Here is a 71,420-nt window from a genome sequence, read left to right on the forward strand (position 1 = left end):
TACTGGGAGATGTTCCTCACAATCCGGCATGGACACGTGCTAAAATGGTCACGTTATTTTTATAATGGTATTTTTTAAATTAAGCTTCTCCCCAGTGGGACTATGCACAGTAGTAAAGTTAAACACCCACATAAGTGACAGCAGGATCAAAGACCATGAATCACAGAGGTTTCCTCGCAAGCACATTTAGTAGGATGAATAATTTTATATATACTTCATCCTAAAAGAAAAATCAATAAAGACACACTGCTTTAAAGAAATAAAAATCTAGCAGTAAGAAAGGGCAGAGATCACCCATAAAAAGCAGTCTGTACAGTGACAATGAAGAAAAAAAAGTTAATGATTATGTTGTGCAGATGGAAAATGCTAACTGCTAAGCCAAATTAAATAAGATCTGGAAAACTAGTTGCACCATCTCTTGCAATTTAATTTACTCCTCTTTAAATAGAAGGCAAGATAATGACCGGTTGGGAGAGCCTGGAATCTAAAAATTCATTGGTATGCCCACTCCGAGAGTTCTCTCTCTATTTTAATGGTGACCCTGCCAAAAATGTTAATTGTGAAAAACACCCCATCACAATAAATGGCTGTATCTAGGCACAGATTTTCTCAGAAGAGCTGGAGAAGACAGCAGGAGAGTGCTAATTTCTTACAGCCCTAAAGGGCCACATCTTGCCTCCGTGACTGCAGTTGACAGCCTCCACACCTAATACATTTTTGGTGTCCTCTACTGAGGCTGCCAACACAATATTAATTTTTGGACATGCAGCAGCAGCATCACACTGGAAATAAGGCCAAACGCACTAGAGTGTATGACCAAAACTAACTAACTTTGAACCAGCACCTGCCTCTGTCGGGAACCAGACGCTTCAGTGAAAACCTCCAGATTCCATTATCAGAGAGCTGCTCCTCATTTAAAACATTACAGCTCAGGTGGAAAACAAATTATTCTGTTATAAACAATCTGAGCTGCAAGGAACCATATAGAAGTACGACCCCCGCACCTCCAAGACACGGAGCGAGTGCCAGGCAGCAGAGCCTGTATCGTTATTCCAAATGAGACGTGTAAAGCCTCCGTTTATTTCTTGTTTACATCAGTAAATACCAGGCTTCACAGTGGCACAAGGTACGTCGCGGGAATCTCAACTAACAGTAAATTAATCTGGTTGTGGAGGAAGGGCAATCACAGGATGCATTGAACTAGGCGCACCCTTTGCCTACAGAGATTTCTAAGAAGTCATGATACAGAAGAAAAACAAGTCTCCCGAGATTGATCTCACACGGAAAAGTGATGGTGAGAACAGCATCCTGATTCTGCTTAGCTACCACGCGCTGCCAGCACACCTTGAATAAGCTCAGTTCAGAGATTTAAAAAAATCCCAGGAAGCTATTAGCACTTTTAGAAAGATATACTAAGGCTTTAATTAAGAATGTATTTCATTGATATTTGCCATCTATCTGAAGATTTCTTTTTAAAGAAACCCTGGTGATGCCTTTTCCTGTGCTTTTGTGCCTTCTCAAGCAGATTTACCACAACCAAACTGTGTTACAGTGCAGCCCTGTGCTACAAGATGCCGTGAAGGTGAGAGGAATTGCTTAAAGCTCACCACCATAGAAGGGGCTTCTGGCTCCATTCCTTACGCCTTCTCCCAGCCACATCCTCCTCTTGCTTGGGGAGTTCTCCAGGAAAACGCATAATTTTCTGCTAAGGCCTTAGAAAGCAGGCCAAGAGCAGGAGTCAGCCGGTAGATTGGCTCAGCTGATTTCAGATGGGTAACAGGTGACATTTTCCCAGGTATCAACTGGGAAGAAAAAAAAAAGTTCTGCCCCATTCTGTGTGCTCCTGGCACTGCTTGCCTGCACCCAGCTGCAGGGACCTGAACCTCTTTGCCACAGCAAGGGCCCGATTTGTTCCACGCTGGGGCTCATTAGAGCTGAAGAAGGCACATTATAGCCAGAAGAAACAATGAATACTTCATAACTCTTCCCATGGTTTTACTTAAGATTTAAACCACTACTCTTAGAATCCTTGCTGATCCCCAAATCTTGGCAGCAATGGGTACGTTACATGTGCTTGAAACGTTATTTGCCTGTTCCAGTAGCTTTTCCCATAGCCCCCGCGGGGAATCCCCGCGAGATAGAGCCACAGTGGTTCGCAGGGGCCGATGGTGGTTCGCAGGGGCAGAAGCAGTGATTCGCAGGGGCCGACTGCCTCTTAAAACCGCCAGGACCATCCTTTCTCCCACCCACAATTGTGTACCATCACTGTGGCAACTGCAATGCCTGTGCATGTAAGAAATATTAGGAAAGCATTAGGCTTATTTTAGCTATGCTCTAATGCCTTGCAGCACCTGGAAGGGAGGAAGGGAACAAGCACCATATGAGCAGTCCTGGTGGTGGGGGGGGTTCCCCCCCCACTTCCAGGGGGAACATTTCCACCCTGGAAGCGTTCCACAGCTATTTCCGAGGCAATAGGTACGACACCTTAGGAAACATCTAATAGATAACCTGTTTTTATTTGTTCGGTGTTCCTGATACAAAATGAACCGTGGGAAATGTTGGGCTAGACCTCTCTCTAGCCAAAGCTCCTGTTTTTTACTCCCAAGCAGAGATGGTTGGAGCCTAAACTTTTGTGGACTTGAGGGACAGCCGGAGCACAAGCTTTGGCTGCTGTGCCCAGCTGCTGCCCTGCTGCCTCGCAGGCTGAGCCAACAGCCATGAAATGTATTTTCTCTACCGAACGCTGGAGTCACGATCACTTGCTCTTGAAACACTGCCTGGGACTTCAGAAGCATATTAAGTAACACATGAGCTGCCCCTGAAGAGGTTCCCAGGAAGATAAACTGATCAAGCGAGAGCCGAAGCAGAGGTGAGGATGAAGGGATTTTATCTGATATTTGCTTCCAGAGGCTTAAATAAATGCTTTTTAAAACCTAAAACACGATATAGAAGTGCTGAATCCCAATGCTTTTGGCAAAAGCTCCCTCATCTAGGAATGATTTCATATCAGCCAAGCTGTTAAGCGGAGGTTGTCATGGAAACAAGTTATATTCAAATGATATGGCCAGAGATATACTGTATTTAGTGAGTTCTTCATTTGCTGCATATTGGGAACATGTCAGAACTAAATGATATTGCATAACTTTGTTTTGTTAAAAACAAACTGGCTCGCTGCCGCTATTTTTCTCGCAGGCTGGTGTCCAGTCCTGCCTGGGACGGGAAGTTTCATGCACAGTACTGAGCACTGCTGCTCGCTGCAAGCTCCCGTTCATTGAAGTCTTCCTTCAAATGCGTGAACCTACCCAAGTCAAACAAGGTATGCAAGGCCAGGGAGAGCCAGGAGGTACTACCGCCACTTGCTGTTGGAAGTTTACTCTGGCAGGACCCGCTTGGTTGGCTGGAATAGCGTGCGCCAGGAGGAGACCCTGAGGTATCTGCTATTGATAAACCATTTTTGGGTCAGTCTTTGGAGCTTCTCAAAGCAGAGGAGCCTTTCCTTAGCTTGTACGGTTGACATAAGCATTCACTGGTCCAACAAAGAAGTGCAGTTCAACTAGATCTTTTCCTTCCTTACGAAAAAAGTTCCTACATATGCGTTGTGCAAGTCCTAAAAAAAAAATAATCTATGCAATTACATAAAAGTAAAGCCAGTTCATGCATTCACGGCCATCTCCTAACTGTCCACAACACTAAGTGTCCTTGTAAACATAAGATTCCTGTTAATTTACTGTCTGTAAGTGATGTTAGAATAAATCCCAGAGGCACCGATGCGCATACTGCACTTACACATCTGCTCTTTTAGCTGTGGAGCTGTTAAAAAGTACAAGACTTTTGTTCCACATTCTAGGAGTAAATACACATTCTTTATGTAAACAAAATTAATGAAATACTTCTTGCTCAAGTTATCAACAAAAATCAAATCACCTTTGGCGAGGACACTGGTGCAAACTTCAGCCTGAAAAGTGAAAACAAAAATGAAAGACAAAATTGGCTCCAAAACCACTATCACCAGAATCGCTTGGCAGCTTTTATGGAGCAGCGTCCAAAGGGAAGTGTTTCAAGCAGTGTCCCAAGGGATCAAGACTCCTGACTGCTCAATAGAAGCTGCGCATTAAGTAAAAGTCAAACAAAAGTAAAACCTTACCCTTAAAGTTGTTCCATAACTGAAGACGCCGTAAAACGCGTCACGGGAAGGCGATGGGATCTCACAGCCTCTGTCAGGGGCCTGTGCAAACGGAAGGGGAGTTTGCTCTCTTCTCGGGCAGGTCCTGAATTTCTCCAAGATTTCTCTCTGTTACAGTTTATAAAGGAAAAAACAAGGCCAAATATCTCCTCTGGGATACCACAGGACAGAATTCTGCCAGATGTGAAGATGAAGAAGGCAGTACCGGTCCTCTACCTACCTCAGATCAGTGTGCCAGCTGGAAAGACATCAGTCTCTCCAGGCTCCCTGATGCAGTGCAGAATCACAGCTCTCTGGTTACCATCGCTTGTGAAGGACGGCTCAGCCTCATCCAAAGCCCTTTACAGTTAAGTAAAGGCATGTATTGACTTCCATATGCTTTAGATTAGACCTTTCTTCTTCACCTAGCCATCTTCGGAGAGCGGAACGGGCTTGACTCAGCATCCAGTCCCTGCATCGGCTATCAGGAGACTTGAATTTCTTACCTGGCTTTGGATACTAGGCTTCTGCTTTCATCTCTCCCCCTTCACGTTCCCCACGCTTGTAAGGCACTGGAATTATTTTAGGTGCTAAAGAAAGAGGCGCCCAGCAAAGGTGAGGTGAGGGGCATAAATGCAAGAAACCCAACAGACTTCAAATCTAAGTTATATGTCAGAAAACAAACTCCAAACAGCTTGCTTTTCCCGATTTCCCAGTAAAATATCTGCAGAGTTTTTCACTTAGATATTGCTTCCCCAAACACGGGCATCCCAAAATAGCATCATCCACAATGCTATTCTGTGTTACATTAAATTGAAAAGACTGTTATTGGCACCACATCTGGCATCGGCTTTGATGTGGAACATGAGCTTAAATACTGATCTTTTTTTTTTTTTACAGGCATCCCAGCTCGCAGCTGAAGGAAACAATGTGCAAGAGCCACATCCTACACACTGAGCAAACCATGTCAGCCCTGCACAGCAGAGTAAGCCTGAGATAGAAAGCCTTATCTATTACTGATATTGTAAAAAATAAATAAATTCTAAAATATAAAAAACATAGAAAATAATATTTTTGTAGGGTTTATGCTCACCTCTTAAAAATTATGAGCTTGATGCTGCTCAGAGGGGTCATTCAACTTTCGGCATCACGCTATGAAAGTTGGTACCCGTCCAAGCCAGTAAAGCCAAGGGCCCCTCTGGAAATAAACCACTAGAGGGAGACTGTCTTCAGCAATGTAACACCCACAGGGAGAATCATTTAATAAAATCAAGATTGAGATAAAATGTGCTCCCTATAGCTCAGGTCAAAATTACTCTCTGCGTTTCTTCTTCACAAACAAAAGTGGCTGAAACGAATGGGTCGAGTTTGGCTTCGTTACTGTAAACTGAGGAAGTGTCATGTAAATGGGATCGGGCAGTCACGTATTCTTCTACTGTTTGCAAGAGAGGTTAGGCCGACTCTATTAAAAAAAAAAAAAACACACCAAAAAAATACCCCAGCCACTGAAAATACTAATAGCTGTATCCTAGCAACATCACGGATTCCATGTGGACTTTGTTCTGGAGTCTACAGCCTTATTTCATCAAAATTATTGACTTTCTCAAAGTCTCTAAACGACCATCAAAACCCAGTTAGTGCTTAAAAAATACAAACATTTAATTAGTCACATTAATAAGAAAAAAAGAAAAGCAGCATTGCATGCTAGCGCTCCCTTTTCATGGAGCTCAGTTTAGCTGCCTTTGAAATCAATGTCAAAATTCCCACTTCATTTCTTGGTAGCAGAGCCGGGTCCCTCCTTCGAGAAGAAAAGCTGGAAATGGCCCTACAGAAGTTGGCAGATGAGGTTTGTTTGCCAGGCTGGGCTCACGCGTTGCACGGACGAAATCCATACAGCTCTCCACGGTCCTCCCAGTCGTCATGTCCTTATTGTAAAGGTAATTCAATTGGCATTCAAATGATAGACAGAGGCTTTCTACAAGGCTTTTGTACTATGCACATAACCAATGTCTTTTTTTCCTCCCCCTACGCTTTGTTTCTATTTAACCACAATAATTTTCTTCCAGACCACAAAAAATGTGAAATCTATTGGGTCTTCCCCAAAGCCCATACCGTCCTCCTCCCAGGTATGAAGATTTCAGGTTTAACACAGCTCCGGGAGGTTTTCCCTCATCGGATCTGCATCACTGAAGTGAACTCTATTAGATAAAATGCAAGAGCAAAAGGCCAAATAAATAAAAAAAAAAAAAAATGAAACCACCCAATCCTCCCAAAGAAAAACCCTTCGCGCAAAAGGAACACACAACAAAAAAATCAACCCAACCCCAAACAAATAAGTTGTTTGTTATCTTTAACAGCTTGCGTGATGATCAGAGGAATCCTGGGGCATTTTGGCATTTAACTCAGGGTTTGAGTAGGCTCAGATTTTGGTCACAATTTTCACTTAGCTCCAAACTACATCACAGCTTTTCTGCCAGTTTTTATCTGTTATTTCAAGCTCTGCTTCAGTAAGTTAGAAAGACCTTTTACCAGAGAGAAAGCGCTATTAAAATAATAGATTCCTTTTCATCAGCCTGCCTTAAAAGCTCAGATGATAGGATAGTACGGTAAAAAAATGTTTCTCACGCTTTACTTACTTAGCCTACAAAGTTGGTTGAGACCCACGAACACTTCGAAACTGCAAAACCTTTTTACGTGCTATTTCTATAGTTCAAAATTAAATGACGAGAGAACACCTTTGTTGAAGAAGTAATTTAAATACAGAAGGGTTAGTTAGCGACTTTCAGCCCTTGAACACGAATCTGGTGATGGCTTGATTTGAATTCCCGACGTAGCACTGAACTGCTCCAGCAGCGGCGGTGGACAGCCTTGGGCTGACCTCCAAACCACTGCCCTCGGTCACGGGCACGCGCTGCTGGGTTATCATCCCGCTCCAACGCCCCTTTGACTAAGAATTTAGCATTCAACCAGTGTTCATGGACTCTCTGATGTTGTTAAATCCCACAGTTTTAGTCACATTGAGGGTTTTTCGCGTTGCTCATCCTTTCATTTCAACCAGCTGTGGGGCTGTAGGCAAGGAGGGGATATCCCTTTGCAGGGTGCCAAAAGAAGAGAGTAGTTCTGGCTTCAGGCTGAGCTGTGCACGGGTGTAAACCAACAGGAATGGTAATATATAAGGACGATAGAACAGCAAAGAAACCAGCTTTCAGATTTTGTTTCCTCAAGTTAAAAGATGGTATCAGAAGTTACTTCCAGCACCTCAAATAACTTTCCCTGATTATTAGATTAATTCCAAAACTGTCCCAAGGAGAGCAACTAAACAAGAATTTGAGATGTGCTTACCAAATTATGTTCCTAGTTATTCCTTGAAAGAGCGCTGTTGGGCTAATTTCTACCTGGGTAATATAGAAAAGGCAGGGGGAAGTTAAATACAAAATAAAGATGAAGATGCTTTGACTAGCCAAGCAGATTTATTTGAAGGCTCTGTTTGGCTTTTGGTAAGAGTAGCAACTGCAGCCTGTTGACCAGCTGCAGCAGGACTGCTTTTGATGGCAGACACTGTAGACAGCGAGTGGAGAACAGCAAGGGCTGAATTCATACTAAGGAAGTAAAAACCTGCATTCACAGTGACTTTGAAAGTGAACTTTCAGTTGTGCACTTGTTTTTTTTTTGCTTTTACCCAGTGAATTTTCTAGTCAGGTGTTCACAGCAGGTCTATCCGAAAGAAGAGAAAGGATAGCAATGGAAATAAGTTATTTCATAATCCAAACAGCCACCTTTTGTCCTGAAGCTGCCCACGCTGCCCATGGTGAATTTGCTGTTGGGTGCCCAAGGCCATTTGACCTCGAGGAGGGTGGTGGATTCCTCCTGTACCGAGGAGATGGCGCAGCCCCTCTGTGGGGAAGGCAGTTTGCGAGGGCTGAAGTCGGTCGTGCAGGGAGACACTTTACGCAGTGTGTAAAGCCTGTTGTTGCCTGTTTGTCCTCAGCCCATGGAGACGGCTGCAGCACACGCATGTATGTGTGTAATTAGGAATACACTTATTTACTGCAAGGCATTATAACCCATCCTGCTAACGAAGAACTTCGGGCCGGAGAAGCACCACAGCGGCAGAGCCAAGGGCTGGCAGGGCTCTGAAAGGCAATAAGCTGCTTATCTCCGGCCTAAGGAGTTTATAGCACCCATGTATCTCCAAAAGCTCATTAGCTCCTCAGTAAGCAGCTGAGACATGAGATGCACAAGCAAAACAGCAATGGCTTGAGGTTGCTACAACACAGATAAAACTTCTGGGGCTGGCTAGCTGGCAGCATGCTGGTTTAATAGCCTGAAGAAATCCCACTTACGTCTAAACTGGAGAAAGCCTGATCTTGTGAAATGCTCCTTAGTATCCAGCTTTGCTAGTAGGATGAGCCCGAGCTAAAACTCAGCCCTGAGGAGGGGCTGCAGCCCCCTCCCTGGTGCCCACCGAGAGCCGGGACCAGCAGGGCATGGCATCTGGCCACAGCAGTGGAGGAAGCCACGCACCCTGATGTGTGCCTGGGGACGTTCCCCTGGAGACTTTAGAGGAATGGCTTTTCCTAACTTTCTCAGCATGTCCGTGGGACTGGAATTGCTGTAGCTCCTGCAGAGAGCCGTTGTATTAGGGATGTTTCCTGTCTCACTGCGGCTATTCCCCATGTCACAGGGGAGCTCCTCCACAAAAGAGCCGCTTCTGAAGAACAGCGTGTCACCAACAATTCAGCGGGTTAAGTTTAGCAGAGCCAGTGATAGAAGTGAGCAGGAAGGAGCTATTCTTCCCCTCTGCTTTTCTTCCCTCTTCATTGAGCAAGGCCTTTAAAGACCAGCTCCCTTTGCAGAAGGCTACAGAACTTTCAGCAAGTGCCATGCACGGAGGCATTCACAGCCATGATACCTGCGTCTGGTTATTTCCAGTCAAAATAATCTCCTACTCAATTATGGAGAAGAATAGAGAAGCTCAGCCTGACTCACAATCACATGGGGGAAAAATGAGAGGAGTTGTTCAAGTTCAAAACGTTCAGCTCGCTGTGGAGGAGGATTAGTACCGCTGTGGAAGGAGGCTTTCTCTCCCTCTGCAACAGCACAGCACTAAGGGATGGAAAAGACCCGAGTCCACTTCCCTGCTGTGCCAAATATACTCCTCCGTTCTTCTCTCCTCCCTCCCCAAGAGAGCATATGAAGTATTAAACAGCAAGGAACAAGCCCTTGAAAAATGTGATAGCTAGCTGTCAGATACCTCTCTGCCAGAGAGCTGCAGCTATGTGACTGTTCGCCTGCAGATCCTCTGCTGCCATCCAGGAAATTGGGATTCAACAGTGACATTAATGCTCTCACCCACTTCGGTCTCACCTGTACCTTTTGCCCGACTGTGCCAATACTTCTGTGAACAAAACCACATCCAAAATGCTTCATTAGTGCTTTGCTGTGCACAGATCCAGCCTCTGCGTGCCCATGCTCTTCCCAGCCTGATGGCACTTCCCAGTGCCCCATCCCCGACCCGACACCTGGACACTCAGCGAGCGAGAGATAGGGTGAGGGTTTTCCAGCCTTGGTTTAAATCCGTCTTCATTTCACTGGCACATTCCATGGCTGCACCCGGCTACAGAGGGCGAGCACAACTCCTGTGCAAAGCAGTTATTTTGGGTAGACCCGTAAATTTTGCAGACTTAAAACTTCTCACGCTGTCTTCACGTTAGCCGGTGCACAAACATTACCTTAATGTGTCATCTTCTGTTCTGTCACTGTCACAATTAGCATGATCATTGTAAACACCTACAAACCTCCCCCACTATCTCCTTGCACTCTCTCCTCCCTCCGCAGGGATGAGTGATGGCCGCGGTTACGCCAATGCCATTCCCTAGGCTGCAGCCTCGCTCTTCGTTCACCCTCCCCCTCCTCTCGGGTTCGTACCGGCTCTCTCTCCCATCGCACGGTTGGATTTTTAATTCCCTTGGCAAAGGGACAGCTTTTTGTTTTGCTTATGTAGCACCCTGGGCCCTGACTCACTCCGTTAGGTGCAAAGATAACACAAATAATGACTGTCATCCGGAGAACTGTCTGGGAATTACAGGCAGCTGGGAAGGAGGGTCCATATCTTCGAGCCAGCATCCGACTCAAGCCTCCATTACCCCTTCCTGCTCCAGACTGACCTTTCCAGCTCCTTGATGACTAAGCCTGAAAACTCTTCCTTGCCTGAATTTTCTGTGACGGCAAAATTGTTTTGGCTGACTGCTCTCACCTGTCCTGCTTCCCAGTGGCATCTCGGCCATGGAAGGGCTCTGGGTTTGTCCTTCAGGCACATCCAGACATTTCCTACTTCTTTCCTTATGTCATGCCAGAGATAACACTGATTTCTACTACAGTAGTACCAAGGCTACAGGACGCTTCTCCTTCCAGAGCTCCCAGACACAAGAACACAAATAACCACCGATAATAAATAGCTAAGGCTTTGGGAAGAATACCAGTGGCTGGTGGAAAGAAGGCAATATGCCACAGTATTTTCTGTAAGAGTCGGTATTTCAGCTGTCTTTGCTGTTTGAGGCAGCGAGCGGAGAACATGAAGAGGCAGCCAATTCAAGTAAAGCACACTGAAAGGTCAGAGGAATCCATCTAGCTTGTGCAGCACCATTTTGTAAGCACAGAATAGCTCTTCATTAAACTCATTTTGTGAAAGTGATTGAAGTAAGAAAGGGAAATAGCTTAACACGCTCATTACAATCTCTGGAAATTACCTGTTCCCCGTGACGGCTGCGATGGATCTGGCTTTTGTCCGGCTATGCCCAAATCAACATACACCCAGTACATCTTAACGGTGGACATCTCCCTGGGCACCACAGTCCCTGTGGGCTGGAAGAGCTCCCGGAGCAGCTCCGTAACAGCAAAGGGGTTACAAAATACCCTCTTTCTCATTTTTTAGTCAAACACTGTAAAGGTGGCACTGTCCTAATGCCCAAACTGAGACTGAGCCTGGGCAAGGAACTTGGTTGAACCTGCTGGGCCTGATGCAAAGACAAGGTGAAGCACCCTGAGATGCAGGCATTGCCCTGCCTGACGTGGCACCCGGATGGGGTGGGGGGGGCTCTTCCCCGGCAGGGAGATCAGAACAAGGGCTGGGGTGTAAGCAGCAGGCAGAGTTATCCTGGCGGGTCTAACCCCATGTCAGTCCCTGTGGGAGGCGAGGAGCCTGCTCACATGCAGGCTGTTACCCCCCCTGACCCCGCCTGCCCTGCATTTTCCCCGTCCCTTTTGGCTGGTCCTTTAGCATCGCACCTCTCAGCCAGCCCCGCAAGGAAGCTGGCCCCAAATTCCTGGCTCACACTGCCTGTAGCACTACATAGCAGCCCCATCAGGCCTGGGAAGATGGATGAAAAACACCATTCCCTGCCGGTTCTCTCCTCGCTACAGGTGGGAGAAAGATGAGCTAGCAATTTGCTGCTGGCCTGGCAAGATAGCAGTGAATTACGGCGGCTCCTGAGCCAGCTCAGCTGTGCTGGCGAGCGTTCAGGGAGAGGAGAAACCCTACCCACAGGCGCGGAGGAGGGAAGCAGGTGTGTTGTTCCCTTTTGCTCACTTGATGGCAGAGATCAGAGAGCTAACACGGGCCATAAGGTCTCCTCCGAAAAGCCAGGCGCCCCCAAGGACAACCGATCCTCGTACTCGTGCTTGGCAAAGCGCTTTGGCTGCTGGCACCCTACCCGGCAGAGCTTGTTAACGCCATCCCGTGTTGCTCCGGGGGCAAGCGAGGTACATGGTGTCCCCTCCAGAGAGACACCGCTCCTGACGTCGCTGCCGGGGCTGGCGAGGGGACACCGCGCACCCGGCGCTCAAGTCACTGTGCGAACGTGAGAAACGCCTTGAAAATTGCACAAAGCACTGAACAACCCGTGGGCAATTCTCTGTCACAGTAGAACTTCGGTGCAAATGAGAAACCTAACAACTGAAAACAGCTCAGATGTGCTGGTAGGAAGCAAAAAGCAGCCTCAATTATCTGCTACTTCTTTTTTCTCCCCTCCTCAGGATTTCTTTACTCTCCTAACACTAGCAATAAATAACAGATACAAAGCAAATCCACAGGCAAACGAATTCCTGCATGCAATACCGATTGCCCTCAACACATCTTTGGGCCAAAAGTCTGGTTTTGTTTCCACCACCATTTAAATGCCAGGAGTTCAGCAGAGCTGTTCTGGAGGTCTGGTGGCACGATCAAGGTCGGTGCCTGGCCCCCACCACTTCCAGTGAGACTTTCTGAAACCAGCCAGCAAGATCCACTCAAAAGCCGCTCCACCGACATCAGCTTTTGGGGCCAATGCAGACAATTTAATTGCTATCATTTCTGGAATAACGCTGAATTTACTGATGGTTTTTAATAGAATGCTCAAAAAGGATTTCAGACATGTCCTTCACAAGAGGCCATGAAGGAAACCCAGTAATAGTACGCTAATTGCATTAGCACCTCCAGCGAGCCCAGGGCCGTGTGATGGTGCGTGCCTTACAAGCACACAGCGAGGCCTTGCCCTACATACACAAGGATGGCAAAGTGGGAGACAGAGGACAAGGATCTGCGTCTCCCTGGCCTACATTAATTAAACTGCCCGTTATAAACCCGCACCAGCAGTATGGGTGCAGCAGCAGCAGCTCTGTGCTAGTCTGGCCAAAGGTTTTTACCCAGCTCACAAAAACCTGCCCAGCCCTCCACGAGTCCTGTGTAACTGAGCCTGGGAGCCGGTAAAGCCTGCACAACGCAGAAACACTGAAAGCAGCCATGTGGGTTGGGGACATTTTGCCATCTCCCCTCCTGTTCTGCCTTCTTTGGAACCCCAGTCAGACCCCACATGGCAGGCTCACGACTTGCAGAGGCAGCTTTTCCTCCATGTTGACACTCAAACATTTGCCACGCGAGCTTGCCGCAAACCTCCTTCCCCTGCAAACCTCCCTGCCCAGCAAGGGACCACACGCCTGGACACTCCACTGCAACAGGTGCTACTGGACTTGCCCCCCCAGTTCGCAAACAAATTGGCGTTTGCTAGACCAAGTCAAGCAAAAGCACACTGGTGACTGTGACACAGGTATATCGCTAATGTATTGGACTGATACATATATGTGGTAGGTATGAACAGGTGTGCGCATGGCCATATACACACCTGTGTCACGCATACATACAGCAGCTCCATAAGCTACGAACAGCTTCACCGCTCCGCCTCCAGAAGGGGACATGGGGGCTCTCTGAGGCCACACCGAAGTGGAATGGCAGCAGTGGCCAGTCACGGCACCCCGTCCCACCCCACCTCAACCCACCCCACCTCAACCCACCCCATCCCACCGCACCTCATCCTATCCCATCTCATCGCATCGCATCCCATCCCACCCCACCGCCGCAGGGATGCCGCCCTCACCCCGGATGCCTCCGAGCCCCACCTCGGCACCCCACCACCATCCCCCCGCTCCCCTCCGCGCCCCGCTGCGGCAGCGGGACCTCCGCGCCGCCCCGCGCCGCTGCGCGCCTGACTCAGCCCCGCGCTCCGCAGGGGCCGGGCTGCGCGGGGGGCGGAGGCAGGGCGGAGGGAAGGAGGAGGAGGAGGAGGGAAGGGAAGAAGGGAGGGAGGGGGATTTACCCCATTGTCCTCGGCGGGAGGTGGGCAGAGCCGCCGCCGCTGTGCGCAGGCTCGGCCGGCCCCTCGCCCGGCGCGGAGGAGCAGCGGCAGCTCGCCGGCGGTAAGGGGGGGGGCGGGCGGCTCCGCGCCGCTCCGCGCCTCGCCCCCAGCGCATCCCCCGTCTTCGATGGGGCGGCGGCGGCGCCGGGCGCGGCCCTAGCGCGGCCGCGGAGCGGGAGAGCCGCATGGCCCGCGGGGAGCGCGGCGGCAGCGCCCCGCGGCGCCGGGGCGGCGGCGGCGGGGGGGGGACGGCGGCGGCGGGCATGGGGGCGGCGGGCGGCGCGGCCCTCGGCCCCGGCGCGCTGCCGCGGCGCTGAGACCCCGGCCCTGCCTGCGCGGCGCCGCCGAGGAGGAGGAGGAGGACGAGGAGGAGGAGGAAGGACCGATGGCGAACAGCAGCGAGCTGGGGAGCAGCAGCAGCCCGCACCTGCCCAGCGCCGGCGGCCTGCTGAGCGCCTCCGGGCTGAAGCTGGCCACCCTGGGCTTGATCCTCTGCGTGAGCCTGGCGGGCAACGTGCTCTTCGCCTGGCTCATCCTCAAGGACCGGCACCTGCACCGCGCCCCGTACTACCTGCTGCTGGACCTCTGCCTGGCCGACGGGCTCCGCTCGCTGGCCTGCTTCCCCTTCGTCATGCTGTCGGTGCGCAGTGGGGCCGCCTGGCCCCACGGGCCCCTCAGCTGCAAGGTGCTGGCCTTCCTGGCTGTGCTCTTCTGCTTCCACGCCGCCTTCCTGCTCTTCTGCGTGGGGGTCACGCGCTATATGGCCATCGCCCACCACCGCTTCTACGCCAAGCGCATGACGGGCTGGACCTGCCTGGCTGTGGTGTGCATGGTGTGGACCCTCTCCATGGCCATGGCCTTCCCCCCAGTTTTCGACGTGGGCACCTACAAGTTCATCCGGGAGGAGGAGCAGTGCATCTTCGAGCACCGCTACGTCAAGGCCAATGACACGCTGGGCTTCATGCTCATGCTGGCGGCTGTCATCGCCGCCACCCACCTGGTCTACATCAAGCTGCTCTTCTTCATCCACGGCCACCGCAAGATGAAGCCGGCCCAGCTGGTACCGGCCATCAGCCAGAATTGGACCTTCCACGGGCCGGGAGCCACCGGCCAAGCAGCTGCAAACTGGACGGCTGGCTTTGGCAGGGGGCCCACACCACCCACCCTCGTGGGCATAAGGCAGGCCACCCACAGCCAGATCAAGAGGCTGCTGGTGCTGGAGGAGTTTAAGATGGAGAAAAGGCTCTGCAAGATGTTCTACATGATCACCTTGCTCTTCCTGCTCCTCTGGTCCCCCTACATTGTGGCCTGCTACCTGCGGGTCTTCATTAAGGCCAGCTCCATCCCCCAGGTCTACCTGACCACCTCCGTCTGGATGACTTTTGCCCAGGCAGGGGTCAACCCCATCCTCTGCTTCATCTTCAACAAGGAGCTCAGGGTCTGTCTCCGAGCCCACTTCCCATGCTGCCAAAGCATCCAGAGCACCCAGGGCACCATCCTTTGCGATCTCAAGAGCTTTGGGATGTAGGGGGGCTTTTCTCTTTCTGAAAAAGAAAGATGGATATCACTTTCCATGTTTCTGCATATGATCTCAAGAGAGTGTGACCTGTGGGGGACATACTAAACCGCCACCCAGCACCCAAACCTTAGGCTGTAAGAAGCTATTTTATTTATTTTTCTATATTTTGCTTATGCTCTCTTCAGAACATAAAAGGTTGCTGTCTATGGGAACAGGTACTTGAGCAGAACACCCCCAAACCTTAGGCAGTAAGAAGCTGTTTTTCTTTGTGATTGTGTGGTTTTTAAAAACTAAACAGGGCTCCAAGTTTCTGGTCTTGCTTCTAACGTTTCTAGACATGATTCCAACAGATACGGATTAAGGCCATGACTTTTTTTTTTTTTTCTTTCCCTATTCCTGTCTGTTTTGATAAAGGCTTAACAATTTTACTCATGTAATATTTGATAAGGGCCGAGACAATTTTATACTAAAGTTATTTTTGATGACCTCAAGAGGTGTTGTTTTATTATTATTTGATTTTAAGTGAAGAACAAGAAGAGGATGTTCCTAATGTGGTCAGAAGTCAGTTTTTGGTGGGAGCTGTTGGGTTCATTCATTCTCAAATGGTTTTGAGTATTTGAAGCAGTTACTTATAACTTTTGCTTGACATGCAAACAGTGTAGAACTAATTTCAATTTTCTTGTTGCACTATTCATTTGGTAATATTTCAGAACTATTTGTGAAACGTGATTTTAAAATACCAACTTTAAAAATAATCAACTATAGCAGTTTTTAAAACCTAGATTGAAATTCATATTTTACTGCCTTTATAGGAAGTTATCTACAAACCTGGGTAATACTTGTACATTTTGACTGTTTTCTTTAATAAAATATTGAAAACCTTTACTGTATGTAATTGTTTCAGAATGGCAGCATTCTGCTTTGCTGGCAAATAACTTGTGTATGTGGAAGGTTGTATGTCTTGTGTCTGAGTAGATTTCACAGCTGAGGTTATTATGGACAAGCACAATCCTTATTTGCTGTCAGATCTCAATTTAGGTGTTTATACCAATAAAAGTGACTAAAGCTATTTTTTAAGAAGACTTAAGTTCATGATGGGCAACAGGTTTAAATAGCACAATTCTGTGTGTCTACTGAAAGCAAATTTCTGCTTTAGCTAATCGCTCCTCTGTTAATGATAGAAAAGTGCGTAATTGTGGATCGCTAATTTTAGTTGGCAAAGCAGTTTTTTAGCATGGTGGCTTGGTTAATACTGTACTCATTTCTAAACTATATTCTTAATGGGTAATCTACGTTTATTAAGTGTGGCATTTTAACCTGCTTTATTGTCCTACAAAAAAAACTTCTCTGAAACTATTTTAACCGGCAGTCTGATGGCAAGATCCTGACACAACTTTTTAGCCATCTCGGAGGAAGCTGTCCCTGCCGTGCTTTCTTTCCGATGCATCACATAACATTTATCAAACACAGATCATAGCAGTGCTGGAGCAAGTCACACGCAAGGTGGCAGAGAAAAGCTCCATTTCCATGAAGAAATCCGTGTCTGTGCTAAGAGTATTTCTGTAGAGTAGTGCAAAGTTGTTAGGCATCAACTGAGAAATGGTTGTCCTGACAGAAGTGAGCACCGAGGAGACGTGTGACAGTTAGATCAGAAGAGGGCTGAGGTGGCAGCTTCAGATGGAGGCAGGGAATGAAATGTCCGGCTTCTGGTTTGGTTTTATGTCTTGGTTTCTAACCCCAAATCAGATCTGAACACCAGAGAGGCAACATTTCTTGAAGCGCATGCATAAGGAGAAGTTTGCAGTTTGAGCTTTCGGCATAGCGGCCGAGAAGGCAGGCAGGAGGAAGATGGAGCTGTAGTGATACTGCCCGAGCTGGGCTGAGGAATACAACCATGGATGGGGTGTCTTGAAAACCAAGTGAGACTTAATGGTCATTTCCAAAGCTGTTTGAAAATGCATCTGGGTACAGAAGAAAGCTGTCAGGAACCCCAGATCACAGCAGGAGATGGTTATCAGAGCTCGCTATATTTTCATCCTGGAATATCAGATCATAGCGTAGTGAATCTTGGAGAGTAATGGGGTAGAGTCGTCTTACAAAGACCTAGGGACAAGCCATCGATGCTGTTGCTGGGAATGGTGTTCCAAGTACACCTTACATGCCTGTTTTGCTGATGGGCCTTTTTAGCAGGATTCCAACTTTTGCAGAATCATATTTCCTTAAAACGTAAGAAGCTTCCTACGTAGAGGCCTAGAACTATGATCTCTAACTCAAATCTTGCCTTCTTTTTCCTAATTCTGCTGGTACCCAAGCCAATGTTTTCTTTCTCTTATCCTATTAAAAATGCCTGATATTTTGGCATCCTATCTCTTCTAGGCTATAAGTAGTATGGTTGCGATTCTATTTAAACCACAGAGATGGGAGAATAGTTATTTTAAAACCTCCTTAAAAGCTGCAAGGACCAGATTTTTCACTTCCAGAAAAATTAAGCACAAGTTGTACAGTCAATAATGTATGTGGGGGATGAAAAAAAAACACCTTTGGCTGACCTGATGGTTTGATTTAGACTTAGTTTATCAAGCCATGGTGCTGTATTGAAGGCCAGTCTCTGTGTAGGCATCACCCATTGCAGTGATGCCCTCGCTAGATGGGTGAGTCTGGTTCTTACCTGCTGAAGATAACAGATGCTTTGCTATCACCTATCAGTGGCAACCAGACCCAGCCTTACCAGAGCAAAAGGATACAAAAAAAAGTTTTAAAAGGATAGTCTATACCAGGCCTTTTGCTTGCATGTAGCTTCCAGGGCTGTCTCAGGACTCTACGATGGGCAGAATCAGTGCTGTTTGAAGTTAATTTTATATTTTAGGTACTTGTAATATCAGGCAGATTGTGATGCTGGCCAGGCTAGTACAGAAGAGAAGGAACTCCAGTAGCTTTAATTCAGGGTTTGGATGGGTGTTGTTCACTAGGCCTTCATTCCAGAAAGTGTGAAACTAAATATCGAGGACAGACACATGGCAGAAAATGAAACAGCGCTTGGTGCCAGCACACCAACAAACACCACTTTGCAGGTCTGTCCTGCTGGCTGAGGGCACACCAAGAAAGTATGAGAAACCAGAAAGGGATGGCGAGGCACCAGAGGATAAACATACCTTCTGAAATCCAAGAAAAAATAATAAAGTTGCAAAAAACCATAGCAGTTCCAAAGCACAGCATTATGTTCTCACAGCATCCTTTAGTCTGCATATGGGGAAAGTGGGTCACGGAGATTAAATGTGTTGCCCAAGATCAGAGAAGGGGTGTCAGAGAGGATGAAAACCTGCTCTGGGTAACAAAATTGGAGAAATAACAACAGGGAGAATGGGCTGAGTACAGTGAGCCATCCCTGATGCTGTTGGGACATGTGAAGAGCAGCTCAAAGCCCCTACGCCCCCAGCTGCCCATCCAAAATCCAGCGTGCTGCTGGTCTCACTGAGACGTGCTGGTGGCTGAGACTCGGGGAGAGCTGGGTGTTGATAATTACCTCCCCCGTCCATGTGAGAAGCTGTTGCAGCTTGTTGTGCAAGTCCTGGGCTCACTTGTGAAAACTCAGATGACCTGAACCCCTCTCCCCATCCCCACTGACCAAAACGCAAAGTACTGGGAGGGTTTGGCGAGCTGCAGCGGGGCTTTCCCAGTTCTTCCCTCTACCTGTGCTTGACCAGAATAGAGATTGAGTCTTCTCTATACCCCTCCAGGCAGATGTGTGAGAGTTTTCCATATTCCGGGCAACACGAGTGCTGAGCATCACGGGAAATACCAACATCATCTCCCCCAGAGATTCTCGGCAGTCTGGCTCCGAGGTCACAGCGTGCTGGCTTTTGCATATCTGTGGTGAAGAATTGCAGTTACACTGAGACCCGCTCCGGAAAAAAATCTTGATTGCTGCTGGCATCTTCACTCACTCCCCAGGTATTTAACACATTCCTTGCAACATTCCCAGTCAAAAATCTTGAAGTTAGTGGAGGTTTTTAGGATAAACTTAAATCTCAGGCCAGCTTGAAAAATGACACTGGACTGAAATCTCAAGAAGTGGCTACGGTGATCTCTGACTTACAACACTCAATGCTTGGAGTACTGTGGGGTGCTTCTAGCTCTGCTGTTAGATTTGGAAAGAGTTTGCTAGGAAAGGGGTTGAAATGTTTGGTCCCAGCCAAATTATCTTGTTGGGTAAAGGCCTCATTCGGTGGTCATGCTAGAGGTGGAGGATGAGCAGGGGGACGCGTAGCCCACAAGCTGTCATCATTTGCTTTTCCAGTACTAGGTCTGCACCAGAGGAGACAAAGCTGCCTCCTTTGTAAAAGGGCAGGAATTTGGCTTGGTCTGATAGCAACAATTCCTTCTTGGGGGTCTACCTGGATGTGATACAGCTACACCTCCAGAAGGCTGTTCTGCCATATGCTGCGGGACTGCCCTGGGACACGTTGTGCTGAGCGCGGAGGAGAGCAAAGCTGGCATTTTCCCCTCTCTTCCCCAGCAAAGGATGGGTGGAGTTTGGCTGGACCCCTGCCACTTGCCCCACACGGTTGAGCACAGTCACCTTGCTTCTGTGTGGCACCCGCGCTTGCTCAGAATTGCCAACAAACCACCCCGAGAGATGCGGCTCCGGACAAAGTAACAGCCACATATTGGCAGAACGCAATGTTAAGTATCTCACTTCATTAACTTAGTCTGCAGATTAGATGCTGCTGTGGCATAGCAGAATGCTCCAGAAACCGTATTAGATAGTTATGCTGCAAATAAAATTATTAGAAACACAGCAGGGGGGCTATTTTCTAATAGAGGTCCCCTAAAATCCTCAATTTTAGCACAGCTTCCTATATAGTTGCTAAGAATACTGCACAGGCTACAATTAACTTGCTTGTGATATGAACCAGAAAGCACCTCCCGTGCTATGGTGTTCTTAAGCTTCAGAATATTATCAAGTATATGACGTCTTGAAGAAATGGAGCCATCAGAGAAAGACCATCAGTGAAGATCGTCACTTAAATGCTGGCGCAGAGTCACGCTGGGCCGGGGCCATGCCAACAGAAGTCTTACCCCAAAGCTCCTTTTATGCTGGTGACCTCTGACGCCATGTCATTCATGAAGGACCCTGTGCGGGGTAAGTCCTTACTCATCCGTCGGTTGTAGAACCGGTGACCGAGAGCTGATTTTCCCTCAGGCCTGACGTCTGCAGCGCTCTGACTTTCCCTCAAGCTGACGATGCTGAGCATCTCTGAGCCTATTTTCACTTGGTACAAATCATTAACTGCCCCACACCTCGGTACTTTATCTGAAAAATGATTAATTATTCTTAGTCACCTTTGTAAAGCACAGAACTACTGATGGCAAGAGCAGAGCATTATCACGGGTGAACAATCGCTGACTACATAAGCTTTCATCACTTAACTTTAAAGTCAAGCTAAGCCTTTAATGCAAGCTGTTGCATTTCTGTATTTCCATTCATGTTTAATGACCTCAGTACTTGCTCTCTGTCTTTGATCTTGTGAGTCACACATGGTTGTACTGTGGATGTATTTATCGGAAAGCCACTTTCTTCAGTGCCACATTTTTCACCTCTACGGTGACCAGGTTGATAGCGCAAAGCACTTTGTGTAGGAGGCTTTCAAGTTCAAAGCCAGTCTTGCAAGGGCGCAGGGAAGCTGTGAAGTCCCAGTTAATTTTAGGCAGTCATCACAGCGCTAATAGAGTAGGCAGAAATCAAGAGATCGCTTGGTGAAGAGAAAGCCCATCCTAAAGTTTCTGAATGTTATTTACTGGTGTGTCATTAAAAAAAAAAAACAAATTAATCCTGTGTTTTTGTGAGGATGATTAACCATTGGAACAAATCATCCAGAGGAAAAAAAAAAAAACGGATCCTCCATCTGTGAGAGCTGCGGTGTGAGCCTGCGCGCCTGCCCACAGCACACCTGCCCCGGCGCCCGCTGCCCGCCCTGCGCCGGGGCCTGGGGCTCAGCCCAGTCCCCAGGGAGGACAAGAAATCAGAAACACCAGTAAACAGCACCAGAACCCTCTCTGTCTCGCAGTGATTCACTCCTTCCTTTTGCTAACTGTTTTACAACACCGATTTTATCATACCTTATAAATACCAGTGCTTGCCTCTCTCAGGAATTTTAGCAGAGGTAGAGCTGAAATGGCTTTGTCATTAAAAAAAAAAATCCACAGAGGGAAACAGAGGAAGATTCAGAAGGAAAGGCTGAAATCTGGGTGCTTTCTGACAGCGAGAAAGAGAGGAACGATTTAGTGGAATATTACCTCACTCCATCGAACCACTCAGTCTGTCCCCATCTGTCACCGAGTGCTTGCAGCAGGGTGATGGAAAGGAAACTGTTGAGTAGCTTGATAGTCGAGTAAATCAACTGGGCTTTTTCCTTTTCTTTTCCTTTTCCTCCCTCATTAGGCCTCGCATGCTCACAGGGCACAGCAGGTCCCCCAGTGTGCTGCGCCAAGGGTGAGGGAGGAGACGGACGGTCCCCCGGGTGCCATGGGGCTGCAGTGGCCCTGGGGCAGAGGGACCAGCCAAGCTGCCCCAGGGGAACGAGCAGAGCCGCAGGAGACATCTGGGTGTGGAGGAAGGCGGGTGAACGTGCAATATGTTCAGCCAAGCTGCAGTGTGACTAAAGGGGGAAAACATGGGCACCTGAGCCAAGGAGCCAGCAGAATCATGGGCAGAGGTAAAGCTCGGAGCCATGGTGTGAAAGCAAGGAGGGACACGCTGAAGCCGAGCATCACCAAAGTGCTTCCCGACGGGGCGATGAAGGATGCTGCAGAAGCCAGGCTCTGCAGGACCTGCCCGCAGCGCTGCCGATGGGGACGGAGCTCACCGTGCTCATTTTCCTCACCAATAGATCCTAAACTCTCAGCCAGACAGACTTTCTCTTACTCTCCGTTTGTGCAATGTCTGTCTGAGCCCAAGTGCTGATGTAAACCAAATCCAAACAGTTGAAGGCTCTGTTGCAATGTGCGAAAGGTTTGTTAGCGACTTCGGGGAGTTTAATGAAACCAGGGTGGGGAGGGAGGTGAAATTATGACACCACCGCGGTCAGGAAGTTTTGCCATTGAATTTGAAGGGGTGGGGGACCTTCCTGTCAAGGTTTCACCCATGCGAGAGAAGAAATTGCAGAGGGAAAAAAAAATAAATCTACTAATTTGACAGGATGCGGTGAAAATTTTGGAAAGAGGGAGCATGGTTACAGCTACCCTGCCAGTGCCTCTGCCTGGGCTGGCCTTTCTGGCTGGTCCCAGGAAAGGGAATAGAGATGCGCTCCGATGCCTGGGCTCCAGGGTAGCCTAGAGGAGTAAATACATGGTGGGCCCACCTTTGCACCCCCTGAAATTAATAGCAGCTTTGCTGCTTTATGAACGCTCTGCCGCAAGAGCCACGGCTGCCCGTTCGCGCTGAAAGAGCCCACAAATGTCTGCACGAAGTGACATGAGTGCACTCACACGTACGAGAGAAAAAGTAAATAAAGAAGGCTCAGCCCTCCTTGCTTGGCTGGAACCTGGCCATGTTTTCAGCCTGCTTCTGAGCTGCACTACAGCCTTGGGATTTACAAAGCCACGTTGCATTTAAAACCAGATTTAACCCCTTCCACGTGTTGCGATGCTGGGGCGGAGGCTGGGTGGGATTCCCAGCCCAGGGAGATACGCACTGCCCACAGGGTGCCATGCTGAGCTCACGGGATGCTGGCAGGGACACAGCTACAGCCCATCCTTCCCATGCCGCCTGCTGGGACAGTTCTGCATCCCAGGATAGCTCAGGCTGCCGTGGTGTGGGGACATGCTGCGTACAGCACATGCTTTATCTGGTCTATGAGATTCATAACCTTTTGGGGACTGGGACATGCCTGGAACATGCCGATGGCTGGTGCCACGGTACAAAGGAGCATCAATCTGGGGTGCTCTGGGCACTGCTGGCACACAATGAACATGTACCCAGTTTCCCAGGCAAATTTGTGTTTGCAGAGGAGATTTTCTCTCATTTTTATGTTGTGCATGCATTCTTTTCCCCCACGAATTAAGCTGTCTTACACTCAGACCTTTGGGGAACCCGTGCCGCGGGGGTGTTTACAAGGGTGCTGTAGGATTATATTGCTCATTCCTCCTTTCCTGCACACTGGGCTGTACTCCTTGCCATTAAACGTGCTGCCATCCACCCTGCCTTCAGCACACCGGGCTTACATGGCTTCAGCCCTTCACATTCAGCCCTTCCCAGCCCTGATGACCAGGCAGAGTAGCCAAAGGCTCCCACCACCCTCTGAGGCAGCCGCATCATACGGGGGAGTCTGCCCTGCCAAATCATCGGGATGTATCCTACTGCACCGGGCTGGCTCTGCCCGCACTCCAGACTCTCCTTGAGAAATGACAGGTGACTTGCTGTACGTTTGATGTGCATTAAACTCATCTCCATTCCTGTGCTCAGAATTATTGATTAGTCTAGCAGCTGTACCCCCGCTGGGTTGGCATTTCATATCTATGTAATAGAGAAAGGCACACTGATTTTGCTGTTATCAAAATCCTCTTGTATTTGCACAGTCTTTTCTCTTCCTGCAATTTTCTAATTCCTTCTGGAGAACATGTTACACATTGTCAAGATCAAATTCCTGAGACATCTTGTTTAAATCAAGAGATTCTTAGCACCTTCTGTTTCTCTCGAATAGCCATCTGCACAGTAATAACAAATTAGGGAGCTACTGGGGCAGGGGAGTCATCAGTGAGGACCTCAGACCGTGGTCATACTTGGTGTTATCATACATCATTATGGTGCATTATGCTGATAAAGCTAATTAGCAAAGTACTTCTTGACAAGATACATTGTAAAATTTTCTAACGTACTAGGGTTCTGAAGTAACATCAAGTCTGAAGCCTAGACTCTATCTACAAAGGGATAAAGCCAATCATAATCCTGTTTCTTACCTTAGAGTTTACCACACAGACCATATGGTACCCCAAACTATCTTCTCAGCCATCAAGACACTCTTCAAATTAGCAGCCTTCACTTCAGCTGCTCCTGCTATAAAACCAATGTTGTGGCTAGGGTGACCTGTCTCCCAGGCAAGCACCCGTGCCGATCTGAGTCCCGCTTCCCACACAACCAGGACAATTCATTCTGTGTCACCCCCTCACTCATAGACTTCGTAACAATACTTTTTTTCAAAGTGACCACATTTCCCAGGGGGGGTGTGGGCAGGAGGATGCAGATGAGGCTGAGGTGCAGCTGGGTTCTCTCCAGCTCAACAGCAGAGCTTTCCCTCCAGCCCCCCCAGGCTCACAGGTGTGTGTTTGCTCGGCCAGCTGTGCACCCGCAAACCCGAAACACCTTGCTTCACCTTTCCTAATAAGCACGTAATCAAATTAAGGCAGCAGCTCATTATATGCGGTAGAGTCCTTTCCTGAAATGGCTCTCTGCTAACCCCAAATCTGGTTACAAACATGGAAGCTCCTACGGTTTGGTGTGATATCATTATTCTATAGCATATCTGTAATATAAATATTAATATAATATTAAACATTAATGCACGTTTCTATTAATAATTGATAATATTAATTCAATATTAATTAAATTAAACCAAATGTTGGCTCAGATCTCCTAGGTGGAGTGAATAAAGGAAAGTGTTTAAACAGGCTGTCTCTTAACAAGCTACATGTGGAGAATGAGACTGCTCCCTGTCACAAAGGTGTTTCCAGGGCTGCCAAGAGTTCTGTTCTCTCTTCCCATCCCATTCCTCCTGCAACGGCCTGGCCCCTTCCCTTCCTCCCAGGTGGGCGAGGAAGCTGTTCCTGCCCTGGGATTATTGCCAGGGTGACGCTGAAGCAAACTGAGCATCACGGGGGGCCCTGGGAAAACTCCCGTGGCAGAGCTGGCTCGAGGCTGGCCACATTTTCCAGCACTCCCATGGAGTCTAGTTTGCTGTGCCCCTCCAGTCTACAGCTGCCTCAAGGGAAATGCAGAGGGGCATGCGTGGCCATTTAAATTTTGAAATACTCCTTGTGGTCATTGGTTAACTTGTTATCACCGTAAAGCAAAGGTAAAGGGCTTTTTTCCCCCTCTTCCACTGCAGACAGAAATGAAAGGCGCATTGCAGGTGTGCTTGGGTGAGGAGATCTCCCCTAGGATGGCAGAAAAGATAATTGATTAGGACAGAGTTTAGGAAAGAATTGGGATGCAAAAGCTTAATCTTCCTTCCAAAATGATCTCTCAAATCAACTAACCTTCACTGTGAGCATCAATTAATGAGAACTAAATTACTAAAAGGGGAATCGTGGTAATAATGACTGCCAAGTGAATATAGTGGCGATGTAGGACAGTGAGGTTGTGCCTTTAGCTCTTCTATGCCAGCAGCCGCTCCAGCGGCAGGCAGACCGGCTGCGGCAGGCAGACCGGCTGCGGCAGGGACAGTGTGGAGAAGCCCCTCAAGGACAAGTTCAGGGTAATGTCCCTCAAAGAAGCACCTTCCTAATGCCCTGTCCCAGGGCATCTGCAGGACATGAGTACTTCGACCTCCTACAGATGGTGTGAACTTTGAACTCGTGTAATTGGGGCTGTTCTCATTACCCAGATAAATGCCTAATCCCACAAGTTAATTGGCACAAATGATAACTGTGAAGTTGCTCTGCTCTTGCCTGATAAACTCTCCCAGGAGTTCAGTTGGGCAGGTCTAAGGCTGTCATCAGATGTAATTGTCCACTCACGATGACGTAAACCAGGATTATTACCTTCAGCAGAGTCACTGGTGATTTGTGCCAGTGGGAGATGAGAAGCAGGGCTGGTGTTTCATGCTGTGGTTCATTGTTTTGAGCACTATGACAACGTGCTTTGGTAAAAAAATGAATGAAGCAAGAGGTGGAACACATACACATTTGGGCTGCTTCTATTTTCCTTCTTGATTTTCCCTTTGAGTGTAAATTCAAGTCTATGGTATTAAGCTAATTTTACACTGATAGACATGGACAGAAAAGCAAATCCCAGGCTCCCAGTGCATTCCTCCTCTGGAGACTCATTGTGTGGGTGCACAGGGTGTTTGAGGAGCCCCACTACTGAGTGACAGTGGTAGGATCAGGTTTTGGGGCTTTTAAATCCTGGTTAAGGGAATTTCTGCAGTGCTCGCAGGTCACTCATGCTCTTTCACCAACACAATCCAGCCCTTTGGGTTAGCGATGAGCCCCTTTAAGACTTCAGATCTAATACCGGCTCTTTGCACCTGATCACATTAATGCAAACCACATACAAAATTACTCTTTGGTGGCCCCAGACTTTCTGTTTGTTTTTTTTCCTACAGGACCCGAGTCTGTTGTCACTTGCACAGCTCCTGTATCGCCACCGCAAAGGGCGAAGCAAAATATACAGGCTTTGGAGCAGGAGCCCTGGGGTTGGGCTGTTCAGAGTTGGGAGGATGCGATCCTGTCTCTCAAGACACTTATCCTTCTAAGGGGTGCAGGATCCACAAGGATCTGGCCAAATAGCAGATCCAGGTGGTCCTTTCTGTCTCTTCAGGGAGGCTGTGTAGCCCAGTGGAAGGTACCTGGTAAACTCACTGGGACATTTCTCATCTTCTCTAATACAGGTGTTTGCTTTGATACAAGTGTGCTAACTTCTCTCAAACCGCTCATCGTCATCAGCAGCAAAGCACTGCTTGTTGAATGATGAATGACTTCACTTTTCCAGTTCCAGCATATGTTTGCATGTCTGAGAGCAAGAAATGTGTGAAACTCACACAAACTATTGGAATTCCAGCTCCAGGGACTGACAAGTAAATATGAAGTTGCACGGTATTTCATAGAAAACCCACAAGTTATATGTTTGCCGGGTTAAAGTTGATCCTTTGAGGTGTGTGCCAAGAAAAACCTCTGGTATTAGCTACACCAAAATACCTCCGTGATCTAAGACTGCAGCTTGGTTGGGGAGTTCATGCCTTGTAAATCGCTGAGTTTCCCTAAAAGCAGCCAGAGGTGTATAATCTTTTGCTGAGCTATCCGTAAGGAGCTCTGCTAACTTGGGTGGATCGAGTATGTGATAACAGATTACACTGAATAAAAATGGAAAACCACAATGACAAAATAATGTTATAATATTAAAATAAATCAAATCATATACTGCCATTATTCTGATACAGAATTTTTACACAGCAAATTAGATACATGTACAAGAAGTCAGGCAGCCCATTACAATAAACTTCAGGGTTCCTTTTTTAATATAAACTACATCTTAATACATAGTTTGAGATGATCAGGTAGTTTTACACCAACTCAAGTAACAACGACGTCTTCGCATCTTAGAATACTAAAATAACCTTTTAATGCTTTGAATATTGAAGTGCTTTGGTTCCACCTGCCACTTTAAAAAAGTGTAAAAACTACATCTATTGGTTAAACTTTTACCCTAGAGATGCGCCTAACTTACAAATACAGTTATATTAATAAAGATACGAAATGTGATGTAAATACAGTTTTTTGGCAATCATCATATGCTTCACACTAAGCAATTATTCAATTCTCAGTTCCATTTGGGCATTCCAAAGTGTAAAAACGTGGCCAAAGTTTTCCAAAACTGACAGTAATCTTGGATGTTTTCATTCTGGGGTTAAGCTGGAACCATGAAGACCATGAGACAGCTCAGAAATCATTGAGCTCCTGCCCTCGGAAAGCAGTGTCACCTTAGCAAATCTCGTTTTGCTTACCCCAAAAATGAAAGCATCTGCCACCCTGAGTCCCTCCTGCAAACCTCGGCCACCACAGCGCAGTATCTCATCTTCGGTTTTAATGTTGGTGAGGCAGGAAAGTATAGTAAAGGGTTTCCCCTGGCAAGTTACCTTGTTCGTCACAACAACAAGAAAAAAGAATACATCGAGTGGCTCTTTCTAGTGCAGAATAGCTCCTGCTAAAAAAAGACATCTTCTTTTCTGAAATCTGGTAAACATTTGAATTTGCCGGGAGAAGTCCGTATGCAGGCCAGGCCGGGGAGACAGGGGCAGGTGTGGTGCATCCGCCGCCCGGAGAAGGGAACCTGGGGACAAAGAGCACAGACGTCAGGGACAGGGAGCACGGCAGCGACGGTGCTCAGGATGGATCGATTCGGATAAATGGCGGGGATATGGCGAATGATGCCCGCCCCCCCTCCATGGCAGGAGATCCCCATGAGCTGCAGCACAGGGGCCGGAGAGCAGATGGCAAAGCCAACCCCATCGTATTTCCCAGTCAAGCCACAGTTAAGAGCAAAACGTTAACAGTCCATGTGGCTTTGCAAATCTATACCTGTGACACATGTTCTGCATTTACTCCCGTTTCATAAAGGCATCTGTTGTGAAACTACACTGGCCTTTAGCATGGCATTTTGAGGTGTTTACTGTGCAGGGGTTTCTGCTCGCCCTGATTCCTGCGCTGCCGTACAGCACGGAGCAGCCTGTCAGCTGCATAGCAGCACCCAGGAACCGCAGGATCCCGCGGTAATTCAGGCTGGAAGGGATCTCTGGAGGTCATCCTGCCTGACCTCCCTTTGAGAGGATCCCCTCGCCACCGGGCAGAGGATTCTCGTTTCATCCCAGCCTCCTCCAGCTCCCTGTGTTGCAGGGAGCACACACGCAGACTGCATTAAACTAATTGAATTGTGCCACGATGTGCACATGCACTGACAGTCTTTCGCAACTTGATTACAAACCCCACCTTTTACAGGAGCCGTGCCTCTGCCAGCACATGAGCTGAGCAGGACAGGCTGGTGGGACGGCATGGCCAGGAGCTGTGGTCCTGCCGGCCAGCAGCATGCCCTGAGCATCCATCGGGATGCAGTGAGGGAAGTACAGAGGCACAAAGCCACTGCTGCCAGCTGGGCAGCAGCCCTAATTCCCTCATTTCCTGATTTCTGGGCCTTTTGAGCCTGCAATTTCAATATCCTGAGATTGCTTTGTGTCAGCGTGCAATTTTTCTCTTTAAGAAAGTCGAAGGGAGAATGTCCCACACATTTCCCCGTGCGTCATGCCAAGGACCTGCCTGACTCCAGTGGCATCCTGCCAGGCACAGGGGACAAGCAGGGGGCTCACAACACCCTGGGCCAGTGCCGGACCCCTGCCCAGCATTGTCTCAAGAGCAGCCCTAGGGCGAGGGACGCTGTGGACTTCCCTGTGCCATCCAGCACAGCCCCTCTGTCCCGGCACAAGCGGAGAGGCCACCAACCACGAGTGCTGGGGACTCCCCGTGGGAATCACAGTGCTCAGGTGCCCACACACAGCGCTGCAGAAAAGCCGAAAATCTGAGCTCCTCAGACTGGTAAAGGCTGACTCAGAGGTACCTCTCAGCCCCCCGACAGCGCAAATGATTTATTCAAAACGTTACATTCACTGCAAGGAAATGTTCCTTTCAGCGGGACTCCCACACTGAAGATGTGGCTTAATAACGCAGCAGGCTGGGGACAGCAGGTGACAGCTCTGCACGCTGGCTATGCCGGCTGAGCCGGTGCGTGCTTCGCCCATGCCAGCACCAGGTTTTAAGGAGCACGGGTCAATGGGGGTTTGGAGGTGAAAAGGAAACAAGGGAGCTCCTGGGAGAGAGGTGAGGGGTTATGTGCAAGGTGCACAGAGGCAGCGAAGCAACCCCCCGGTGTTACCAACTCTGTCTTCTGACCCACCAAGCCGCACCTGCCTGGCCCTGTGGGCAAACCCTGCTTCCCTGCCTGCAAACCCTACCTCTGCAACGCCAACCGAGACTGTTCACGGCATCAAGCCAACACCATCTAGTTGCTGAGAAGGAAACTAGAAGGTGGAAACCCAAGGGCCAGCCATCTCCTCCAGGGTATCTCCAAGCTGTGGCATGGCCATGGTGGTGCCTGCTTTGTACCTGACCTGCAAATGAGAGGATGTGGTGCTGAGGGCAATTAGTTTCCCAGTTGTCCCCTACCCAAATATTTATGGGACAGGAACCGCTGAGCAAATTCTCCATCCTTAAAAATACCTAATTTCACATGCTGCAGTAAAACAATTTGCTTTGTGTTTGTCATGAAGAGCAGTGGGGTGAGGAATCTAAATCTAAAATTAACCTCGTAAAGCTTATAAACATCAGTGACCATGACTGTAAGTCTGGGGTGGACAGGTGTCTTCTCTGATTGTAATTATGCAGGCAATTAGATTAAAATACATCAGGCAGTATAAATTATTGCCCAACAGCAATAAGCTCATAAAACCCCCTACAAGACAGCTTCTTTTATCCTGTAACCCCTGTTAATGTAAAGAGCCCTTACAAGAAAAACCTGCTGCATTATATAGTAAAAAACAGAATTTGGTCCCAAATATCACAGCAGATTTAAAAATTTAACTGTAATAGAACGGATCCTTGAACTTCCAAAAACTGAGAAAATAAATGATAGGTACTGAGCTGAGAAGCCAGGCCTTGGATGAGACAGTGAGTGAGGCCGCTAACTAGTTGCACATTTATAATCTAAATTTATTCACAGGTGATGACTCTTGGGCCATACTCTTCCCTGAGGACGGCTCTGAAGGCCGCCAGGTTCTCAAGCTCCTTGGTAACATCCCATTCAATCTTTTGTATACAGACTGTATTATTTATAAATAAGCAGTCTTTTTCATAGTGCAGAATTACATATCCTTAAATAAATCTATTTGTTAATAGCATAGTGTATCGTATAATATTAATAGCATAGTGTATCATATAATAATGTACTAATATGTAACTAATGTTATATATGTGTGTGTATATATCTATACATACATACATATTCAAAATCAATAGGTAGAATAGAAGCAAAGAGAGCCTGCTGTGAGTTTTCTTAAGTACAAGCGTGTACCAACACTTTCTCAGCGGCTTTTGAAGGCACCAGTGGCTCCCAGCCTCTGGAGCACAACTGGACATCGCTGTTTGGTGGCCGGGACCGTGCTGCAGTGATGCACCAGGTGTCCCAACACCGGCTGGTGACGTTTTTATGCTCGTGATGGGATCTTGTCCAGTTCCACCGAGGTCGGTGGTGTTTGCTACGCTCCTGCTCGCACACGTAGGCAGGGCTGGGCTTGGGAACTGCTCAGGCTGGTTCGGATCGTGTAATGAAGCGAAACAACAACAAACTAATAAGAAAACAAACCGAAAAGCGTGTATTACTTTCATCCTCCGATTGTCTTCAGCATAATTCTGACAGTAATGTATTTCCTTATGTAGGTACCTTCAGCGCTATTTCCATACACATGCAAATGGCCGGGTATTGTAACGCACGGGATGTTTCCCCGCCTTTTCACCACGTATAGTTTTTATGCAATGTGATGCACAACGCGGTATATTCCTATTCCTTTCTGCCCTGCCAGCTCTGGTCCCACAGCCCCCCCGGTGACGTACTCACTCGGTGACTCAAAGGATGGCACTCCTCTCCCAAATTTCCCATCGGCGTGCACATTCGCAGGCTGCGGATCCAGAGGCTAACGGCACAGCACATCCCTCCTCCGCACTGCTGGTCCCGGTCGCAGGCCTGGAGTTCAACACAGCAGGAGGCAAACAAAGTGAATAATTAATATATTCCAGAAATAGGACAGATCTGGTGCTCACGAGCTGCCTCTGACACCCCATAAGCTATCATGGCTCATTAAGGCTGAATAACTAGATTTAAGGCTGATTTGCAATACTTTTATCTCCCATGGATCTGAACATACAGGCTCCTGGCACGTTTCAGAGTTGAGCCCAGGATGTTTAAAGCCATGTCCACATATGGAGCTGCTCAGGGCCAAATCCAGGACTGTCAGTGATTTATAGTCCCAAATTCTGAGCACTGATGGACCATGGCACATCCAATGGCACATCCCACTCCCCTTTCCCAGAGCGGAGCCTGAGTGAGCTCCGGCAAGTGGAAGGACCAAGCGCACCAAACAGTCAGGAATCCTGTCTGCGGAGAAGCCAAGATAGGAAATTATCCGTTAATTTGAAGACTTTTAAGTAACTATTCCTTCTAGTTTCTTATGATAATATTTTATGGTTGAGTGCCTTTGCAAATGCAAGACTGCATGATAGGTTTATTAGACAAGTCCAAGTGGACGTAGCTAAAATAGAAGTTTAAATACGGATTCTGTGGTTCTTATCTAGAATTACATGTAACTAAAAGAGGTCTTAAATGTGTAATAGAAAAAGCATTGCATAAAGAGTATGCATCCAAGAAAATGATACTGTGGTAGCATTCCCCCTGCAAGGGGTGGAAAAATATTTCAGCCGCTTACCCAGTACAGCTTAGATAAGCACAAATCAAAATGCAAACTGTTGGGTATGTTTTGAAAACCAGAAACCATGAAGAGCAATTGACGTGTTAGGGTTTGGAAACAGGTTACTGCACATCTTTTGCTCATTTTTTAGCCAAAAGCTTATCAGACTTTTTATTATATGAATTTAATGCAAAAAACAGTCTCCTTTCTTGTATGAGAAATTCCATTAGTTAAAGGTTCTGATTACATCCCAAAGGTAAGCTTAATTAACCCACTGCTCTTCTAATGTCTGACAGCAGAAGTGAGAGACCAAAGGCGCCGGTCAGCAGTACATAAACAGGCAACTTGTAAAAAAATGTACATAAAAGGTGAAAACGGCTCTGGGGAAGACTGTGTTTCAGAGCAAACATTCGCTCGAGGAAAAAATCTTACAGATCTTACCTTGGGATTTACATGATAAATGCCGTTAGACTGTACTCTACTGGGTAAATATTACACTAGTTCAACCAGCAGAAGCCAGACCAAAATATGTATTTACAGATCAGCCAGTAATTTAGGAAAAAGCTGCTGCATTAGTCTCAAGCTGTTAAATAGACTAGCGCTCCTCCTGAACACACATTTAACGAAGCAGGCAGATTTATGCTACAGGTGAGCCCAAACACAAAGAGTATTTACTTGTAGGCCTAATATGGCCACAAAACTACCACTACAGCCTGCCAAGTAGATTTACTTTCTGACATCTCTCTTACACACAACCCTCCCCCCCAAAAAAGCCCTCTAAAGGTCTAATTTTTGCCCTAGCCACAAAAAACTGCAGGTCCAGTGATTTTGGCTGCCACCAGCAGGCTGGCGTCCACTGTTCAGCTGGGGTCACAGGCTCTGCTAGTCCCCACCGGTCATCCTGACCCCCTTGTTATCTCAGTTGTATCCCAAACCCCATCCATCTGCGTGGGACCGGTCCCGGAGTGAAGTACCACTCAGCCGCGGAACAGGTCTGAGTATGTCCTAGCCAGCGAGGCTATCTAAAACCCCGCACAGAACAATTTCTTTTTAAAACTCACACACACGTATATGCATCTGGCAGAACGTTTTAAGGCTCCCTTTCCAAAAATGCATGACAAGTTTTGAAAATATTCAAGCCAAATGCTCCTGCCCACACCTTATCTCCAACGTGTAATTCATACCGCTCACTCCTAACGTTCGCAGGACACAACAGGAAGGACGTTCCTCTTCAGCACCCCATTTAAGCACAGTTTGGAAAATTCAGCTCAAGGAAAAAGTTCCAGGTGAAATGCCAGCTCAAAGCCAACTGAAGGCAGCACATGGACCACCACTGAAGTGAGGAAGGTTTGAATCAAGTTGTTAAATTGCAACGGAAAAGCACCTTTCGGGCTCTGAGAAAGGGTCTGAGACTTCCTGTTCATCAGAAGCCAAAAATGCATCAAAGCGGTTTAAGCAGAAATGCACTGTGACAGTTAATAAAGTAACATTTTCTAGTTCTAATCTATTTTTACTTTTTGAATCCACTTTGTCCTTGATCTACTATTCAGCGCTTCACAATTACTCTATTTAACAGATTAATTATGCTTTAAAGGTGTAGCCACAACTTGAATAACAGACTTATATAAACTGTTCCTCCATTGCTGGAAATATTTCTACTTAAAAGGAACTTGAAATTCTCAAATATGAAAAAAATTCCTTCACACTCTCTGCTCTGAAAATTAATCAGTCCTGGGAACTGATTTGACCTCCTAAGAAATGCCTACGAGCTGTTTCATGGACTTCAGTGAAGTCTGGACGGGGGGCCTGGACAGCCATGGAGTAATGTGCTGCTGCAAGTACAACTTCTGATGGTTACAAAAGACATGTAAGCTCTCGAAGGAATGCAAGTGCTGGGTTATTAATCCAAAGCAAACACTAAAAAAATCATTTTACTTAAGAGTGATGCAACACTTTGGGTTAAATAACGTCGTTGGAAAAAAAATCTTCCCCAAGCAAAGTAAACCTCCAGCCTAAAAACAACAACAACAACAACCGAGGACTCATTTGCAATGGGTGGCTATTGAGGAAAAAAAGCAGCACAGTCATACTCAAAAAAAAAAAAAAAAGAAAAAAGAAAAAAAGAAAAAAAAAGCCACGTTTTGCGATGACTGCAATACCGGTGCCTGCCAATACCGGTGCCTGCCCTGTAAGCGGTAGGACTGGAGGAGCTGGAGGAACTCGGGGTGCACAACCGAGCCCGGCCCTCCCAGGGCAGGTTCGGGGGCATCCGGGGCTGGGGGCTGCATTGGGGGGCAGCCTCCAGCCCTGGAGAAGCAGCAGGAGCCTCTGCACACCCACAGACCAGCCTGAAGACACCCCCCTGCCGAGCCCAGGCATCCCTCACCCCAGAGGGACAGTCCCCCACACCGTGGCACGCCTCACCCCGGAGACTCGCAAGTCCTGGTGTCACCCACCACAGAGACACCCCGCCATATCCCGGCATCCCTTACCCTAGAGAGACCGCCAAGCTCTGGTATCAGTTAGTCCAGAGAGACCCCCAGCTCCGGGCATCCCTCACCCCAGAGGGACCCCCACATCCTGGTGTCACTTGTCCCAGACAGACTCCCAAGCCCTGGCATCTCTCATCCCCTGGCACAGCCCTCCCTTCCCCGTCCTGGTTTACCACTTATCCCAGAGACACCCCCAGCTCCGGACATCCCTCACCCCACAGAGACCCCCACGTCCTGGAGTTCACTCATCCCGGACAGACGCCCGAGTCCCGGCACTGCCCACCCCAGAGAGACCCCCCGCTCCGGCCACCCCTCAGGGCAGAGAGACCTCCCCTATACCCCGGCACCACTCATCCCCCCGCGTCCCGCTATCGCTCACCGCGGACAGACCTCCAAGTCCTGTCCCCGCTCCCCCCGGCGGACCCCCCCAGCCCGCCGCTTTCCCGCCGACCCCCCGCCCGCCTGCGGCGGCCGCTGCCGGCGCGGCGGGTCCCGTCGGTGCCGTCGGTGCCGGTCGGCGGCGCTCACCCCGGTGATGACGGCTCCGTGCCCCGCGGCCACCAGCAGCGACAGCAGCGACAGCAGCAGGAGCCCCGGCGGCGCGCCGCGCAAGCTCCGCATGGTGCCGTCCCGCGGCCCCTGCGCTCCCCGCGGGCGCAGCGCGGCGCAGCGGAGCCGGGCGCGGCGGCCGCCCCAGCCGTTATAAAGCCGGGGGCTGCCGGCGGCGGCAGCGTGAGTCACCCCCGCCCTGGCAGCGCCGCGGCCGCGGACCGCTGCGCGCACCCCACCGCGCCCAGGTGCGCGGCCGCGGCACGAGCCTTCGCGGCGGCGGGGGCAGCTGCTGGTGGATGGCTGGGGGGCAGCCCGCGGCGGTGGGGGGCATCCCATGGCAGCCCAGGGAACGTCCCAGGGCTGGTTGGGGGGGCGTCCAGCGAATGTAGGGGGCAGCGCCCAGCAGGTCTGGGGAGGACATCCCCCAGCACGTTGAAGACATCCCAGAGCAGGTCTAGAGGGACATCCCAGGGCTGGCTGGGGGACATCCCGCAACAGGTATGGGGGATGTCCCACAGGAGGCCTGGGGGGACATCCCATAGCATGTTGGGGACATCTCACAGCAGGTATGGAGGATGTCCCACAGGAGGTCTGGGGCAGACATTCTACAGCATTGGTGGGAACATTCCTCAGTGGGTCTGGGGGACATTCTGCAGCAGGTCTACGGCGGCATCCCACAGCAGGTCAGGGGGCAGCACACAGCAGGTCCAGAGGGATCCTGCAGCAGGTGGGGGGGATCCCAGAGCACATCCCACAGTGGCTCAGAGGCAGCCCATAGCCGCTGGAGCCAGCCTGGAGGCTGGTCTTGGCTCCAGTGCCCACGTCCCCTCTGCCTGTGCTCCTCAAGCTCCCTGGCCTGCAGCAGCCCCAAACAGTTCTGCCAGTCCCAGCCTTGATGTTGCCCCCACACTCCTCTATGAAGAGGAACTGCCTGCAGCCCCCAACCCGGCCTCCGCTGAGCCCTAGCAGTGCTGTGGACATGGCCATGGTGGGGGGACACGCAGGCTGCACCTCACCTTGTCTGGGGCAGAGGAGCATCAAAGCAAATTTACACTGCAGACTGTATGAATTGAATCAACCCCAGTTCCTGCAGACTGCACTTAGCCCAAGAAGTGCCTGTGCTGAGTAAAAAAGTAATCACAGTGTGGTGGGGGCTGGAAGGGACCTTCAGAGATCATCTAGTCCAACCCCCCTGCCAAGGCAGGTTCACCTGGAGCAGGTTGCACAGTATCGTGTCCAGGTGGGTTTTGGATATCTCCAGAGAAGGAGAATCCACAACTTCTCTGGAGCCTGTTCCAGTGCTCTGGCATGCTCAAAGTAAAGAAGTTTTTCCTCATGTTGAGATGGAATTTCCTGTGTTCCAGTTTGTGCCCATTGCCCCTTGTCCTGTCACTGGGCACCACTGAAAAGAGTCTGGCCCCATCCTCTTGCCACCCGCCCTTTAGATATTGATCAGCATTGATGAGATCCCCTCTCAGTCTTCCCTTCTCCAGGCTAAACAGACCCAGGTCTCTCAGCCTTTCCTCATAAGAGAGATGCTCCAGTCCCTTGAACATCATCTTGCCCTCCGCTGGACTCTCTCCACCAGTTCGCTGTCTTTCCTGAACTGGGGAGCGCAGAACTAGACACAGTGCTCCAGATGTGGCCTCACCAGGGCAGAGAAAGGGGGAGAATGACCTCCCCTGAGCTCTTGGTGAGCTCCTCTTTTTAGATGTGCACCACTTAAATTTAACACAAACCAAGGTTCAGCAACTAGTGCTAGTTCAGCAACTAATGTTAGTTCAGCAACTAACCTTTGGGCACCTCTGTTCCCTGTGGAGACAGGACATCAGAGCCCAGTGACAGCCAGTAAAACATCTGCAGAGTTTCCTTCCTTGCCCCTCTCTCACTGTTTTTCACCTCTATTTTATTTTCCTTACTTTTCCAGCTCTATATACTTTATATATATATATAAAGACGGTGATTCCTCTCCCTCCTAACTCCCTTTCTGTCCCTTTTCCTGCCTCTCTGTCCCCACTTCCATCCCTCCAGTGCCTCCGTGCCATGCCCCTGCTCCAGCGTGTCCCCTTCTCACACATACGTCCCTGTTTTCTCAGATTTTTCAAATTCTCTTTCTCCAAACAGGAAAGCTGAGCCTTTGTGGGTGGAGCCCACATTTCCCTCACTCCTCAAACAGTCTCATTCTCTGGCCGGGGTGAATTTAAGCGCAGCTGAAGGGGAGCATGTACTGCACCAAGCGCCTCGCACGCTCCCGCTTGGCTCAGTCCCAGGCAGGAGCTGTCGGATCGATTCGTTAGCGGCATCCCCTCGGGGGCTCCGTCTGTCTGGAGGTGTTTTCATTACAAACGTGTCCTTTTTGGGTGCTTACGGCTATTTCTTAAAAGTGCACTCAAGACAAATATGGGCTGAATAAATAGAGTTTTTGTCCACGGATTCTTTAAAAGCAAATTGGGATAAGCCAACTTTGACGTGAAAATATTAAAAATTACTGGGATGGATCCTTAGCTCTTGTAAACTTACGTGGCTGGCCTGAACTGTGGCCAGTTTAAACCAGATGAAGGCATTAGCTTGTTTTAATTCTTATTTGTATCCGAGAAACTAAAAATGAATATAAAAGATGAATGATTATTTTCATAATCCCCAGGTGCCCAGAACTTCAAAAAACAAATTATCATTTTCAGCTCTAAACCTCCTGATCCTTCAAAAACAAAATTGAGGGGAAATAAAAAGGGGCAAGGTAAGAATTTTGTGTAGTTTGTAAAATTTTATGTAGACTCAGTCACTTCTTGTAAAAGCCATTTTACAAAAAAGGTACCATTTATGAAAGGTTGCCAGCGATCAGCCTGGAAGGTCAGCGTTGTATGTTAGGATGAATATTCTATAGAATTACTAACATCCACTCTAACACCAATATTCTTACTACCAACTTGCACTAGAACTACTTTGCTATTAGAAGAGAACCTGCACATTTACATGGCCTTTAGGTGATTACAAAATTGTAATGCAAAATAAGTTAAATCCAGTCAAATCATTGCTGTTCTTAAAGACGTTAGTTTCGGAGGTGAATCTCTGAATTTCAATGTCATTACCTCCTAGATAACTGTTCAACTACAAAAGCAGTGAAAAGTCACAAAGTGTCTTATGTATGTCTTATGTGAAAATGTAACGTTTCATATTGCCCATCTCACAAATGCACCAGAATTTCAGAAGCCCTTTTATTCTTCTGATCCACTTTGAAGCAGAGCCTCATATTACTTTTCTTACTTTTAAAACTTTTTTGCATAATTGGATTTTTACTGAACCAATTCATTCTGAAACATGTGACATTTCTCTTAGTATTTCTTTCTGCCTTTGTTGGTACAATACCAAAAACGCCCCGGAGTGCACTTGGGGACACAAGTGACAGCACAGTGTGTAACCCAGCCTAGTGCAGAAGCAGCTTTCCAGCCTCTCTCTTGCATTATCACAATTAACACAGACATCTTCTCCGTTCCTCCACGTAAATGCCTTGCCAACTGACATCTGCGATCCTATCCCAGTATAAATGAATCTACCTCATAAGAACTGTTTTCCTTCCACGTGAAAGCACCCAGCAGTAGGATCCAGCGCAGTCCTCTGTAAGCAAGGCTGTGATGGAGTTACAGCTTTGGCTGGGCTTGGGTAGCGTTAGGCTTCTCCCCAGGAAGTCCTGTTTTTAGATCGCCTTCACAGATCTACTAAACATCGTCTTCTACCATAAAACCTCTAATATTGGGCTGTATCATCCCAAATTAATCACAGTACTTTAGATTTGACACAATACGTTAACAATCACCCAAAAGTCCTCAGTTGCTTTAAGAACTCAGAGTGAAAAACCTATTTTTAGCTTTCAGTGCGGTTGGTAGCTCTCTCTGGTTCTTCTCAAAGCTTCAATTTTACTGAAAGCGAACTGTCTATGAGTAGGCATTCAAGTAATTATTAGGCCCATTCAAGTGATAATGCACTACTGAGTTTACAGATTTTTGAAGACTAAGAATGTGAATACCTCAGCTATCTAAAAAGACAATTTTCTTATTAAAAAAATTAGAAAAAGCATAGAATAGGAGACAGGACAATTAACTTTTTGTCCTACAAACTCTCTTAATAATGACAGTATCTAATTTGTTTAATCTTTCACACTATGTATCAAATAAAGGCCTGAATTCGGCAAAATGGTGCAAGTTTGCTGACTCTCGTACAGGAAGAATATACTCATCTATATCAGACGCTTATATAGATTTGTAGTTCAGGTGTGGAAGTTCACCCAAGTTATGGAAGACCTCAAATCGGTTGTCTTCAGTGCCTGGAATCACCTGAACACACAGTTCATGTAAGAATATCCTAATTTCTAAGCTGTAACCCGAGTTGGGATGCCTTCCTTCTCTCACCCGACATTTCTGCTTAATGTCAATAATTAACATTCAGTGAAGCAAAGGTTGGCCCAAATCATCCCCTTCGCAGGCGACCAGACCAAGACCCGTCTTGATCTTTTGTCCTCTGTCTTGGGAATTGTACAGAAGGCAGAAGCAGCCCTTTCTGCTTGTATTGGCATTAGCTTGGGTCCCCAGCATTTACCCAACCGCCATTCATGGGGTTTTTTTAAGTTGCGAAGATTTTTGTAAATTACTTCCAAGTTTTTTCTACCTCCCTCTCTGATGTGGCTGAAGTTGACCAATGCCTCCACAAGTTACCAGCAACGGGCTGGCTGAGGAACGGAGGCTTCATACCTGCAGCTCCTGCTGAGACTGTAAAACCCAGCTAGGATCTGAAGCGTAAGCTGCTTCGCAAGTCTGGGCCCCCACCAGTATGATCCTAGCTGATACAGACCGCAGCTTGCGTAATTGTACAACGTGCAGAAAATGAAAAGGTAACTCAGACTGCCCTACGCAAGTCTCGCGCTTGGAGTTGCCTTTGGAGATGTCCGTGAGGCTGCTGCTTGCGTGAACTTGCAGGCGAGCTCGAGAGGTCAGCCCACGTCTGCCCTGGGGTAGGATGCTGGCGAGGAGGCAGCACGTCCACCCGCAGCCACGCAGCGGCCAGCTGCACAAGAAACAAGGAACCGGTCACCGTAAAGGGGATCCCTCGTCGTCCACAGTTCAGAGGGAGCCGCAGCGGTCTTTTGTCATGATTCCTGCACCTCAGGCGCACGTCTGGCCTCTCCTGACAGCAAATAAACCAATTGATTAAAAAAAAAATACCTGGAGAGACATGCAGATTTTAGGATTAGAAGAGGCACTGTACTCTGAATTCCTACTAAATCAAGCCACAAATTTCATGAGTGAATCCTGAATGTAGAGAGATAAGTCGTGTTTTAAACTAGCACATATCTCAAGAGAAATCAAGCATTGACTTAAACCAACGAAGAATTCACCGCTTCCCTCAGCAAACTGCTCCAACTCTTAAAACCTCGTTTCCTGTTTAAATCTCACGGATTTGGACCAGCAGATGATCTTATGCCCTCTAATAGCAGGAATTTTCACCTTCTGCATGTAATTATAAGCTGGGAACAAATTCTATGACACCTGTTTATTAACACCAAACCCTCCTACTCTCTCACTGCATTTTTGTCACCATCAAATTACTCTGGTAGCTCATCTCCGAGCCCTTTCCAATAGATCAACAAACTTAGTAAAGTTTCTGGCATGATTTCAGGAATATTCTCACCCCATACAATTAGCCACACAGTTCTATTCTTAGTTCTATATCCTTGCAGACCGCGTCAACTATCGGTGTATAAACAGAAACAGCCTTGTGAATGCACTAATAAAAATGAAAGAGATATGCGAAATTCTTTAGCAACAGTAAAAAGCAGCTCAAAGTGTTTGTATTTCTGAGGTCAGATAAGAATAAGTGTAATGAGCTGCTGTTGTAGCGGTATGTTCCTAGTGCTCCTTGTGTCTCATTACGCTGCTTTTCAGTTCTGCCGTTGTCATAGTAGTCCGTGAAGAACCTTATGTAAGGAAGAAGATGATGGTTCTGCAGTATGTTAAAAAAGAGCGTTTAACAGATAAGTGCTAATGTTCTAGATTAGGGATTCTTACTCCCTTACGCCGCACTGGATCATGTAACCGCATGAATCATTTTGATTGCGAAGTACACGTTCTCCCATCAGCTCAGAGGGATTGAAGTGGAATATTACAGAGTCTCCTCATGAAACAGCGGTAGAACAAGAAAAAGCTGCAAACATACAACCAAAACTAATTCTTTCTAGTTGCTCATGAAAAATTACTCCTTTGACTTGTACACAGATTTTATTTAGACTTATAGACATTCGTGTGACTGCATTTGCAAAGTCACAGGGCAGAACAATTCTGCATGATTCAGCGGGAGCTGCGGATTTATGTGATGGGCAGGGACTCAATGCCTTTCTGTAATTTTCAGATATGTCTTTAAAAAAATGCAGAATTTTTGCCAAGAAGATGCAGTATTGGTTTGGGGAGTTAGCTGGACTTCGGGGAAACATTCTTTCAACCTTTTTTTCTTCCTCCTGATTGCTTTTGGGAGGAAACATCTTTCCTTTGCACGCCAAAATGGGTGAGCAGCTGCAAGCTGTGGGTAGGGGACTGGCTGGTGGAGCCACGCTCTTTCCCTGCACGCTTGAACCTACTGAGTGAAGTAGTTTTTCATTGAGATGGGACTTACTGGGCCATGGGGGAAGGAGATGGAAACGCTTCCATAGCCACAGAAATCTACCAAACATGAGAACTGCAGGCGGGTTATTCAGGAGGGCATCGTTGTAGCTCTGCTCCCACCCGAGACGGGCGATTTATCGTATGCCTCAACGGGAGCCGGCGAGACCAATGCTGAGCATGTTTAGTAAGCCTGTATTTAATAAACAAACCAGCCCACTTTTCCTCCCTGCCAGGGCCCTCATGGGTCCCTCTGGTCCCTGCCAGTTCCGCCTGTACCCTCAGAGGGTCCATGCCTGCAGCCCACCCTGGTGCCTGCACGTCCCCGGCCGTGCTGCCTATGTACGTGCCCCTGCCTCCCCCACCGTCCCCAGCACCACACAAGTCTCCTCTGTGCCCCCCCCATCACGGAAACCGGCGGGAGCACTATCAATGCTGCCAATACCTGGCTTCCCACTATCTCCAAGGGGACCAAGAAGAGGTCGCTTGTTCCCTTTTTATTTACTGTGCTGTACTCGTGCTGCACGGCCTCCTCGGATTGCCTGCAGCAAGCAGGGGAAATTTTTTTCCTCCTTAACACACAGTTTAGTTTCTGTTTTGGTTCTGTTGCTTTGCTTTTCTAGTCCTTCGCTGGAACGTGGTGGTGGCCAGCAAGAGCATACAGGGCAGGTTGTGCTCCTGCCCCTATTAGCATATTAGGGTCAGGAAAGAATTACACCCACAAATGACAGTCAGTTGTTTTGGGTTTTACATCCTGGGTGTTGCAAATTCCCAGAGTAGACTGGGAATTTCACCCCTGAAGTCCCTTATCCCACACCTTCTTTCTGTTCCGCTGTCTTCATGAGGTGCGTGATGGCTGTAGCTTTTTTCCTGTTCATTTAGGGTATTTATGGTAGGTCTGAGCTGTGTGGCAGCATGTGGGGGTGTGATCTGCAGGGAGGGAAGTAGAGGCAACAGTGCAGGTGGGACCACGTTTCTGTACATCCCACTGGATGGGGCATTCACCACTGCTAATGGGGGATTAGCAGCGTCATGGCTCTCCAGCATCCTCCGATGCTCTGGACGTTAGTTATCCAAGGCAAAACCACACAGAACACATACACAGAAGGATCTCATCTACTTTCTAATCTGTCTCAGCTTTCAGGTCCTCCATGAGGTTTTTTTCCTCTTACTTTCCTACTTTTCGCATTTCTGACTTTTCCCCTCTCCCCTGTACTTTATGCTGCTTTATCTTTCACTGCCACAAAAAGGTGGGTATTCCCAGCAGAGCACAGCTGAGGTGCCTCCAGGGCCTGGAGTGCCACTGAGTTCCTTTTTCTCCCTTTCATCTGTATGCAAGATTGCTCAGAAAGGTGAAAATTCCAGTGAAATGGCATGTTAGCAAAAAGCACGCATTAAGAACCCTGTGGGGATGGCTGCAAAACACTTCCCCTCACCAGAGCCAACATGGAAACTTCACTTAGTACTCTCTTAAGTATGAACTTAGAAAATTATAATGTCCCTCTCGTGACTCTACATTTCTGAGAATCCTAAAGCACTTAGTAAATTGCATTCTCCTGAATTACTTTAGCTGTGGCTGGGGTACAACCAGATCTGGAGTGACAACTGGCAACCATTTGACTTCACATGCCCACATTAAAGAACAACTCTGGACTAGATAAGAAAAAAAAAACCACCCCTGGGCTTGGTAGTGGGTTTCTTTTTTTTCTTAGGGTGCAGAAAATAAAGTGTTAATGGGGAGCTTAGATCTATGTGGGCTTTTCCCAGGAAAAGCCATGGAATCTTTATGATCACTAAGTCGTCAGCATCTTGGGTTCATCTTTTAGCTGAATGCAGGGGACCGTGACAAACAGCAGTCACCAGGGTGAGTCCTGCACGCAGGGCACTGCAAATGGTGTAACCGCTGGCTTGGCTGCGTTATTCTGACCAAGAGGTTCATGCAAACCCCAGGTCAGGGCAGGAGGAGGTGGGTGTGGGCAGGAGACAGGCAGGGAAGCCCTGGCGGCCTCGGCAGCTCAACACGCCCACCAAGCCCTGGCTTTCGAGGGAAGAGCATGACCTACTGCATCACCTCCTAAAGACGAGCCGCTACAAAGGACAAATTACCCACCTCACCCTCCTACTCCCTGCTATGTTCTTCTGCCAGCTCGCTTTTCAAGAGCCACTAGTGCAAAGGGCAGCTAATTATTCCAGGAATTCAAGTTGGTTGCTTTTATGGTAAAGATCAAACAAAACCAAACCCCCAGCAATGCAGGATGGTGTTGGCTGCCTGACTCAGTGCCTAGCTGAGTGCTGGGAAGATGCTTTTCATCCCTCAAACAGCTCATTATCTGGGTAGAAGCCGCTAGACCACAGATGGGGAGGAAGGGAAGGAGAGGAGGACGAGGATGGCACGGGGCTGAGGGAGAGGAAGCGGCAAAAAGGAGCGTGGTCGGGGTGTGAGAGGCGAAAAGTGTGGTGGATGCTGTTTGTGCTGGGCCATGCAGCCCGGCAGCGCCCTTGGCAGCAGCTCTGCCATCTCAAAACCCCTGCGTATTGCCTTAATTCTGTCTCCTGGGTCACCCTGGGACATGGCCCAGGGGTTCGGGCCGTGCGCACCCGGCTTGGGCTCATCTCTCCCTACCACAGACCAGCTGCATCAGCCAACGTCCCCGTGATGAGGACGTGAACCTGCACCACCTATTTCACTGCCCAGGTTCACACAGTGCATTTTCCCCATCTACTGACTGTGCCAAACCAGCAAAGCCAGCCCAGGGACACGTGGCAATGACATTTTCCATTTCCCCAAAAACCGACATCTCCCGTTGCCGAAGAAGCCTCCCTCCTGTGACCAGGGTCCCACAGAAACAGCTTTGCCCGAGGCTAATGGGGTTGTGGTGAATGGCTGAATAGGACCATAACGTTGTTTCTCGTTGCCTTGACAATACGCTTGAGCTCAAGACAGCTATTTTAACCCTGTGCTGGGGTAACACCAGCTGACGAAACCCTGCTGGAAACAAGGCAAGTGACTAGACACGCCAAACCAAGTTTTCACACCTGTGGTAGGTTCATTAGGATAAGTGGGCTTTTGCCCCTGGAGAGGGGCTGGCTGTTTGCTTGGGACGAGTCTGCAGTCTCTCACCCTAAAGCCTGGATTTTCAAGTACTATATAGCAAATCCCTTCCCAGTGCACCACTACATTTTGAAAATAGGGCTTGAAAATACAAAAATAACCCCAAAATATTCAGAACGCTCATGTTCTTTAACTAGAGCCTCATCCAAAAACTGCTGAGTCCGAAGATGACCTGCAGCCAACTTCCTTGGGCTTCAGGGCTGTATAACCAGGAGGCTGTAGCTTAGAGAGAGCTATAATTCATATTTTGCAGAGTACTGTTTCTTTTACATTGCTATTAATTCCAATCATGGCACATCTAATTTAGGAATTCCTCGGTGACCAATACGTTTCAGTGCCAGGACAGCAGCATGCAGCAATGAGAAACCAGTTAAGCGCAGTTTCCTAAGCTCAGTCCATCACATGCTCCCTGGGGAACAGCACCGTTCCTAAAGCGATTCCTCCCTTGATCACTCCATGAATAAATCAGAAATGGGCTTTCTTAGGACCGTCATTGCCCAGCCAAGATTGTCCTGCAGTGCTGGACGTTCAAGAGTCCTGTTTCTCAGAAGCATTGAGACATCTGCTCAAGGTCCCTCAATACGCGGTTGCATGAACAACTGTCTTCAGACCTGTCGGGTGCACCAAGAGCGGAACAGGCAGGTACTGCTCCAGCTCTTTCTAAATCCAACTCTTTCTAAACCCAGTTACTCAACTTCCTGCAGAACGATTACACTACGAATGATGAAATGTTTCCTTCAGTTTACCCTAAATTCCAGCGACTGATGTAACCAGCAATCCCTTAGTTTTGCATCGATGAATGCGGTAAAGAGCAGGAACCAGTCAGTTCTCAACGGACCACTTGGGTGTTTAAATCCCCACGTAAAACCTTTTCTCTTCTACCCATTTCGCATCTGCCATCATGGTGTCCTTACACGCTTCATCCTGCCAAGGTTAAGAGTCGGAGCTGGGATAGTTCCAGCTCATTTCATTGTCTCGTCTGAGATGACATTTTAAGCAGCAAGCGCTTTGTGTTTAACTGGCGTAATGTCAAGTGACTTACCTCTCGTAGCCAATGCTGATAGCTTGTTCAGTCAGAAATCTGCTAAATGGCTTGTTCGCGTAATTACGATAATTGCCTAGGAGAAAAGATAGAGAGGAGTGTATCTTCCATTGAAGAAAATGCATAACTGTTAGCCTATGCTGACCTTTTCCTGCTGTTTCCTTCTCCTGTGTGAACGAGTGTTATTAGCTGAAACTTCCCCGTGTCTGCTCCCTGGTCTGCCCTTCCTGATTACAGCTTGGCGTGACACGGCCAGCAATTTGCACGGATTTTTAAAAAAGCAGGAGCAATTTTCATGGACACGGATTTTACTATTCCTTAACTGCATAAACAGGATATTCTGCTGCAAATAAGGCTAAATGGAGCAACATATTCAATCATGCACATAATTTTCTCTAAATGTATAGTCCTGTTTGCTTAACGTTAAACCCAAAATTAGGGGAAAACAAAATAAGGTGTGTGTTTCAATAAGTCAGGAACTTAAAGAAATCACTCCATACATTATCATCTTTATCGTCATCTTAAACTTCCTCTACCAGAAAAGCTGCTCAGAATAAGGACGGGAAGAGAAAGCTTTGCCACAGCCAACCCCTAACTTGAGTTCAACCAGCAGCATCCAGGAATTAAAGTCCCCATCCCCTGGGAGCTGGGGCTTTCCTTTGGCCTTGGGATGGCTATGGTTGTTTATCCTTCTTCCTCTAATCCAACATAAGCTGGAGAAGCTCTTGAGGTTTCTATGCACAAGAACAAATGCATCATGACTCTCTCAGTAGCAGGACAGAGCAATATCCCCCACTGCACGAGAAACACCAGCTCCCTTCATCCCGGCTTCCCAACCTCAGCTCCCAGCACCCTGGGCGCAGGGCGAACACGACGTGCTGTTATCTACAGACCCCCGCTTTGCTGCACCCTAACAGCTCCCATTTCAACAACTGAAACCCCACAGACCATCCTCAGATCTGCAGGCCATCGAGAGACATCGAAATAGGCTGCAGCAGGCGAAAGCCGTGGCGGCAGTGCAGGGAAGCCTTTGAAGCTGACATCACTTGGGATGAAGGTGTTTTGAACTGTGGAGAGGAGGCGATATAAAAAGAAAAGGCTTTTATTCTGACAGTCAAGCTTAAGCCTGCCCTTCCTGCATGTAAAGTACGAACTCGAAACTTAAAGAGGGAAAAATAAAAGGGCTGGATTCAGTGGACAGTCGGGTTTGACTCCAGCTCAACTGTCAGAGGAATAAAGCCTTTGAAAAAGAACAAACCAAATCCTCAGTTCTTTCCCCCAGCATCAGCCCCAGCCGTTGCAGCTTCAAAGGCTGGGCTATGCCATGGAGGTCCCAGAGGGGACAGCGGGGCTGCCCCAGCGCCTCAGCTGCCGCTTGAGCCCTTCGTACTTCGGAGTCACACCACGGCTCTTTGCTCAACACCACGGCTCTTTGCTCAACACCACGGGATCCCCAAGCTGATCCAACTCCCCAGGTCAGGCTGCTGCACACCTGCACTCCTAGACCCCCAAGGGATGGAGGCATCATTTCCCAGCCCTGCCCAATGGCATTTCTCCTCTTTGGGGTGACTCTCACGGCAGCGCTGGGTTCAGGTCAGTGCCACCTCTCGTATATTCATTTGGCAAATGAGTAAGTAATTGCTTTGTATCTCTAGCATCTGCTTCTGCACTTCCAGACACGCGCTGGTGCTCCCGGCGTGGGGGGTGACCTGAGCGTCAGAGCTGGCTCAGCTGTCTGCTGTGGCTCCAAAGGCAAAGGTGCGTTAAGAAAATTTGCATGTAGGGACAGGCAAATTGAATAGGCAGAGCTGGACGTCAAGGAGAAAAAGAAAGTGGCTCATAATTACTCGGGTTGCATTTGCCTTTCCAAAGGGCATAACATTTTATGTGATTCATTAAGATTAGAGCCCTGGGTGTATTCATGAGGGCTGTGTTAGTGTGGAAATTAATCATTTTAAGGCTCGTGGCTGAGCTTTGATGGTGGTTCCCGCGAGGCTGTGCAGGCTAGCCCTGGGGTGACATGAAGGCGTTAATGCTCAGCACAGCCTGGCCAGCTCCAGCCTGCAGCAGGGGCTCGCTCTGCGGCCGATGCAATAGCCAAGGGCACTGGCCATCCCACCTGTGGGCTTGGCTTGCTGGGGCAGGAGGAGGGAGAGCAGCGGTCCTGGGCCCCACCGCTCTGCAGGGCAGCGCTGGGAGTGAGCAACCCCTGAGGTATTTGTGTGCTCCTGCCTCAGCCCTTGCGGTGTTTTAACAACGGCCAAAGCAGCTAAATTAAAAGGAGAGCATTGAACTGCTGCTACTGCCGCTGTAATCTCACACGCTGGTATTTTTGGTCCCAATCCCCATGTCTGGTTCTTCTCTGTTGGTAATGGCCAGGATGGGGTCAGCGAGGGAGCAGGTAGGATGCTGTGGCCTGGTGAGCTGCAGAAATCAGGTCTTGAGGATGCTGGTCCTTACGCAAGCTGGAATAGCTGCTGCCTTTGGCACTGGGTTGCGTAGGGGCAGGAGCAGGTCCCGGTCTAGGCAGCAGGATGCTGCAGGCTGGATACAGTGCACGCCCATCTCTGCACCCCCAGCCACATACCAGCCCTTCCTGACATGGTGTCTAGTCATAGCTGGGAGAAACTAATTTATATTTTGAAGTTCTCTGAACACAAAAAAAAAAAAATAAATTTCAGGGTATTCTTAAGATTTCTGTATAATAAACTCAAAGACTTATTACTATTATACTCCTGCATAGCTGCAAAGTCCGCGCGTAATTACAGGTTTACAGCAGCCTAACCTTTCAAGTATTTGTATTTCACATTGCATCCTTACCAGGGATGAGAGATAACTGCACTCGGCTGCAAAATGCCTTGGGTAAGACAAGATCATCAGGAAAATGGCAAAAAGTAAGGTGCATACTCCATGTTGCACTGACTTCCCTGTCACTTTTGCTCATTTTATTAGCAGAAAACATACTTTTACTGCACTCTTGCCTTCAGATTTAATCTACTGCAGGAGGTGCACAGCCACAGAGGTTTTTTTGCTCTTTTCACTTTGCGATACGATACCGATCACTCTGAAAAAAGTCCTCTCTGCCGGCCCCGTTGGCAGCAGCAATTCTATCGGTGACGCAGGAGGGAGAAGAGCTGCATGTTCCCAGCATCTCCAGCCCAACCTAACCCCTTAGGTAACAGAGGCTGCTGCCGGCATCCATGGGACGACGTTTCTTTTGGCGTAAAGCAAATCTCTGGCAAGTTCGCTCGGTAAGACCTCACAGACTTTCCACAAACATACTCCTGACGTAGCAGGAATCTGAGGACAACGCCAAAGACCTTCACAAAGGTGGCGTTAGCTTTGTTCTCCCATACAGAAATGGAGCTTTTCTAAAACCTTCAATACTTTTTTTTTTTCCCCCCGATCAGAAAGATTCCACCTTGGTCTTTCTGGCATGACCATCTCTCTGCAACGCTAAATCTCACTATGAGTTGAAAAGACTGACGGAAACCGCGTGGCTGTAAGAGGAGGAAGTGCTAAGGTTGTTGCTTTTGTTTCCAGAACATGAAATAAGGTATTGAATAATGAGTTTTTCCTTGTGTTGCTTGAGCTCTGTGGGGAGATTGCTACAGCTGATTCCTAGCTGTGTATTTAACAAACTTACAAGCAAGGTCACTTGGTCACATAACAGGTACGGGAGCCCTGTGTGGTCTTTTTGCAAAGAGAATGAGAAGAAAAAAAAGCACAATCACCGATCTCTGAGTTCATCAGAAACCCAGCCAGGAAGAGCCTGCGGGATAAATGCTGTAATCCCTCCTCTCCCAGGGATGGAGCGGCTGCCTGACCCAGGGCACTGCTGGTTAACAGGATAAACTTGGGGAAATTCTGGGCTCGGTTGCCCAGAGATTGCACGTGGTCTGCCAAAGAAACTGCTTCTCTCAAAGCTGAGATGGTCATCCACAAAATCCCCATAGGAGGAAATAATAACCACAAACTTTCTCGGCTTGACACCACAGGAGTGGCCACATTGCGAATGAACTTTTCCCCATTCATACTCGGGTTTCATCACATTAAGGAGAAAGAGAAGAAACACTGCAACAAGAGAGAGGCTGGAAAGAAAGAGCAGAGCAAAGTAACATTAGCCATTATAAATAACATTACAGGAGATCCTTTTCAAAAATAACACAAGCAGCTCACGTCAGAAACGGTGATTCCATGTCTGGTATTCTAGAATAAGGACCATTAACTATTAATAATATACACAAATACTAAAGAAAGCAGAGAAAAGACGTTACATGGGTAAGTGAACTCATGGGCTGACAATACATTATCTTAAGCAACTCTGATTATTATTAAGCATTTTAAAAGGGCTTTATCAAACTCATACCAAGACACAAACTCTCCTTCAGAAAGCTGTGATGGTACCTACAACAAAACCGACAAAGTCAGGAATGCGGTTGCGAGGTAGGACAGGAGGGTGGGAGGGGAGGTAAAAGCTCCTTCGGACACAAGGCAAGGGAGGACGGGGCTCGGTTTGGCTCTCTGGGAGCACCAGGTCCCTCCTGGGCCACCGCCGGGGACCACCATTGCTAAGGGCTCTGGGAAGCCTGGAAGGGCTCAGGCTGCATCTGGGATCGGTTCCTTTGGGGAGAGCATCCCAGGGAGGCTCAGGAGCGGGAGCATTTTGTGCACTGAAGGAGGTCCCCGTTCTACCTCCAGCTGCAGCCAGGCGCTTGCCGCTGGCTCCTGAACCCCCACATGGGATAACATTTGACAAACAACAGCAAAATTGATGTTGCCATCCCCCAATTCCCTCACTGCAGCCCTGATTAGTGCTGTCAGGGATGTGCAGCCGGGATGGATGTAAACCTCTCTCAGTTTGCACCTATTTGCCTGCCAGGAGCAGGATGGACAGCGAACCTTGGAAAGAGGCAGGAGCTCTTAATGTTTTTATTTTGCTGTTTACACATTTTTTTCCTCCCTTAACTTTAGAGCCTCGAGTCCATTACTCAGTCCATGTCTGAAATTGAAATTATGGGGGGAAAATGCATCAGCGCATTTACTTAGATTCATTATCTGTCAAATGTTATAGAAGGATTAAATTGGGAAGGGAATTTTAAGACCATTCTTCTGACATGAGTCACAGGAGTAAGCTATCAGAAGCCCTGTCAAAGGCACTGTAGTTGGCAAGAAACGTATAGCATCTTTATGATTCTTCCTTTTGTAAAATCCAAACCATAAACAATAGAAACAAGGGAAGGGAGAGAATGTAATTTCATTAGAGCAAACGTGAGATAAATTTAATAATAAATAATAGCCGTTATCTAGAAAAATATGAAAAGCCATTTTCAAAAACATTAGCTCTAATCACAAATGAATTTTGCAGCTTCTTTTCTATTTTGCACCTCCATAATGAACTCTGGTAAATTCAAGGGAGTACAAGTTAAATAAAGAGATAGAAGGGTCTAATTTGCTGCTTCATTAAACCGGCTTATTTCTGGAACGTCTTGCGTATTGCTCTGAATTTCCCATCTCTGAAAGGTGGAGACAATGAACTATCTGTCTCTAATGTAGTGTGGCACACAATTAGGGATTCAAAAGGATGTGAATCTCTTTCCATCAGAGATACACGCAGCGATTATTATTTTATTACCAAATACTGTCAGCATTACATATTTCCAACAGCCACCGTGACACCTGACTCGCATGTTAAATTTGCACAAAGCGTGGCAAAAAAAAGTCAGACGGAGCTTATTTACACCGCATTATTCCTTCTTACGTAGGCTTCCAGTAAGTCTGGTATGGCTAAATATTCCCGGAGTTCAGCACTGAAGATTTGCAGTCGGGGAGGACATACGGAAGATGGCCTGCCGTTCGGATGTATTTTTAACATGGTGATATAGCACAAGCTCAACTTTACAAACCCTGCTTGCAAATCAACAGAGCCTTTAAGGACATATCCGAACCTATCTCTAGTCAGCAAAGCACTTACACATGTGGATCCAAGACACTGGCCTTCTCGGGGGATGAATTTTAATGTAATTACAGAGCTTTCAGCTTGAACTGAAACGTAATTTTTTTCAAAATGCACATTAACCCAAAAGTTCTGTAACCTCTGCTTGGCTCTGGCTGTGTGGATATACAGCAGAGAGGTGGCTGAAGCAGTCCTGGAACCATAAACGGGCTCAAAAAGACAAACTTTGACCTGATCGAACAACACGGATGTTTCCTTAGATGCAGTACGAGCTTGGATTTTACCTCCACAACCAGAATATATCTAGTTATCCATAGGAGAGACTCCTGGTAATCTGAACAACAGCAGAAGGAAATGATTGAGGCATTTAGGGTTGTATTCTGCCTGTTGACACTTCCCGCGTGGTCAGGATTACCGCTTGTGTACCATGGGGCTGCCAAAACAGGTCTGCAAAATCCTACTGATGTTCCAGCCGCTGAGCAGCCTCCTACCTGGATTTCATCCTCCTCCCATGGCCCTTCTCAGCGTGAGATGCCCACGGCTGGAAGGGAGAGAGTAGATTTTGTACCCAGGGCCGACAAGTTTTCCTAACAGTTTAGCAAATTTATTTTAAAGTACAGCCAGGCAGTCCTTATTTTATACTAGGGTTTTTTTATGACAATTTCTGTGAAAATTATTTTAATGGTAGATGAGCATCACTAGTAAGAGAACAGGGTAGCTATGTGAGGAATTTATGGAGAGTCTTCAACACACACCTTCTGATAGCAAGTCCAATTGAAATGCAAAGCACAGTAGACTTCCTCTTTTAATGACACTTAGTGAAAATCTTCCAAATGTCTGAAAGACTCATCTGGGAAAATAGGAGTTTCAAAGAGATGTGCAAATTCATTGGCAGGAAGATGACAAAGCAAACTGGTGGGACATAACTAAACCCAGCTCTGCCCTGCTGAAGGTACATGCGTTAACATTTAAAGCAAATAGGCACCATGACCTCCCATTATGCCTTTTGCTTCACCGACACATAGGCATCCAGCTGATGGAGGACTGTCACCTCCGCACATGTGCCCACACGTGGGTCAGTTGAGGTGCAGCCCACACGCATGTCCAGGGAGCGTGTTAAAGGCCATCAAAGGCTCCCATGCTGGTTACTAGTGACACGTGCTGCCCCGTCTCACCTTTAATTTAGAAGAGAATGACCCAGATCAATGTAAAGGTTTGTGATACAAAGCCTGATCCAGCCTTGAAATTCTCTAAATAACAACTGTGATCGCCTTCTCATGAAGAACAGGGGCTTCAGCCACTTGCAGGATCCAAATTGCTGCGCCAGCATAAAGCAGAGCAAGGGCTGTAATATGCTTTATAACTACACGGTGCAAAAAGGAAAGAAAGAAACTACCCAGAATATGGGACTTGCGAATTTAAACTCACAAGTCAGGACATTCAAAATCATGGTTCCCATAGCGCCCATAACTTACCTCCTTGCACATATGTCGCGTGTACTGCTGGGTATGAGGTTATATTTATGTCTTGCTCTTTCTCTGCCAGGAGCAGAGTTATGGCTGTTGGGGGAACCATAAGTTTGATTTTCCTGACTTTTGTGCACTCATTTGGATGGTAGCAAACATGTCTCACTGTTTGCCTTTATTTCCACTTTCTTTTCTGGTCCTCTGCCTCTTCACAGTCAGGTAAAAGTGTGGATTTTACACACACAAACAGGAATGGTTAAATTGTTAAAAAGAAGCAATTTGTGCCCTCTTTGGAAGAGGCAACATCTTTGCATACAGTCCCAGTCCAGACCGGACCTTGTTGCGGAGGCTGCGTTAAAAACACTAAGTTTTCATTAATGAAATGTTGCTTGCAGCCATGTTTTAAAATAAACTCTACCACTTTCTTGCGGGTGACTTGCAACAGTCTCCAAGAGACAGATACCCCAGTCTGGAAATGTGCTTACAACATTGGTTCAAATTATATCGAAATTTAAATGTTATTTATAAACAGAGCAAGCCATGGAGGAAGCCTGAGCCCCTATTTCAGAGCCATTTACCAGCACTTGTTGCACTGCGGCGCTGAGAGGTGGGGAAGACTTCATTTTCCCCTTCTGTCTGCAGCGGTTCTAGCTGTTAAGTGGCCTTTTTGCTGGAAATAGTATTTGGGAGATTGGCACATACTTTCAAAGAAAATGTCATCTCCTGTTTCTCTGCTCAAAGCTTATTAAGTAACGCCCATTGCACGTGCTCAGATGCGGTTACGGTGAAAGGGCTGTGTCTCTGCCAAGGCTGTGGGAGCCCACGCGATGGTTCCCAACGACTTTGACAACCCTTGGATTGAGCCCTAAGCCACTTCGCCTCCTTGGCTTCCCCGCCGCCTCCCCAGTGTTCCCAGTTACCGCACTGACACCCACCACGGGCAATGGCAGCAGGTACAGCAATAGGCGCATCCAGGCATTTGGTCACCGCTAGCTCCGATAACGAGAGAAATAAGTAGCATTAACAAAGTTAATACTCAGCATTTTGATGTTCAGTGGAGCACTGCTGCGATGGTTCGCTTTGCAAAGCGACTGATGCTTTTCATTCCCTTTGGTCATTTATTTATAAGAGGAAGAAAACAAAAGAAAATTAACCTGATGCTTCTACTGTGTCTCTACACTGGGATACTTTCCTGCGGAAGCCCTACTGATTATAAAGTGCTTTTGATTTGATTTCCTGGAACATTATGTTATTTTCAACTCCAACATGGGTTTATTTCAGACATATTTCAGATGCTTTGAATGAACAAAGATGCAAGGAAATGTATTACATTTGGGAAAATCATACAAATGGTAAACGTCTTTTCAAATAAGTTATAATGATATTTCAAGGGCGGTTTAGACCTATTCAAATTGCACGTTCTCATTACCTTTCTTAGCAACAGGCATAAGTCCTTCAATCTCCACGTAGTTTTGCTGCTCTCTCTCCACAATTTTCCATTTCCCTACAACTATTCAGCCGATTTATTATTTCCCTCCTGGATTTTAAATGCATTGTAACCCCATACATTTGTTTCACTCTCTCAGCTCCAATACTCAAGGTCGTTAATACCCCCAAAATATCCTTTGCTTATACCACAACTTTAAATGTGCTCTTTCTTGCCCAGTGGCTTGTTACGTAATTACCAGTGGCGGTATCATCTTGTTTTTATAGTTTTATGATTAAAGAGATAAAAATGAACTCAATTGAATAAAATGTAAGAAGGCACTTGCAATATCCGTGGCAATGGGACTGCTCCTGTTGCACAGGCGGCACAGAGAGATGCAAAATTAATCTTTCTCTGTGTGCTGCTTGAAAGTTAACTGAGATGAAATAAATGATACAGCTTTAACGTTTGGCCCCTCTGATTAAGCGCTGCTTAAACATGCATCAAATTTTAAATCGATTGCATTGCACAGAGAGGCAAAGTACACGCCAGTCGAGATGGTTCAAATTTGCCTTAAAAAAGCAAGCGCCCTTGCCAGCCACATCCCCACTCCCACCTCGATGGCTCCGTGGGTCGCACTTGGCTGGACACTCCCCTTGGTCCTCTGCCACCCGGGAGGTGGCTCAGCCTCCCCACGGGAGCAGCCCCTGGAGAGCACCATGGGTCCCCACCATGCAAGGGCACCACCCTGAGCAATTTTGCTATAAAATGCAAAATTCATGGTTCAGCCAAACTCCAAACCTGCCAGTGGAAGCAAGAGGCTTGTGCGAGGCTGCTTTTCCCTGGCTATGCTGCAAACATGAGGGCAACATCCCTCCCCTTCGCACGAAACCGACCCAACATTCCCTCCCCAAAACACCGTGCTCCTCCTCCGAGCACATCGTCCATCCCTGGCAATACACAATTTGTGGGAATTCACCGTTTCCTAACGCTGCTGTGGGAGGCAGCCTGTCCGAGGGAAGGCGGTTGTGGGGGGAGAGCAGGACGTCGCTGTGGGGAGCCGCTTCCCAGGTATCGGCCGAGAGCCGGCTGGCCGAAGGGCTGCGCTGAGTTAGCGCAGGGTAATCGCTGCTGCCCGCTGCCATACGGGAGTGTCAACAACGTTTACCATGCAGAAACGCAGGGCTGGAAGGGACCCGGGGAGACGAGGCAGCCGGTGCCTTGCCCCCAGGCAGGATCAGGCCCTGGCAGACCCTCCCTCACAGCTGATTTTCTAACTTGTTCCTCCCAGGGGAGTGCTCCTTCTGACACCCCATCCTCATCCTCCCTGGCACCCGCTCCTGCCAGCTCTTCTCCAGCTCCACAGCCGAGCCTGAGGAGCACCAGCTCCTCTGTAGCAGCAATTTTGGTAGAGGCACACGGGGAAACAGTGATGCAGAACAATTATTCAGTTGTGATTTTTTTTTCTCTACGTTCCTTAGTAACCCATTTCGCTTGCTGGAAAAAACAACACAACTAACTTCTGGGCCCCCTAAATCGTTGAAGAGAGCAGCGCAAAGACTACGAACAAGGGGCATTAGATGGAGCAACCCAGGATGGGCTCCCAGGTCTCACTTCAACTCCTTTGCACCAGGCGTAAATCAAATGAGGGGAAAAAAGAGGGGACAGTGCCCGGCCAGGGCCATCCCTGACAGGGATGAGATCACAATGGCTTATTTCCATCGCAGGCTGCAAAGAGGTGTGAGCATGGAACTTGTGGACCTCCCGGAGCGTGTTTACCGGATGGATGAAGCCGGGAGCTCAGACCAGACAGGAAAGTATCTGCTTTCACCCCTGCTAACCCAGACCCTCCCCTTGAATCACAGGCTTGGCTTAAAAACAAGAGGTTTATGTAAACGTATAGCTTGCTTTCAATTTGAAGCGTCCAATTCCTTCTTCTCTACTAAAAGGTTGTGGGTTTTTTTTTTTCCATGCGACTCCCAGACCTGGAGCCTGCCTGGCACAGGCACGGCCAGTTCTTCGAGCTGGGATTGGGGGAAACAAAGCAAAAACCATCACTGGGAGACTGGTGCCAAAATGCCCCATCCTGTCAGTGCCTGTACTCCTGTGGGTCTCAGATCCCGTGGCTTTGGTGTTTTTCTCTGGGCAAGCACGGTCCTGCACGCCCAGAGATGCCGCTCACAGCAGCAGCCCCCGGGAGCCGTGGCCAGCAGGGAGCCCAGGGATGCGGCGCAGCCTCTTAAAGCAAAGTTCAGTCTCATGTTCGACTTAGGAAAACAAACAAAAGGAAGGGAAAAAAGCTATCCTGTTACTCACTCCCAGGGCAGCCAGGCCATGCCGCCGCGGGTGTGTTGGTTCGCACGACCCGCAGGCAGCACAGCCAGAGCATCCCGAGACAGGCGCAGCTGGGGGCCGCGGGCTCTGACGCACCCTTGCAGGTAGCAGGTGTCACCGGGCTCCCCGCCACCCACAGCCACCGTCCCATGGCCAGCCGGGCCATCTGTGTCACCGGCAGGTACCATAACCACACCGGCTCCCAGCTTGCCCCGGCTCCGGGTCAGCAGCCTGAACACAGAGCCAGCCTTTGGCTTGCCTGGAACTCTCCTGTCCAGATCCACAGCAAGCTTTTCCAGCGAGTTTTCAGCTCTCTTCCCCCAAACTGACCCTGCTTTACCTCTGCCACGGCAGGGTGCACGGGCGCCTGCTGCACACCCAGCAATGCAGACAACGCCCTGTCTCCCGCCTCCTCGCTCTTTCCGTGTCTTCTTACACATTTTATCCAAGTAAAATAGCCTTTGCTTCACTTTCCCTGGGAGTTGCAGTAAAACACCCAGATACAGGCTGCGTTTGTTCACTGAACTCAGGCTGGTGTAAGAAGAAGGTCCCTGCAACTGTCTCTGGACCAAGTACCTCAAATACTCCCATCTTCCTGGGCTGATTTTCCTGGAAGAGGCTGCAGCGACCTCTTGGGTAGTTTTATTGCTGGGAGAGAGATGTTGCAGCCAAGCCCCTGCTCGCCACATCTTGCCCTCCCCACGTGGAGAGGTTTGAAAAGGAGGAGTTTAAGTGAACTAAACATGAAGAAAACAAAAGAAAACAACCCCAAACCCTGCACGCACACACACAACGTCCCTCACATTATCCCCCTAAAAAAGCAAGGAAATTTTGCACCAAGTTACTAATTCTTCTCAGAGCAGAAGCAGCCACTGGTGCATCTGCTCTCCAGACACGACCCCGTCGAGCTGGAGCTGCCGTCCTCAGGGACCTGCTAATTTAGCATTCCCTTACGAGGGCTACAGACCCACGCTGCTGACTTGCTCTGTGTTATCAAGACCATTAAAACACTCATTAGAGAAGGGCTGCGCGTGCTCTTTGGCCTACGGAGCTCGGCTGAGTTGCCGGGTAGCTGGTCAGGCTCCTGGAGGAGCATCCTTAAGAAAATAACGTCTGATGATAAATTTACGGCTACAGCAACTGCATATTAAGTGCATTTCACTCCAGCTAGTTCTGTGTCACAAGTTGTCAGTACAGATTGGTGGGAAAAGAGTATGAAATATTCATGAAGTTATCAATGGCACCAAGATGTCTAGTTAATTATGTTGCTTAGCACTTCCTCGCGGGCTCTGAATACCCAGTGCCGACCAGCTTGTTAGCGTAACTGCAATTTGATTGTGCCTTTGTGGCAGTGTTTTCTCCGTACCACTGACACACCACTGCGCTCTTGGACCAACTCCATCTTAATTAGCTTTGCTGCCACTGGAATTAGGCGACATGTTGTAGAAGTCGCTTAAATTAACTTCTGACTCTTCCTCAGACAGATGGGACCTCAGTACCCGAGCCTGCCTATTACGTTTGTTTAATCATTCTTTAAAGGACTGTCACAAAAAGACAACACGCCGTACTGTCTGGGTGCGTCAGGAGTGTGACCTTGGCTTCAGTGCTCGTTTTTGAAGACGAGTGCATTTGTTAGAAGGTATCTGAATTTCGCCAGGCAAGTTGATTAGTAATTTGGATCACAGCCTGGAGGTCCTCAGGTAGTGGGGCCCCGTTGGCTGGTCCTACTCACAACCCAAAAGAGCCCGTGCTTGGAAGCTTGCACCCTGCCCCATGCCCCATCCCCTGATCCCCAGCAGGGGGACGCAGCACAGCAGCAGCTTGGGCTAGTGATGGGCTGGGGTCCATGGTGGTCTGTGACATTACGGTCCCCACCGCGGCACAGGCTGGACACGCTCTCTGGTCCGAACACAGAGTCCTGCTGATGGGCTTTGCACGAATGAGCACAGCAGGAGCAGGATAAAGCCCCCTGTGCTCCTCTGGCCGTGCAAAGATTGCATCAGAGAGCATCAGCCCGTGGCTGGTCTTTGACACTCAAAAGACAGAGTGTCAGTGCCCTCTGTGGCCCGTTCCAGCCACGAGCTGTTACAGATGGAGATGCGTTAGCGCTACAGCCTGCTCACACCGTGTCTGCACGCTGTCAGGGGCTACAGCATCACCTTCTAAAGCTGTCTGTGCTGTGCTAGTGAAAGCTGGAAGAAGCCAAAACAGCGTGGGACAGGATGTTCTGGAGTATTCCAGCCCAAATTCTGAACCAGGAAGCTTTAAGAAGTTTCTATAAACATTAGCAATGCTGGAAGCGGGGCTGAGGTGAGGTTGTTTGGTACCTGAAGGTCAGTGCGCTGGAGACCTGGCCCCATTGCACCTCCAGTCCCACCAGCCCCACCACAGGCATATTCCTCTCCCCACCCCAGGATCCTCTCGCCCAGCTCTTGCTTCGGTTTGAGTCTGAAGCTAGAGAGGGATGGTGCAGCCCCCATCATACCCCTGTATTTGGGTGCAGGAGTGGACCCAAATACGTGAACTTAGTCAAGAGGCTTTTCTGAGACTTGCCTGCCTACTAGACTTTATCCGAAGCTGTGAGCAGACAGTGCTCTTAGTTTGCAGGGCTTTCCAGAAAGAAAAAGGGAAAAAAAAAAAAAAGTTTCGCATCGCTTCCTCCCTGGAGGTTTGCTTTCAAGTTTCAGCTTCAAACAAGCCCAGATTTCAAAGTTTGGCTGGCTCCACCAGCGTGCGCGGTGTTCTGCATGCAAACCGCGCAGGATGAAGGATTTCCCTGCAGCTTCCAGAGGCGCTCAGGCCCCGCTGCTCCCTGCTGACCCCACGCACTGCAGAGCTTAATAGCAACATAAATAAAACTACATCACCTGCAGGAGCCGAGCTGACATTCACTTGCACATATATGGGTTTGGGGACATTTTCATCGTTTCTCTCAAGATGTTTTGTAAGATACCGGCAACGCCATCGTTCTTCTCTGAAGCGAGAGCATCTTCCTGGTAGGACCATATCACAGCATCTGCAAAACTCACAGCCAAGAGCTTCAAAAAGCAATGCTTCCACCAGTCATTCAAAACACTTCATCCTACTAAAGGCTTACTTTCATACTGACACTGGTGCCAATTTACTTGGATAACTCTAACTTTTGAAGGCAGGCTTAATCTGCCGTACTGTGACCTGTCTGTTGCAAGTCATCTTTCCTTATTCCAAGCAATTTAGATCCTGATGCAGCGAGGCACTTAAGTACATGCTTAAGTGTCATCTAATTCAACGCCAGAGCTTTAGCACTTGCCAAGTCAGAGTTATAATGCTGTAAAAACCTCTACTGTTGTGTGGATGGGACTGTACGTGGCATGGTGCCCCTTCCACCAGGTACGTGCTGTCTCTGGGTCCTGGTCTCGCTGACCTGGAGCTGCTCAGCTAAGCACACTGGGTTTTTGGGGAATTAACAGCAAGGATGCTTCCTAGCTGCAACCACATTTCTGCAGACTCTGCAACGAATCCATCAAATCAAAGTAGGTTTGGAGTCCATGCTCCTAGCCCTTACTCCATGTCTCTTTGCATTGAATGTTATTTGTATAGAAATATCCATGGTTTGGCGTTCATTCCCTAACCCATGCTAAGATCTCCTGCTATCTCTGTGGTGATCCCCGAGTGTTGGTCCCCCCATCAAGCAAGATCAGGGTCCCTGTCCACAGGCCCCACCACTCACTTTTCCTGTCTCCAGGAACGCCGCTGCCCTCCCTGTGCAAACTGCCTTCTCTATAAAGGCAAGAAGCAGCTATCCCGCGCACAACAGCGCACAAATGACAACGTGATTAAACCGTCCTGGGTGCTGAGAGGCAAACTACTGCACTGTGATGTTCAAAAAGCCAGAATAATGTGATGGTTATAAAGACAGACAGCTCAGGCAAAGATTGCCTAGAGCGCAGAATGATTGTCAGGATGAGCAAAAATGTAGAAAATCATGTGAGTGTGTAAGCTGCCAAAGCCAATTAATCCAAAGAACATTTTGCAACCATTAGGCTTCTATTACTGTGCATGCATCGTAATTACTATGGGTCTGCGTGGATATGATGGCAGATCTTTAATGATACCGACTTTCTATTTGAACTTTAATTACTTCCATTGCATTTGTTTGTGTTGAATTGTTGCAGCATCTTAAAGTTGGAAAAATGGACTTAATTTTTAATTTGTCATTTTAAAGTGGCGCTGCACCCAGATCTTCCTAGAAACAAAGCAGAGGAGTCTAGAAGGGCTGCTCAGAAGAGATGAGAGATGCTGTGGCGCTGCCCTGTCGCGCGTTACTTTACAGGCAACTCATGCTGTTAATATCAGAGCTTGAAAAATAGCAGGAACATGGTGATCAAGGAAACTTCTGTTGCTAAAAAGGTACAGAGAGCACTTTTGCTGGGCAGCTTTGCCTGGACCGTTATCCTCTATGGTAGGATTGGAGCAGCCAGAGAAAGAAAACCAGAAAGCCATTTCACCTTAGAAATAAAGGTGAACCCAAACCTTGCAGGAAAGGACTGGATCCACTCTTTGTGGATGGCTTGAACCAGTGTTGCAGTGTCCTGGACCAGAACTATCAGAAACATCGTGTTGGATAAAACTGAGATTTCAACTTTGTTATTTGAGCTTATTCTCTGCCCAAAGACAAACAATGTGGATTTATGTCAAATTTAGCTTCACACTTGCTTTGGCAACCCATCCTCTCCCCATTAAAGAGTACAAAAGCTATTTTATCAAAGAAAGAACATGAAAATATGGTATTTCTCAGCTTGCTGTACTGCTGACCTGAGTAAGTTGTGACAACTATTTATCACTTTTAGGGAAATTAAATGGGGTCCGTTTTTTAAGTCTAGTGAATATTCTTTTATATCTTTTATCCATGTGGTTAAAACAACTGCAAAATGCTGATAATAGGAAAAAGATCTGACAGGGTAAGATAGCTAAATGGGCTTTGTTCTATCCTAACAAATGTAAGACAGAGACCCCACTGACTTGCCACCGCTTGAAGCATCTTTAACTTCTGAAATTGAGTCTCAAGACTGTAAGTTCCCGACCAGATCTTGACATTTATAGAGCTGACATCTCTTCTGTACAGTGGGTTACCTGCAGAGCATCTTTCCAGTTACGGTACTCAGTTTCCTAGACAAGAAACACTGACCTGCGCTCTTTGCAGTCATTGCTACCTTCCCAAAGCTCTTCCAGCCCTTTTCAGCTGGTTTTCAGCCTAAAACTCTTTCCTGGTTCACCCTGGCTTCAGAGCTGCCCACCAGCTAGAACAGAAAGAGCCATTTTCAGTCTCTGTTTAGACTCTCAGTTCTCACCCTTGAACGCTTGCCCTCCGGGGCTATTTTCTTCCAGCCTCGTGCTTCCCCGGCTAACCAGGTGCTATCGGTGCTTCCCGACCGCAGCCTCCCTGCTCCACCCTGAGCAGACACCCCACAGATGAGGGGCAAAACAGCGGGGATTCGGGGCAGCACTGGCCCTGTCGGGTGGTTGGGTTTCCCAACCCACCATGCTCTTCCCACCTTGCAGCATGGCGGGGATAGAACAGAAATCAGACCATTCCCCTTACTGAGTCTAGCACATGGATTGCCAGCAGAAATTGCTGCTGTGAGAGTCCAGGCTCTTTGTGCCCACCACCAACCTCCATCTCCCTTATTTCTTCGCCATCATTCAAACAAACAGGCATTTGGCAGAGAGTAAAGGCAAATACATAGATCAGACCAGAAAACTTGTTTTCTGTCTCCATAATGTTTATTCTCTTGCTGTTGTCCCCTCGTCCCCAGGGAAGTTGCAAGCAGGCAAGCAAAGGACAGACTCTGGGCAATGGCCTTTAGCATTGTGCAAGAGATCTGCCTCTTTCTTCATCAAAATCTCCCTTGAATTTTTCCTCTCCAAACCTAGCTGTGATAGCCAGCCCGCAAGAGATCATGCCAGTCCTTTGGGGAAAGCTGCGCTGGACCGAAAGAAAATACCAAAGAAATCTCTTCATTTCATGATTTTAAAGAACCAAAACCCCCAACATTTAAAAGAGTAATTCAAGTTACATCAGAAGTGCAGCATTGCTAGGACAAGCGGTCATCTCAGGGCATTTGCCTAGACTGGCCTTTTCGAAGTCTCAAAGCCATTAGAGAGATGGATTTCTTTAGACAAGCCATTAACTGTTAATCTTTTTTTCCTCTTTTTCGGGGAACGGATTGTGAACTGTAAGTTACACTTTGTTTCTTTACCCAGATGTTATTTTAAGTGTCTGAGTTCTATAATTGCGCAGTGCTCTGGGCAACTGGGACGGAGAAACACCATATAAATACGGCTGCCTCGCCTTTCTGCTAGCACTTGCCCTGGTTGCTTTAATAAGAGGAGCAAAAAGAAGAGAGATAGAGAGGGGCAGGAAAGACAGCGAGGAAGACATGCAGCCCAGGCAGTGAGCACTGCAAACAGGCAAAGAAATCTTCCAGGAAGGAGATGAACAACAACAAAAAAATCCACTTTTTGCAGGTCAGAACACATTGCTTTGTTTGTTAGTTTTGCTTCTGAAGGAGTCCAGAGAGAGGGACTCTGCTTATCTGCTTCATCTGCACATTGGCAGATGAAGGTTTTCAACCTGATACCCCTGTATAAGCAGCTCCTCAGCAAGCATGAGTTGGGGTAGCAGTTGGGATATATTTTTTTTTAATATGTCTACATTACTTAGCAAAGGCAAAGAGATTTGTGATTGACAAAGCTTCCAGTGCCGTCTCCCACCTCCCTTGCCTGACCCGAAATCCTGCAGAGCAAAGCGAGCCCTGAGCTGTTCCCCTCCATCCCTGCCACTGTGGGCTTCTCTTCCTTTTTTTTTTTCCTCGTTTATATAAAACACACAGAAATGTTTCGGGCACTCCTGACCCACCAGCAAAATCTCTGCCCTGCACAGCCTTTCAGGACCACCGCGTTATGGGTATTTACAGCTGAATCCGTTTCCCCAGCCATACAACTTTCTCTAAAGATCAATCTCTCACTGCCATACATCCTCATGACTAATCGAAACAGGCTCACAGGTATTTAAACAAGTTAAAAGTGCTCCGGAAGCCTGATTAAAACAAGTGGGCCAAAATCCAAATATAATTTTCTCCCTGGCCAGCCTTAGCAGTGGTCATAAAACGTGACTGGTTGTAATGTTATTAATTATTATCCCAACTCCTTTAGCAGCATTGTGGAGGCAGAGCACAAAGATCTCATTGCAAGTCGAATGGACAACTTCTGAAGTGATCAGAAAGCCGATGAGCGCTCATGGGAGCACCTTTTTAAGCTATTAGTTATTTAAGCAATTTATGAGAATAGGGAGTTGAGTTGTGCTGGGAAGGAGAGAGTGGCTCCTTGCTCCTCGCCATGGAGAGCGCTTTCCTGGTTTGTCTACATCAAAGACTCGTAGCTGCACCTCCTACTCATTTGATCTTAATTCAGCTCAAAAAAGCTCCGCTTCATGCATTTCTAGGTATGACTTAGACATGAAACATGACGCAATGGTCCTTTGATGAATAAGGAAACATGGTCTGGGAATCATCTGTGCCAGGAAGATTTGATCTGATTTTCGGAAAGAGGTGAACACGTAACAATACACGCACATACATGCAGCTATAAATAAAGCAGGAACTGTTTTGCAAGGGAACACTCCCTTAATTCAATTCATTGTCCCAGTTCATCTCTATAATTTTATCACCCTAAATATATTCACGCAGCCAGCGTTCTCTATGCAAATTACGATAATTTCAAGCAAAACACAGGGCAGCAGTAGGTGCTGTGGCCTAAGCATGGGGACAAAGCCAGGCTAACTTCTTGCTCCCAAGAAGCGACTGGTGGCGGCACTGGGGGACGGAGCTGGCGTTCCCGGGACAGGAGTCCCGGCTGCCAAAACCCTGGTCTGGCACCCGCCTGCTTCCCACGGTCCCCGAGCAGCCGCAGCTTCCCAAGGAAGGACTGCAAAAACCCACTGGTAGGTCCTGTGAGACACATTAAATAGTTTAACTGTTTTTGGAGACTTCTCAGTCACTTAAATGTGCTGGAATTAAATAAATGCTGTTTCCAGCACTCTCTGTAAGGCAGCCGGGCTGTAAGCAGGCAGTGTGGTGGGAGGCAGGACAACCCCAAATTTGCAGTCCAATGCTACCCCAGACCTCCTTCGGGCTCTCAGGTGTAGAATCATTTAGGTGGGAGAAGACCTTTGAGATCATCAAAGTTCTGTTCCTATCTTGCTTGCAGAGAAGTATCCCCTGATTTTTCCCTTCTGATTTTCTTCTGAGATGGTTAAATAATATTTCAATTATTTGAGGACTTTTTTCAGTACCATTCCTGGCAGTGTGTCTGGGGTAAGTGTTTGCTCATGGGGCTGAGCCGTGCTATCTCTCAAAACAGTGATAACAGATGGTTATTAAGTCTTGGTGGCTTTCATTTAAAGGAGGAAACCACAGGCCAGTGGTTTCTGTCTAAGAAGCAGCAAATTGTTTCCAATGTGTCTTTTGAAGCAGGATGGCCAAGGTAAGGAGTGCCCGAACCACAGAACACAGAAATCAGAGTGAACGAGGAGGTTTGGAAACCACCAAACCTTAAAGGGTGTATACATAAGAGATTTCCAGGGACTCAGACATCTGAGCAGAGCAAAAAGGTATGCTTTTATAGCAGAAAGACCATGCTTAACAGCTGGATCAGCTGGAGAGAACTGTGTACATAAGGGGAGGAGAGATTCATTATTCAGAGGAGAAAATGTAGCAGGGACTGGAGATCCTCCTAGGACATGGGCTTAAGTTCAAAAAATACTCCACAGTAGTGAGGAAAACACTTCACAGAAGTTTGCACAAGCATGGCTCTGTCTCTGTCAGCGTGTTTCCTCACCTCACTGCAGACCGGAGCGATTGGTTTATGGAAACTTTAAGGCTGCTTGGTTTTACCCCAACTGTCCCACGTATGGGGGTGACCCAAAGGTTTTGAGAAGAGTATGTCACAGTTATGTGACCTTTGGTGAGTGAAAAGAGAATGTAAAAGAAAGGCTGAATCATGAAGATAATTTCTGCAAAGGAGCAGGATCCCCAGAGCATCGTCTCAGCCTGCAGACGTGGCTGAGGAAGACCACCACTGCAGCCTTCCTGGAGGCAGGGAAGGCCAAGAGCAGGTAGGACATGTGGTGGATGCTCCAGCAGGTCCTGAGCAATGCCCTCTTCCATCAGCAAGCAAATCTGCCTCAAACCAGAGAGGGTCAAGTGTCAACAGGCCCTTCTCTCCCAGCCAAGAGCAACCAGCACCAGCCTGTGTCATCAGTGGCCTCAAAGACTCCAACCACTGCAGAAACCCTGGGGGCTGTGGTTGGCACCATTTCATTGGTGTTTGTTCAAAAGACATCCCAGCAAGGCTTGTGAAGGAAGTCTGCTTCATAAACCAACATGGAGCAAAGCTCAGCTTGGGTTCAAAAATTAGTACCCTTCTCAAAAGACTCCTCCGTGGTCAATGAAGAGTAATGTAAAGGACAATGGTTTAAACAAATCAAGACAGATATTTTTACATTCATCGTGTGTTGAAGCAATGCTTACGTTGTGGGTATACTGTTCTCAGTACACTGTTCCCCATCTGTTACACCCTAACACGGTGTGGGGAACTCCCCAAACTTCATAGCTACCAGAATGGTGAGAGACAGTTATATATCCTAGAAATCTATTGGGGTTTTGCAAAAAACAGGTTCTGAATGACGACAGTGGGCTAAAAAGGCACTGTTAGCACACCGAATGCCTGACCAAAGCCTGCTGGCATCCACAGAAGTCTTTTAGTGATTTTAAGAAGCTATGAATCAAGGCTGAATAGAGTGCCACACACCACAACATTTAAAACCAAGACAAACTCAAGCAACTTCGTGAAGTAAAAAGATTTACTTCACTGCAGCCTCCATAAACCCCTGCTAATGCCGGGATTCAGGCTTTGAGGACCAAATGTCAAAGGCTTCTCTAACATGGAAACCAGCAAGTACTAATTTTTGTAAACCTCCTCCCAGACACAGGCATTAGCTCAGGGGGAACAGCCGTGTACCTACTGCTCCTGAAAGTCTAATCATTCGTTTCCGTATTTCAGCCTTTAATAAGCTTCACTTGAGGCAGCTTTTAAAATAAAGCCCAAAGCTTGAGTGAAAGCCCTTCATCCCATCCCTGTCCTGGGCAGCACTTTTTCCCCACCCTGCCATGAGTACGTGTCCAGCCCTGAAGCCAAAGGCAATGGGGTTGTCTCAAACACTTTCTGTGAGATCAGCTCCTTTTGCAGCGTGTCACTCTCTGGATTATTGAAGATGCGGTGCCAGGCCCCATAATACAAATAATTTCTGAAAGAAAAATTACTCTTTTAGTGTAAACAGCACAGAGCTCTTGATAGGCCAGAAGAAAACAAGCTGCAAGGCATTTTGTGAAGGCAAAGAAATGAAAAGGCTGTTTGCCTGCATTTTACCTTGCACAGATGGAAAAGTAGTACATAGGCACACTGACACTCATCACTTTTAATAGGTGTCCCAGGGCTAAATCCTCACTCACCGTGCTGAAAATGTAGGGGCAAGCCTGCAACTCATATACTTCAATAATAGAAGAAGCCATTTATACAGAGATGTGAACTATTTAGACTCAAAGTGTTTCATTTCACTTAATTTAATATCACTTAACACTTGGAAAACTTCTATAAATGAAATCCCTAGAGATTCAGATCCCTACTGTGTCCAAATGCATCTGGAGAAGAAATGTGTCCATTTTCTGTGCAACAAATGTTCAATTGCAGATTTTCTGGATAATAAAATCCCCAGCCTAGCTATTTAATTATTCAGCTGACTGGTGGAAGAATATGAAGGTACAGAAATCTAAAGCTCTGGGAACTCTGGAGTAAATTCTAACAAATGTTTGCTTTTAAAAGACACCAATTAAGCTATTTAGAAGCTTGCACTTATGAGATAATGATCATTTAATAATTATGCAAGAAAGTGCCATCTTTGCTCTCATAATCTCTCCTCATACGGTCAAGAATATTTTCTTTCTTAGAGCTACATAAAATAGGAGTACTCTTCATGCCAGAATTTTCAACCAAGACCCTAATCCTGTAATGGGAGGCATATGGCCAGACTCAGTCATTTCAATGGGCGCCCATGCAAGCATAAATCTCCTGCCGTAAAATCACCGTGCTGAAAAATGCCTAAATCGCATGATTAGGTGCACCCTCCAGTTATTGGGGTCCTTGCTCCTTCCTCTTCTGCCTCTAGCAACTCCAGGAAGGTCACCATACCTTTGCCATTGCTTGATATACTAATGGTGGAGAGCAACCAGTTGGTGCCATCTGCAACGTACCATGTAGAAATGGAAATGTTCATGCGTTTTAAGGCTTAAAACCCCCATACAACACAGACCCACAGTCAGTAATATTCCCTGGTTACAGAAAGCCTATGATCTAAAGGTGATGGCAGTGTGCTGTGCAGCTGGGATTTCAAGCAGGAAAAGGAAGAAACAAGGAGTGTGTTGTAACGCTAAGCCATCCCATGCTGCTGGAGTGCTGCAGAAATGACACCACCAGCCATACATCCAGCTGGGATTTCCTTCAAGTGGAGGGTCCACGAGGGTCCACCAGGAGGTCCACCTCGTCTGGTCCACCAGACAAGGGGTAACAGTTTTAAACTGAAAGAGGGGAAATACAGATTAGATCTCAGGAAGGAATTCTTTACTCTGAGGGTGGTGAGCCCCTGGCCCAGGTTGCCCGGAGAAGCTGTGGCTGCCCCATCCCTGGAGGTGTTCAAGGCCAGGTTGGACGGGGCTTGGAGCAGCCTGGTCTGGTGGGAGGTGTCCCTGCCCAGGGCAGGGGATTGGAACTAGGTGATCTTTAATGTCCCTTCTAACCTGAACCTTTCTGTGATTCTATGATTTGGGCTTTATTACTGATGGTGGAGCCATGCAAGCAGCCAGCAAGCGATCCAGGGCCAGAGCTGGGATCCAAATATGTTCTCATGACACAGACTGTTGTTAGCCACAATATACTTCTAGCATTAGGCAGTTTATAATTACATTACTAATTGCATCACCAATTGAGTACAATCTGCCATTTCTGGAATTCTCTCCCTAATCAAACACTGTCCCTGAGGCATTAAAAACACGCTGACATGCAGCAGCAGGAGTGGCAAATCACAGCATCCTTGTTATCCCAGGATCCCTGTTGAGCCGCTGCCAATCAGATAAGCCCGCAGGAGCCTTAGCGTGCTCCAGCCAACTCAAACTGTGCCTTCACTCACGCTGCAGCAGCCAATGCAGCCCAAATTGCTGAGGTGGCATGTGGGAAAGAAGCATCTCCCACCCCAGGGCAAGACCCTGCCTCCCGGGGCTCACATCAGGAGGTGACACAAACTCCTGGTGCCCACACGGATCCAAAAGAGACTGAAAACTGTCCTCCCTGCACTGAGGTTTTGACTGTCTGGTTCAGGCCACGCTTTCTGCAGACTCATCGCTGTGCTACGAAGTCATCTTTTCCTACAGCCCAGAGACACGGCTGCTCTGATGAGCAGACAGCATGTGGTGGCAATCAGGCACCAATTTGGGAGAGAGAGAGTGTGGGGATGTCATTCACATGGACATCCTTCTTCAGAAGGACCTTGCCACAGCAGCCCAGGAGCCCTCGGAGGAGGCATGGCAGTGACCAGGCACCGGGCCAGCCCTCCCTGCTAAGGAGGCAGCTTGCAGCCTCTCCAGGGAGAAAGCCAGCTTCCAGCTAGCCAGCGTGCTGGCACGTTTGCCATACCCTCCAGTCCTCTTTGGCAACAGGGAATGTGCACAATGTGGCTTTGGGAACAGCTTCACTGTCTCTCCTCCACCACAGGTTAACCCATGCGGAGACACCCTAGCTCTTCAGGCACGGGGAGGTTCCTCTGTACCACCTGTGTGGGTCTGGAGATTTTCCCCATCCCTCAAACATCCTCCTGAGAAACAATCTGGGAGACTGAGACAGTTTTTCAGACTGTATTGGCCTTGGGGGACACAACTTATTAAACTGTACCTCCTCTTCTCCCACCCCACTTTGCTACAAGTTCCTGCTATCCACTGATCACTCTTGTCACATCCAAACCGCTCACAGAGGAGCTCCTACTTGCTGCTCCGCACCTCGCACCACTAAGCCTGGTCCCTCCTGGCTTGTTACGACAATGCCAACCAGTCAACCACTCTTGGTTGCTTTATTTTAAAAGCCTATCTATCCATCATGGCTCTTATTAGAAGGGGAAAAAGCAGGAAAATTGCACTGCAAGAATACAAAGCAAATGTCCCAGTAAAGCCTGTGCACGATGCCGTAAGACGCTTATAGTTATATAGTATATATAAGATGCTTATAGTTATGGCTTCATCTTTGCAGAAAGGTCACTGAATGAACTGGAGCAGAAAAGGAAAGCGATGGCCTGGGACCTGTGTGTCAGAGGGCTGCAAAGGGTGACACACTCGGGCTGTGACCCAGGGGCTGCGCTGGAGCCCCACTCCCTGCCCTCACCATGATGGGCCCAGGCTTCCCCGCACAGACCCTCTGGGCCCAGAAGTGCCACGAGAAAGGTTTCATGGAGTTCACCTGTAACATGATAGTGACACCAAAAGCTTTTGTAACCCATTTGACATCCACTGAGGAAAAATGCCACAACGAGTTAAATATTTAAGTAGAATAACAGTTCTAACCCAGCCTTTCCAGACTTAGGCCCCTTCAAAATGATCAGTCTCCTGGACAAGCAAAGACCAAGTGAAAAGTCGTCAGATTTGTAGATCACTTCCCCTTCCTGTGCATTGATCTTTCTAGATCT

At 47.9% G+C, this 71,420-nt stretch overlaps 2 protein-coding genes across 2 annotated transcripts; one reads left to right on the forward strand and one right to left on the reverse strand.

Moving 5' to 3' along the window:
- Nucleotides 1–14,081: 14,081 nt before the first annotated feature.
- Nucleotides 14,082–16,232, forward strand: GPR27 (G protein-coupled receptor 27). Its single transcript, XM_074603383.1, has one exon. The coding sequence runs from the start codon at nt 14,216–14,218 to the stop codon at nt 15,356–15,358; it is 1,143 nt and encodes a 380-aa protein (XP_074459484.1). The 5' UTR covers nt 14,082–14,215; the 3' UTR covers nt 15,359–16,232.
- An 11,204-nt stretch (nt 16,233–27,436) lies between these two features.
- Nucleotides 27,437–35,813, reverse strand: PROK2 (prokineticin 2). The gene is made up of 3 exons (XM_074602701.1): nt 35,592–35,813; nt 31,725–31,850; nt 27,437–28,394 (listed from the first exon to the last, which is right to left on the reverse strand). Exons 1-3 carry the CDS (start codon nt 35,682–35,684, stop codon nt 28,269–28,271), a joined length of 345 nt encoding a protein of 114 aa, XP_074458802.1. The 5' UTR covers nt 35,685–35,813; the 3' UTR covers nt 27,437–28,268.
- Nucleotides 35,814–71,420: the final 35,607 nt, after the last annotated feature.

This window comes from Larus michahellis, chromosome 10 (assembly GCF_964199755.1).
Source record: "Larus michahellis chromosome 10, bLarMic1.1, whole genome shotgun sequence".
Classification (NCBI taxonomy): Eukaryota; Metazoa; Chordata; class Aves; order Charadriiformes; family Laridae; genus Larus; species Larus michahellis.

Bases quoted from the DNA above. Each gene is read 5' to 3' on its own strand.
- GPR27 (XM_074603383.1), top strand. From the start codon at position 14,216: ATGGCGAACAGCAGCGAGCTGGGGAGCAGCAGCAGCCCGCACCTGCCC.
- PROK2 (XM_074602701.1), bottom strand. From the start codon at position 35,684: ATGCGGAGCTTGCGCGGCGCGCCGCCGGGGCTCCTGCTGCTGTCGCTG. The intron at 31,851-35,591 runs GTGAGCGCCGCC...GTTGAACTCCAG, and splicing joins ACGGAGCCGTCATCACCGGG to GCCTGCGACCGGGACCAGCA. The intron at 28,395-31,724 runs GTGAGTACGTCA...CTTTGTCCCCAG, and splicing joins GCCATCCTTTGAGTCACCGA to GTTCCCTTCTCCGGGCGGCG.